Below are 60948 nucleotides of genomic sequence, written 5' to 3'. Positions count from 1 at the left end.
GGTAGGCCAAGTATAAGAGCTCGTGATCACCTGGGTTTTAGTCAGAGAGAGAGGAAGAGATAGAGAGCTAACAAAAAGAGGGAGAGCGGAATCCAGGTGAGCAGAACACCTGGTGAGACCAGAGTGTATCTTTCGGATACGAAAAAGGTGAGTGTGAGAGCGGCGGCGGCGGCGGGCAGTGGAGGGTTAAGCGGTGGCGCGGCGGGGGTTAACCGGCAGCTAGCTGACTGGCTTTCCGACTTCTCGACTTTCGAGGCTCGTCTGCGAGAAGCACGCCAATCGTCCAATCAGTACGAACTCGGTTCCCGCCAGCGCAGTAACAACTTCGCCGACGAGCGCGTGAAATACACTTCATTTTCCCCTTTGAGCCAAGCAAAAAGTTAACAAAAATCACAAACCACAAGTGCCTTAACATATAATCTATAGAATATTACTGCCCATTAAGTATCCGCTTTCGACAGGAACAAAAAAAGATACAAAATACACAGAATACAAAATAAAAACCCAAGCTCAACGAATGCGGAAGTGAGCGAAAGCCGGCGGCTTTTTTTTAATAATTATTTGCAATTAACGCAAAGGATAAAATATATGAAGTATTGTGCAAACAACAAAGGGAAACAAAGGGAAAAGAGAAACGAGTGAGAGAAAGTGATCGAGTGCCTTCATTTGCATATCCTTGCAAATTGAAATCGAGAATTAATTGAATAACAAAAAAGTAATTGAATAATAAGAAAACGTGCCGCAATGTCTGTTGTTCGCAGTGCCATGTCAAGCAGAAGTATTCAATAATCATAATCCCGAAACCCGAAATCTGAAACAGAATTCGAAAATTGATTAATCATTTTGTGCCTTGAACTGATCGTGACTCGTGAGTCAGAGCAGCGCCATTTAATTGTCCGCAAATAAAAAAAAGTACGGGTACGAGCACAGTTGCAAATTGTCGGGTTAAATATTGGTAGAATATCGGTAGAATATCGGTGGAATCGGTGGCATCGGTTGCATACCCCTCCCCCGCCAGGCATTTACCCCTGGCCACCAAAACTCGAGTTGAGCTTCATGCGAAAAACGCCGCTTAAATGCATACGGATATCATAATTGGTGATCAATTTGCCGCCAACAATAACTACTGGGTGATGCAGGTATGTATCTAAGGAAAAATTGAATAAGCTAAGATGAAATTAAAAACCAGCAAGGAAATTAAAAAATATCTTTCAATAAAATGCTTATGAATTAAAAATTTTTAAGCCCTACCCCTTCAAAAAAAATATTTGACGAACTTATTTTATGTCCACCGTTAAACCTTAAAAAATTTTAAAACGTCTGTTTTAATACAGTAACAAAAATTTGCGAGATGAAATAAATAAAAAATCAATAGTTAGATACTTAACATTATACAGAAAAAAATTGTACCCATAATGAGTTTCATTAACATTGAAGAAGCACATAATAATAATTACTTCTTAAATATTTCATTAAATTTTTAAGCCAAAACAGGTCTATCAAGTTTAAAAAACATAGGTTTAAAAAATAAACAAATAGAGTGGACCCGATTAGCTGATGCGTTTAACAATATACTTTACAATATTAATCACACAAAAGGAATAAATAAATCACTGACTTTTAAAAATCCCCAAATGATAGCCAATTAAATTGTAATCACTTGTTCCTTGTCAAACCAAATTCAAACAAAATCATCGTAAACCATTATAAGCCATAATTATAACAAAATGTGCTAATTAAACCGCTTTTATTGCAAATTAATTTTAGCCAAATTTGACAAACAATAAGCCAGCTCTTAACAAGTAACAAAAACAAAAAAAAAGGGAAACAAATGAGATGAAAAACAACTTAAGCCCAACAACTTCCGCTTATCAAAATGCAAATCTTGAACAGACCAGATTTTTGAACGAGTATAAATAAAACGCACGCGGCACTCGCAAATTACAATTTGACAATAAATGCGAAAACAAATTAGCTCGATTATCGATTGAGATGAGGAGTTGAGCTGCGGAATTCGAGTGTGTGTGCTTTCGCAGAGATTAACACCTTGGATTTCCTCAGGTGTTCCTTGGATTCCCTTTTTTGTTTGCCAAATGCGACAATCGATTTGTAAATCTTGTTATCACCTGCAGGCACCGAGAGTTCCTCTTTAAGCCGTTTTCAAACACATAAACAGTCGAGAACACGGTCGGCCAGCTCTTTTGAACTTCACACTTATCCACACTTTTCACGCGTTCCTCGGGGAAACTGTTCCAAGTCGATCCTCTCCCATCCTCCTCCTTTCAATATCCATGTTTGCAGCCTGTTTTTCTTCGGTTTGTTTGCCTCAATTGTTTGACTCGCGCTTACTTGCGAAGCTCTGCGTAAATATTTGCCCACAACACTTTGCCAATGTGCCAAGTGTCCCCTCAAACTCAAAACCAGCTGACTGATGAGTGCGTTTCATCAGGGTTCCTATACAGGAATGTACATATATATATATACAGCTATAGTCGATCATCGCCTGTGTGGCATTGATGGATATTATTGGCTACTTTGGGGGTATAAATACAAAATGACAGCCTACGTATGAGTAATATTATGTTCTAGGGAATAACATTGTTTATCCTGTTTATTAATACCCCGCTGCATGTCAACAAGTGTTTTAGTGTAGTGGAACTGATCAAAGGAAAGGGAGTGTTCTTAGATAGTTTAACCTTGAAAGAGGGAGTTCCCAGGTACTGAGAATTTGTTAATAAGAAGGGGTAATGTATTTACGCCAGAATCAGTTAGTCAAATTAAAAGAATGGTAAATATTTTATTCAAATGCTTATAATATTTTTAATGAAAAGTTGTACTAAGGCTAATTGAATAAAAATTCCGTTTTTTATGTTTTGATTGGCTAATTAAATGAAAAAAATCCTTTACTTTATGTTCATGTACTATAATATCATTTATTTATATTTATTGCTTACAAAGTGGTCCTATTACTAATTTTGTAATTATTCTAGAGTGATCTACGTAAATTTTTCGTATCATTTTGTCACCTCAGCTTAATATTTACAACCAGAAGTCTACCAGTCTTACGCCCATTGATAACTTGATAAGTTCCCCCGTGAAGTCTAGCCTTACTCAACAAAACTTCGGGCTAAGTGCCCCTAGCTGGCACTCTTCAGAACACTTCCTTTTACCGGCAGATAAGAAACGAACTCAGGAACCTCAGGGAAATACATATATACGATACATAATACATATATGTGTGGTGAAGAAATTCGAGCCGAGACATTGGCGATTCCGGGGAAAAAGAGTCGTAAAAGAGCTGGGTGTTCGGACAAGTGTTCAAGTTGTTGCTTGTTCCGCCTGTCACCATCAATGGCTGCACTAATTAGGCATGTGTTGTCAAATATTTACAGACAGTCGCAAAAGTACAAAGCGTTGTTGGCACTCTCTATAGGCACCCTTTACCCCCCGAAAATCCCCCTCAGATAGTGACGAATTTTTAGATGAGGGGGCGGGCTTCTTCCGTTTTCCCCTGATTTAGCAGATATGACGAGATATGGCAAGGTATTTCCCACGATTCACAGCGATTATGACGAAAAACTTTCGTATTTTATGGCTCAGAACGAAATTAGTTTACAATCGCGCTTATAGGGAATTAGCGAGTATACCAGGGGTCTCGGAATCGGATACATTCAGTGAATAATGGAACTAATCAAGCACGTAGCCCCGACTTTTGCAGTTCTGATTAATGGCCCTGAACCATTGTGCTTCAATCGTAAATAATTAAATATAGATAAAAATCAGATAGGGGGAATTTAAGAGGGGGGACTACTGTCAGCAAGAGGCCAAGTTTTATGTAAATTAAATTAGCCTTGCAGTCTCTAGACTCTGGTGATTTGTCAATAAAATACTAAACATTTTCTAATGTACGAAATCAACGTTTATGGGTTTATGGCCTATCTGAACCAATAGAAAATATTTGCATTTGCGAATCGGAGAGTCAGACAAAAGCGGCCGCCTTCAAAGTGAATTGGCGGAATCGGTGCTGAAAATTTAACAAGAATTACAGCCCGCTGTCTGCTCATCTGAGCCATAAAAAATCGTGGCAAATTAGATAGGAAAAGGCCAAATAATGGCGCCGATAAGATAATGGATGTCCCTATATAGTAGACTTTCCATTTCGAAATGAGTTCAAGATTGGAGCGAACCCCCGAACAAAACACCGTTTGCCAATTACACACCGCCTAAACAATGGCAGTTAGATAATAACTGGAGTAAGCCATGAAAACAGTTGGCCAAAATCTCATTAAGGCCCAGTGGGAGATCGCCCATCGGTCGATGGATCGATCAATCGATCGATTCCTATGCAAATCCCGCCAGTAATTTCGGCTTCCTCCATCACAATGCCAAGTTTTTAGTTTCTAGTCTTTGCCTTATTTCGCTTTTGCCTTTAGCCAATTCATGCAAATGAAAACGAAAACTGGCACACAAAACTTGTGCCAAAAATGGCACAGAAAAAATATCATTTATTTGCAGGCAGTTTTGATTGATTCGCCGCCTCACCAAGTTGGAGGTCAATCGGGCCACGAGAATCAATCACTCACAATCCACTGAATGCACACAGAACTTTGCGGAATTGTTGTGGTCTTAAAGATAGTCACAGATTGGTAATACAATGATATTATTACTTGTTGTCCTTAAATAAATATTGCCATCAAAAAATAAGAGTTGGATGCTGTGCAATAAGATTACAATTTTTATACAAATTTATATTTAATTAAAATTAAAATATAATATTTTTCCTTTTGGATTCATTAAAAATAATTATAGTTTTGGCCTAAACAAAATAAAAGTTAGAAGAATACAGCAGTTCTGCTTATATTTTTTTATTTTATAATATTTGTATGTCTTGATTAAAAAGCCTTTTAAAAAATCATAAACAAACCCTCATTCTCGTTGAGAATCAATACTTAAAGATGCCATGTCTGAAACAGTAAAGCCGACTATCCATCAATCTTGGTTAGATATTTTTTAAAAGCTTTTCAATAGAATCCTGGCTAATGATTTATCCCAATTTAAACCTTTCTGCCCTCTTTTTTTCAAACCAATTTTATGGCACGTGAGTGAACATTTGTTGTCGAAAGCAAACCCTTTTGGCTGACTAATTTCAACATTTCATCGAGTCAGCAAAAAGTATCACCTCAAATTTTTGATAGATTGCCGGCCTAAAGCCAAAAGAAAAAAAACATGTTTGAGTTCGCCGAATTATTGCGGAAACTAGTTTGCCCAAAAAAAAACAAAAAAAAAGGCTTTTTATGCTCACAGAGGTGCTAAAACCCCCACAACATTGAAAGCGCAATTCGTTTCGAGTTTGATGGGATCAAAAGCTCAGCGGATGACAGCGAATGGAATGAAATAAATTTTATTTAAAGCTCTGCGTTGCCGCATTAAGATCAATTATTTGATTATGAAACAAAATCTGCGTGAAATCTTCAAATAGTTGACCCAAGCCGATGTCAAATGCCGTCGCTGTAAATTTCAATTTTAAGTCTCGAAATCGTCTCAACAACAAGGTGAGAAATGACAAAAAAAAAACACATTTGATCGAGGTGCCATGATTAAGCCATCATCGGATGGTCTCGATCTCCATGGGTCGTAAAGTCGCAACAAAGGTTCAACAACAAACCACACCGACTTGAAATCGAATTGCAAATTTAAATTGAAATCGAAATCGCATTTCGTAAGGTATACTTTATCTATTATATATTGTCCGTGGACCATTGGGAGATACCCGCAGCTGAACATGCGCCAAAAATCACTTCAATACACATTATTTGCTTACTTAACTTTTATCACCCGGCCGAGATTTCTCTGACCGATCGATAGATCGCTAATTGCCAGAGTACTGAAGGTACAAAATTGGCTAACTGAAAATTTAATTGAATAGTTAGAATAAATATCTGACTATTAAATTAAAATGTTATCATTGCATGATTTTATATTAAAACAATTCATATAATGTCAAAATCATTATCTTAAAATTAGTTTCTATTTGATTTAAATGCATTTTGTTTTATTAAAATATGGTTTACAATATTTTAAATTTTCAGATATTAAAATCAATTGCTAAAACAGTCAAATACAGGGTTTTAAAAATAACTAAAATCCGCAATAGATGAATAAAAAACTTTTTTTTGAAAGTGTATAAGTCGAAAAGAAGAGGTGGCAGCCCATCATTGAGATCTACGCGTACTCTGGGCAATTGACCCACTAATTCGGCCTGTCAATAAACGCCTTTTGGCCATTGAACTCATTGAACTGCCCCCTCGAGTTTCCTGAAAAACACAAATTAATTGCCCGCAAATCCTGTGTGCTCGACCGATCAGCATATATTCAACAGTTTTCATTTCAAATTTTTATTGATTCCATACAATCCACGGCTACATGTTGCGCATGCCAGTTTTGTATGGGTTAAGTTATAGTTAGCCAAGAGCCCCTCGATATGGCTGACTAATTCTGCAGCTCTGATCGGAAATTGGTTTTGTAGGCCCTGGGTTTCAGGGCACTTCCTGTGTAGCATAGCACTCTATTCATAGCTTCACTGGTCACCCCAATATATCCGAATATTATGATTGCCTAGCGTGAAATTGTGAGAATATTTACCGAACGGCGCGTCATCTCGACATCAATTAATGTTTTATTATGCATTTATGTTTGTCCTGCGTGAAGGATAGCCAGGGATATTCAATATCCCGGTGATATGCAATAGCTGTGCGAATGGTTTTATGCAAATGAGTGTGCGGGGGTGGAAATGCCGCATTTGCCAAGGGCTAACTATGAATTATAAAGGAACACTGGGGAAGCGCTATAATGTGGTTGAAAACCGCTGCTTTTTGGTGTCTTTGAGGGTATAATATTTTTGGGAAAACACCTTTTGGGAAAAGTAAACGGAAGATAGAATTTGAAATACTGCTCCCTTCTATTGTGGAGAAAATCTATTGTCAAGAAATATTTAAAAATTATTTTATATACTAAACATTAAAATGTTTCCATCAATATATTTTATTGTATTGTAATGGAACATATTTTCAGTAGGTAGAATTTCCTAAAGTTAGTTCGTTTTTAAATAAATAAATACATTTTAAATACAGATAACCCAATAAAAATCCCTGAATCTACTCAAAACAGTATTTTCGCGTAAACAAACTCAAAACTAAGTCAATTAAATCTGCTTACAAAACGCGATCGCTAGAACCCACTAAACCGAATCGTTTTCAATAGCAAAATGGCGCGCTAGACGGGAACAGTAAATAGCGACAACAATAACCATATCAATATCAGTCAGTTTCGAGTGACTTGTCATTAGAATAAATAAACGTATATATAGGCAAAGGCAAATAAGAGCCAATAATGAAAATAGATACACACACACACACACACTACAATCGATAGATAGATTATAGTCAACAACATCAGTCAGCCAGGCAGATATAGTATGTAAAGTAAAATAAACTAAAGAAATAAAATAGTTAAGAGCCGGGGAAAAAAAACTGTCGCAAATTGCGGTCATTCGTCATGCGCACATGAGCAGAACGACGGCAGCAGCAGCAACAACACAGCAGCAACAACACAGCAGCAACAACACGGCAGCAACTATATAGCAAAACGCTTGGCAAATGGCGTCGTTGCAGAGGAGGGGTGGCCGGGTTTTGAGGGGGGGCTTTTAACCGCCCAAAGAGGGGTGGGGCTAGAGCGGGCCAAATGGCGAGTGGGAGGGAGACAGAGAACTGCGAGCGATGGACTTCAGCAGCTACGTTTTGCGGCTTTTGTTTCTATTTTTTTTCTGTCTCAGGAAAAAAAAATTAAAAACATTCAGTTGTTGTTTTTATTTTTCACTATTTAACACGCATAAGTAAGAGCATGTTTAAATTTAATGCGAGCAAGGGTGTAGCGACAAAATTTAATTAGAGGGTGAATCCATCAGTAAGCCGGCTACATACACATACACATAAAAAATGTTATTTAAAGAATATAATTGAAAGCCTTTTTTTATTTGTTCTTTTCTAAAACTCAAACTAATTTTATTATATGATAAAAACATTTTTTTTTTTAATGTTACTTGTTGTTACTTCCTACTCTCTTACGAAATGGAAAAAAATTCATCAAGTTTAATTATATAACTTAAACTACAAAGTTTACATTTTATCATATCAAATAATTATCAAAATAAATAATATTACATCACAAAATATTTTTAACCCCCCTTCTCAGCACCTCTGACCTTACTCTCCCAACTTTTGCTGCTGTTTTTCTCCCCACTGAGTTTTTTGTGTTTTGTTTCAAGCTATGAAATGTGTTTTGATTTGCTGCGCTTGCGAAGCTTTAGCTATTTCTCTGCCAACTTTTGGTTGGTGTTAAGCGTTCATGATGGGAGGGGGGTGGGTGGCACTCAGTGGTGGGGAAAGGGGCTGGGGGGCTGGCTCAACATGGCGACTCGACGTTGACTTTTGCTGCTTAATGGTGCTTAACAGCCGTCGAGCGGAGCGTACTGAAAAGCTAAACAACTGAGCGAATGCGTGACACTGCGCATGTACCGCTCAACGGGAAGTATATATAGTATATATACATTAATATATATCTGAGTGCGTTCACTGTACATAGGAAGACAATTGAGCTGGAAAACCGTTAGAACGAGAACATGTCGATTCGCCATTTTAGTTAGGCGTAAAAGTGGAAATCTAGTAAGAGTATGAAAAATAATATATATGAACTTTAAAATTTGAAGCATTTTTATTTTTTTAAACTGATGACTTAAGAAATTTTTTGAGTAAAACATATATAATTAAACCAATTGTTGATTGCGCTTAGATTTTTTTAAATTTATTGCCTGTATCCATTTCAGGAATTATTGGTGTCATTAGCTAACAATAGTATATATTTAGGTTTGTTAAAAATACCAAACTACTTGTTAAGAAATATTTGTAAGTTGTAAGTTATTTCAGTTACAAAATGCCTAATAGTTTTCAATAGTATATTAACAAACATAGATTTTTCATGCACATATTTTAGCTTACCAATTTTTTCTTAGACCTCAGCTCCATAACCATTCCCATATAAATTTCATTCATCAATTTGTCGACCATTAGTCTCTCTCCATAAAAAAAAAACTTCAATACTCAACTCCAGTGGAGTATCTTTTCCCACCTTTCCCTCCCAGACGAAAATATCGATCCATTGTTTGGTCTCCGACCGTTGTTATGATGGCTATTAACGCTATTATTATGAAAATTTTCAGCATCATTGATTTTTGTTACCGATTTTCTAATTTAACCAAATTATTGTTTATTCCCTCGTCGTCTGCCCGTCGTCGTTGATTTATTTCATTTTGCCTCTTGGACTTTTATCTATTTTGGAAGTTTTGTTTCAACTCTTTGTCCAAGTCTCACCCACCTGTTCACCACTTTTGCCCCTTTTGCCCTGGAACTTCTTCTGCCGGCCATGTCCATTTGGGATTCGAGTTTTCTGTTAACTGGTTGCGTAAATATCGCTTGGCGTCAATGAAATGCCCCATACACTCACACTCACAGCCCGATAAACAGACTCATAGATACCAAGACTTTTTCCTCAATGAAATGCCGAAAATTAGCATAATCTGCGCCTGCCTTTCTCGCTGGGCTTACACTGGGCTACAAAACCATCATTTCAGTTTTCATTTTCAAATATTTATGTAATGCTTTAAATGTTCTAAGGCGGTAAATAAAGGTATTTAAATTGTAATACACCAATTATAAGCAAATGGTTTCTAAACTTTGTAATAAAATATTGCATCTATCTTATTTATACTAATACTCGCCAAATCATTTGTATTTTTGACAATATCATTGGTAAAAAAAAAATACTAAGCCATTTTTGTATTTTAAAATGTTTAACACTTATTTTTGATAGTGCTAGAGCACACTTATTTCTGATACAGTAAAACATTAATACATTAATACAATATCTTGTTTGGATTTTTGAAAAACATTAAAATACTAAATCCATATTGGTATATAAAAATGTTTTAATAGTGCTAGAAAACACTAGTAAACGTAAAACTATCTGAACGACACTATCCCGTAGTTTAGTGTTCCCAAAAAGGCGGCACACGCAGAGGGAAAATAAAAGCGAAACCTGTTCGCGTTTTAAACGAAAATCTTGTCGAACACGATGTTCCCCGCGAGTAAAGTGAATACGAAAGATTGGATGCTGCGGTTATTTCTTTGTTGGTGTCAAAGCTGTCACATATTTTATGTCCAAGAGGTCACAGTGCCCCACACGCATCCAGGTTCCCCCTGTTTGTTTCCCCCCAAAAACTTACTACTACTACAAAATGAACAAAAAACAAAAAAAGCGACTCCACATGCATTTTAATTTCCCAGTTGTGGGTAATTGCTTGGCCCGTCCCCTTGGGCCATCATGCCGCATTTGTCTCAGGCGAGAGAGCTATGATTTCTTACCAACAACCGATTCTGCGAGTCGTGATTGCATTTGGCAGTTGCCGGGGTTTTGCGGGTATATATGGTATATGTACATATAATGTCCAGGCCTAGACATATGTTAGCCTTATAATTTATGCCCCTGTATTCTGTACAATTTTTGTTTATTAATTGTGCAAGCCGATCGTCAAAATATTTGTGCCCCCTGGCTGTCCTTACTTTAGTTTATTTGTTTTTAACAAACACCACACTCTCCTCGCGCCCGTCAATTTATTTAATTACATAGAACGCGGATTGCCCAAGGTTGCCGATAATTTATATGTCACAGTTAAATTAAATGCATTTAACACGAGAATTAAGCAAATAAGCAGCAGCGGCGCACTCGAATAATTGGGAAGCGAATTTCTTGTTTTGTTTATATTCCTCCGTTGCTTAATTAAACTCATTTGGGTGGATCGTTAAAATAAATCAAATTGAGTTGGCGGGATGCTGTAAGGGGTAATAAGTGAAATTAGCTAAATGAGCCATTAACAAAGCTCAGTGAGTACCGATTGTGAATTATAAATCTCTACCGAAAATGAAAGTAAATTCCGGGAAATGAGAAGGGGAGATTGAAGGTTAATCAACATAAAGGTTGAAATAGCTATTTAAAAAAAATAGATTTTTAATAGAATTGACATTTTAAAAATGTTTTAAAACAAGTCAAGTAACTAATTAATAGATTCTTCAAATTGATCTAAAAAATCGTAACTTTATGTATTTAACAAATTAATTTATATGGTATTTATAGTACTACATATATTGTAAAAACTCTTATTCAATTAGAATTGACATTTTAAAAATGTTTAGAACAAGTCAAGTAACTTATAAATAGATTATCTAAATTGATTATGTTAGCTTTATTTATACTACAAAGTTATTTACAGGTATTTTTAATAGTACTACAAAAATTTTAGAGATACTTAAAAAAAACATGTGGTTTTACTACTCCTCGACAACATTTTCCCACTCCTCAAAGCTTGTCATATTTCCACTCAATCGCAGTCAACCACTAAACGCTCTATCTCGCCTAATTAAATGTCGCAAAATAAATGCTTAATTGGACAGATAGACTGCTGAATGAGCAACAGATATAGCCGATTTTTTTCTGGATGGGGTAACAACCAGCCGGTCCAAACAGAAGTCGAGAAATGTTTTAGAAAAAAAACTGTGATGTCTGCTGGCATTTTAACTTGCCACACAATCTGCATATGCGACTGCCAATTCGGCACAAAATGCGGCTGATATTTGAACGGCAGTCGTACGAAATAGATATGTGCCAAAAGATTTTGACAGGCCAACTATCAATTCATATATCGTTAATGTGGCAAACTTCTCCCTGCTGCAAAAGGCTAATTGAAATGTCGATAAGGCAAATGTTTTGACAACTTGACAGCTGCCTAAAATTCAAATGCGGCAAAAAGCTATAAAAACCCAACTGGAAATGTCACTTCGAAGAAGTTACTGCCTGGCCCACATTGCGTATACGCGGCGTTGACTCATTGTCTTCTAAGCACTCGCATTTATGCCGCAATTTGACCCAGTTTCCTTAGTTTTCGGTACAATAAGAGCCCGTGACTCATGGCAAAACTCCAGTTTTGGATGTCCCAGCTGCCTTTGAGCCCAATGCTTTGAAGCATTTGCGAAATTTATGCGCACAATATGCGAAATTTATTGTAATGACAATCGCTTAGTGCATAATTCGCCGCCCGCCCCCTTTTGCCAGTACTTTTATTTCTTTTTTTTTGAGCAGGAAGCGGGCAATCATTGTGGCTTGTTTTGTTGTTTGTCGTTCGGCTTTTGGGTTTAATGATTTTTTTTTTTTGGATGCAGCTGCTCCAATTGACGCCCACCTGCAAAAATAAAAGTGGAGAGGGGCCACATCTGACGTCAAAGTGGGCTGAGATGTGCATAAATCAAAGTGAGAATTAAGTGTCCAAGGCAGTAACATTACGAATAAAAATCCTTTCTGGTTTCGCTTTAAGTTTTAAGTTTTATGTCTTTAGAGTCCATTAATCAGAAAAAAAAACTAAACGTTATTGCATAGTAGCAATACTTTTTTTCGAAGTTTTGTTAAATTAAATTGTTTTAAAATATAAATATTTAAAAAAAATGTTCAGGTTAAAAGTATACATATTTCCATAATAGCAATTCAGTTATTTTCAAATAAAATTGAGATATAGTTCATTTTTAATTATTTAAATATAATTATCATTTAAAAAGTTGGTTTTTTGGCTTTTAACATCAAAAACTCTATGTTGATCTTTTCTTCACCTTACAAAATTAGTTTTCCTGTTTTGTTATTTATTTACAAAAGCCAAAATCAACCTCCTGAGCTGAAATCCTTCATTACGCAGGTGTCAGCCTCGGTTTTTCAGTCTCAGCCTCTCATTTTCATTGAACAATGTGCATCATTAACGCAAAATGCCTGTGCTGCTGCTGCTGTGCTGCCTTTTTGAAACTGCCTTTTTGCAACTCGTTAACAAAAGCGCAAATATTTTAAGATTAAATTTTGTTTTGTTTCCTTTTTTCGGTTTTGTTATTTTTACAAATATTCCGCGCGAGTCTTAATGAAGTGCGATTCAGATTCGCTGAATCGTCGGGCGGGTGTAGGAGATCGGCAAATGTGTATTAAGTTTATTTTTGTGGTCGCGCCAAATGAGGAAGTTGAAATGTTTCGGCAAGTGAAATACCTCCAGAAAAGCCCCGCGAAATCCCCTTCGCAAATCATCTGGGACTCACGTGTGCGACTGACTTTTGTGGGCTGGTCTTTTGACCATTTTTGGGCAAACTCTTTTTTTCTTGGGTTTTGGTTTTTGGGTCTTGCATTGATTAACGCATTTCTTTGGCTGTCCGGCATTGTGTGTGTGTGTTTGTTGTGGTTTCCATTGTCGTGGCTTCTGTTTTTCTGTGTCTCAGTGTTTCTGTTTCTCTGGTGGAGCTGCCGTTTTGGCAAGTGATTTATGCCGCCGTTGGGGAACTGAACTGTGCAACTGACACATTGCGGAGACACATTTGTAGCTAATAAGTTTAGTGGCATAATGAATGGCATTTGAAAAGGTCCATTGAATGGCCAATTGAGAATATATCCCATACTATATATATGGCTGGGGGATTGCAACATGGGGCAGCATTTCAAATGAATCACGCCAATAAAATCTGGGTCAGCAGAAGCAGAGCTTGGCGTTACTTTTGAGGAAGAGTAAGAATTGGGAAAATTAAGTGGTCTACAGAAAGTGTCGATCACTAAATAAATTATTTAAAATAATTTAGATAACAAAAAAACAATGTAAAGCGTTTGATTTCGTATAACAAAAAAAAGCTTATTTGATAACAGCTGGCTATCAGAAATGCTAATTAAAAAACGTTTAATCGATGTAAAAGTCAGACTTCTTGTCTTAACTTTTGGTTTCCTTTTAAAATTGTATTTGGTTTTTCACGACACTGGAAAATTACTTAAGCAATAAAAACTTAAGCTTAAACATGATCATTTCTGCTTTTTAATAATCCGCATTATTGTTAAATTCATATCAAGGCCATAAAACGAATTAGCCAATCAAAAGTTTATTTTTTCTGTGCCTTTAATTACCAAGTGATTCCCTTTATTACTCCTAATATAAAAAGGCAATAACAGAACCAATAAGGTAAATCGCCACTTTATTGCACATTTATGTATAAAGCTTACTTATAAATGATTTTATTTTTAATGGTAATTATTTTAAGATTTTTAAACTCCTATTGATTTATTAAGAAGCTTTCTGTTGGTGCCAAAAACTGAAAAACTATTTATTAACGCAGACAACCATGGCTTAAATGGCTGGTAGGGTTTCTTAATTACTTGTAATTTTTCTCATTTTTTCACCTTCGTTTCGTACTAAGCACTTAAAAAGCGGAAAAAATACACAATGTCCGGCATTGCGAGTTAATTTTTTAAAGACGCGCACGCGTCGTCGACAACAGCACACGCCAATGCCAAAGGCAGCACCAGCACACCTTCGCAAAAGGTGTTAAAATGCCGGCTCTAAAGGGCAGAATATGCCCGCTGAAAGGACAAGGGGTTCCAGGGGTTAAGGTGGTTAATGGTTAATAACCCGATCGCTAATGAAACAGACACTGACGGTGACGGCGTATGACGTCAAAGTTGAAGAGCAGCAAAGGGCGGCAATGCGGCAAACGAACTCTCCAGAGGGTTAAGGTTTCATCAGCGTATCCTTAAAACAGAAAAAACTGGACAAAAAAAACGATATGGGGGCGAACTGAGCTAAATTTATGATGATGATCTCCCATTTTGATCCCAGCTGATGAATGAGCCGCAGTTATTTGCAGCTGCCCCTATTAAAGATGACTAGCAACATTTGATTTTTTTAATGGACTTTTGAGAAATCGAAAACGGAGTGGCCAGATAAACGCTTCATGCTTTTCTTTTAACACCTTTTCGAGAGATTTGTGCCGTACTGTGTTGTTTGCCCCGCCACTTAGCGCCTCTTTTACGATTAGAAAAAAGCCGGAGAAAATAAGGTGGAGGGACAGGGCAGACCTCATTTAATTATGTAAACGACACGAGCGCGCCTCGAGTAGAAGATACGAGACCCATTTATGTCAAATTGACACCTTGTGTGTTCCCCCACAGCAGTTTCTACAGGCCCCTTTTACACACGCAGAAAAATGTTAGGTACAAATCTGAAACATTTGTAAAATCAAAAAGCCTTTGAAGTATTTATTCTTCACATCAAATTTAAATCTGTTCCAAAACTGACAAAGTAACTACTTGACCAATATTTATATTCATATAATTTAATTAACCAATCAGAAAATAAACCAACAATCAAAAAGAGAGAATTCTATGCTTCTTATATTTTATAGCGAAAGTATATACTTACTATTATTTTAGTTACCATTTAAATAAGCTCTATATATTAATAAAACTGATAAGTTTACTCAAAATGCAAATCAATATTACTTCACCGTTTTCCCCAGTGTACAGAAACCCTCTTGAGTTTCCGAAATTCCGCTTCTTCTCCCTCTCTCCCCAGCCCTTTCGTTTTCCCCAGCCTAATACACTTTAAATATTTATGAGCCCGTCTTGCGCTCTTTTACCTAATTGATGAGTTCGCCTCAGATAAAGGTGTTAAAGCTGGCTGCTTCGGCCTTCGATGGACTGAACACTGATTTTCCCTATATGCCCGAAGATTTCTGTTTCTGTTTGCTTTCGCAGGTGCCAAAGCAAAGCTAAGCAAAGCGAAGGAGACGCGTCCAGCTGTGCCGACAAATTGTGGCTGGCGACAAGCAAATAAACAGAATCAAAACCCGCAGAGTTTCCCCCAGTTTCCCCCTGCTCGCGTGTAAATGATTCTCGCCGGGGAATGTCCATGTAAAGAGTTCCCAGTTAAGAGTTTTTAAAGAGGCGGTGTGCCACGGGTAACACATACAGTACAGCAACATATGGTAGCAGGTAGCGCTTGGCTTGTCAATACCTACACGCCTGCCTGCGGACTGAAAGGCAATGTGGCATGCCACGAGCAGGCAGCCTAGACTGCTGAAAAGACGTACACTCAACACAATTTAGAAGTCCGTACTTTTAGAATATTCTAAATTAAGAAAAAACTGATGACGTAAACTATTTCAAAAGTCGTAAATAAATGCACTTTAAAACTAAGACAATAATAATAATAAGACTGGTACAAAGAGCAAATTTATAGGACATTATCCCAAGCACTTTTGAAGATATTTTCCTGACTTATTTAACCCTTATGATTTTTCGTAGTGTAAGTCCTCCATGAAAATTAACTTAAATTTGTGGGTCCACATCCCACAGGGCAATATCCCATTGAACATTCGATGCAAATCCATCGGGCAGCCAACGAAAAAAGCCTCCTCTAAGCAAATGCAAAGTGGCTGCCTTGTAATCTCCCCGCGCGACCCACAAATGGACACAAAATTCAATTCCCAGAAATTGACTGCAAATCGCAGGCCTCAAGTCCCCTGGTGACATTTAAGTTGGCCAAAAAAAGAGGAGGAAAAATCCAGGGAGTTGGCCATTTCGCAACCAAAACGAAGCAAACGAAACGAAACGATGCAAAACGCATGTCGAGCATGGGCTGCACTTGTCGTTTGGTCTCCGAGGAAAAGATTCAAGGCGATCCAACTACTGTTCCAAATTTGATTTGCCATGCTGATTTGGCCGGCGGAAAATGCGGAAAAACATTGCTGGCATACTTTTCCCCTCTTACTCTCTTTGCTCATTTTAGTTGGCCAAGATTTATGTGCGGTTGGTCCAATAAAATAATTGCCAGCGATTTTTTATGCAAATCGCTTTTCGCTCCTCGGCAAGAGTCATGGCCAAAACAAAATCGCCTATAAATGCATATATACTATATGTGCTGAAACTAAACTATTTTTACGATCTTCTGGATTTGAATTGGGTTTTATCTTTAAGCGTTTGGTTTTTATGGCTAGGGGTTTGGGCTTTGGGCTTTGAAGAGGGTCAAACCCTGAGGACTTGACATTGGTCTCGACGCGAAACCAAAAACAAAAGACTCAGGAAACGAACTTGCTCTTGCCCCCGCTCGACAAAACGAAAGACTCAGGCTGCGAACTTGTTCTGGTGTCAAGTCTATTCGCTTCCTGCCTTAATGGAAACTTTCACTATCCCGCGATAATAAACATTAGCCGTCGTTTCATTAAACAAAATCTCAGGAAATATATTTTTTATATACATATCTCTTTTTTCCCGTTTTTTTTGCACTCAATTGAAGATTGGCCCTGGGGCGCTATTGGCAATTGGTTTGCCGAACAATACGCCATAGATTATTTAACGATTATTATGTGGTGCTATAGCATTTCTACCATTGCTTTCTTCTTGCCTTTCTTTCTGTCTATTTTGTCTTAGCCCAGCAATTACTTTTGGCTTCTGCTTATCCGCCACAAATATCTAACTTGGCTCTAAGCAGCCTTTTGTTGGCCTTATCACAAAAAAGTCAGGCATTCATTGTTTCTTTATTTTTTTGGCCATGGGTGTGTGTGGGGGGAATTACATGAGCCATTGATGAACTGATATTCGGCACGTGCCGTTAATGAAGTCGATATTGCTCGACTTTAGAAAGCACATCTCGTGTAAAGACTATCATATTTTGGATGTTTTTTTCGGGAATTACAGCACCAATTAGATTGCTATCCGTGGATAGCCTTTGTGTGGGCCTCGATTTGACTTTTTATAACCCCATTCTGGTCGAATGGCATTTAGGCATTTAATTTATCGTTTCCCGCAGTTCAAATGCCTTTGTTATTGATATGATTTGGACCCATTTCTTACGGGCTTTATGGAGCGACATTTATGAGCGACTTTATGCGCAGCTGTCGCAGCCGCCAAGATCGAACGCAAAATGGCCAATTTTATGGCTCAATATCGGGGCTGGCTAAGAAAATGCTTCGCATTAATAGAGGTAAAAACAGTCAGATAAACAGTTGGCAATTTGACATCTTTTTTATATAGTTATTTTTGGCATATTGATGGTCGTTAATAGATATAGAGGCAAATTGAAAAGAAATGTCAGCCGGATGAATGGTGAACGGGGTTTGCGGTAGACTCGGCTCTTTAAAATGCAAAACGGCCTCCGAAGTTGGTTAAAAAAGACAAGCAACAAAAAAACACAAAACAATAAAAGTAACAACGAATATAATGGAACATAAAATTTATTAATTTTTATGGGCTTTATTTTTTTTTGTTTTCTGGGGGAAGGTATGTATATTTGTTTGCTTCCCCGTTTGTTTCCATTTCTCACAACAAGTGCCAAATTTGGTCTGAGGTTCTTGACCACGAACACACGCACGTGCGATGGACTTTGTATGTAATTGTATCCGAACGAAAACGCATGTGTGCGTGCGTATCCGAGTGCCAGTGCTTTATTTTGCATATTTTGTTCGATTTTAAATGAAGTCACGTTGCACTCGTAAAGTTGATATTTATGTTTGTCATTATTTTTTATGCTTTCTGCTTGTTTTTCATATAAATATGGCCTTTTTGTGTCTTGTTTTTTGGGACCCACTACATGTGTAGATACTTGTTTTTCGTGGCGGTGGCGTTAAACAATAGTTAACAACTTTATTTGTGCACTTAACGCTCTTGGCCATTAAAAAGCCAAGCAACTCCTCACGTTTCGGCTGCCATTCACCTGAGAAATGCCAAAGCAGCAACCTCAGTTGCAGTTGCCGTTGCAGTTGCAATGTTGCAGGTTGCTGTGTTGCTGTTTTGCTGTGTTGCTGGTTGCATAGTGCATCTGCGGCAGAAGCCGCCACCAGTCAACGCCATCGCCTGTCAGTCCACATAAAAGTCAGAGATGGGGCTATGAAAAATCACCAAAACGAATCGCTAAACAGCCGCAAAATGCACTCGAAACGGGGCATGCCGAATTCGAGACGCGGAAGATGAGAAAATCCACTCAAACTGTCCAAGTATTGCCGGTGAAAACGAAGCCTTTGTTTGCCTTTTGAGATTGCCGACAGGTGGAATTGCAGGGAAAGTGGAACGCGGGGTGTTGCCTTGATAATAAATTATTGTAAATAATTTTACAGAAATATTTAATGTTATTTCTTAAGCAAATAATATATATATATTAATTTAGTTTTACTTTTATTAAAATGACAATTGGTTAAACCTTTTATTGACGTTAGAAACTATAACTGATGTTTACTTATTAAATAAACTGAAAATAATTTACAGATTCTAAAGAATATTTAAATGCTATTTCTTACAAAGAAAAATATATAAATATAGTTTTGTTTATATTTAAATGACAGTTAATAAAACGTTTTTTTACAGTAGAAACAATAATTTTTATTTAATTATTAAACAGATTATATGCATTCAAGCATTGCACTTGTAAAACTATCATAAAAACCTCAATTTAAAGTTAGCATTAAAAAATAAATTCTAAAACCTCTGTAACTCATGAGTGATAAATATTTCTACATGTGACAAAATCACACTTTGACCATTTGCAAATCATTTTGGAAGCCGCTTGAAGTTTCAGCTTACAAATCATAATTATGGCCACCGCCGAAAAACAAAAATACTTCCATAACCAAGCAATTGACACCTTTACAATTGGGATTGTTTAAACTTATGTCTCTTTTAGCTATTAAATCATAATTATGGGCACTGCCATAAACCCAAATAGTTTCCTGCTCAAGCAAATGACACCTCTCTAAAAGTAATTCCAAAAGCAATTGACCCTTTCAGTAATTATAATTTTTCATAGTGAATAAATCACGATCTGAACTGCTGCAGCTGCAGCTTAACAACACTAGGCACTCTAAAACCCAATTCACCAACACTCCAAATGGGTCAGATCAATAAACAATAACATAAAATGGCCAAAGACTTCAACGCAAAATGGGCAAATAACTCACAGACGAAAGCGGCACAAACCGGCCATTTGAACTCCCTTCTCCAGTAAAATTTATGCTAATTTTGATGTGTACATAATGCCCATTTATTGACGCTGCCGTCAGCAGCGATTATTGACAACGGCATTTTAATCCTCAAAAAAAAAAATCATAAGTAAATGAAAATACTTTGGCGTGCCTGTGACAGTGCAAAGAAATTGAAATTATAAGTACCTGAGCATAATGTCCAAAAGAACAGAAAAGTTCATAATTGAAATTCATGTTTGTGGTTCTGGTGGCTGTCACACAATTACCGTTTGGCTTGGTGCTGCCTCTCAAAGTCCAATCGCAGCCACTTAAAGATTCCGCGAGGCTTCCGCAGACGACGCTCCATGCATTCTTATGAGGTCATTTGCGTGGGGAGCCCACTAAATGCGCCCTAGCTGCCCAACTAACTAACCCACTCCACGGAAAAAAACCCCCTGAACATTTGCCAAGTTGGAAAAGTCGGTGGTTCGTGGAAAACCACAGCGGAAAATGGCAGCTCCAGACATTACTCATACCAACCGCAATGAAACACAAAAATCTATTAAAATTATCACACGCCATGTTGACCTCAGCGGCGAGCAAACATTACTCAAAAAAACCTAAAACCAAAAATAGAAATAAAAAATAAAAACAGTACCGTGTGGGTACTATGGCTGAAGTCAAAAAAAAAAAGAAAGAAAATAAAGCCAGAGCAGCCAATAAAATGAAAAATGCTGGCGCAAAAATATTGCAGCTAAAATAATTTGCCACGCTCGTAAATTTTCAGCTCATAAAACAGCAACGAGGCAACATTTGTTGTCGGAGTTTCGAAGTTTCGAAGTTTTGTTTTGGGGGAGAGTGAGTCAGTGTCGGGCATTTCTCGAATTTGAGTCAGATTTTTCTGCTATTTTTTATGGCCAGCCTTCGCCGATCGACAGTTGGATGTGATATATGGGCCCTTGGCCCATATCATTTGCATATGAAAAGCCAGGTATAAAAAATTTCACTAATTTGCCAAACGATTATTATGTTTGCCTAAACCACCTTAAGTGTTGCCATAAATTAGTTCCCTAAAAATAAAATAAAACAAAAGGCAATCAAATGGATAAACAAAGAAAATGTTTCAAGTAACAGCACAACTATTAATAAAAAAGCCTAAGAAATTCCATAAAAATTATAGTTGTTGAAAGAAGTAAACTTGATGTGTAAATCATCTACAGAATTAGCAATTTGTAGGCCTCAAGTCTGCAAACAAAAATAAAAAGGCAATCTTTGCATGACAAAGGGCACAGATTTAGCGCGTTTCTATTTGTTCTCGTTTGCTCAGCTCGCGCGAAGAGATATTCAAATTCGACAAATACCCCACTCAAAACGAATGACTTAGACAACGAACTTGCTTGCATTCCCCTAAAAGCGCATGAGCATTAAGATCCCGATCCGATCCGTGCGCTGGACAGGCAATAAAAATAAAAATCAAAATCGAAATAAAATAAAAATCAAACGACAAATCTACAAACAACAAATTTCGGTTCCAAGCAAAACGAAATTGAAGCGAAGAATGCAATAAAAATAAAGCCAGGGAAGAGAAATGAACGTAAAGATAAGACTCTCGTCGAATGATTCGGTCAGAAGGGAAGTGGACAGTAAGCACGAGATTGCTCAAGTGGCAGCTCAAAGTGTTGCAGGGCGATAAAAGTTTAATCAAAATTTATGGGAGGGAAGCGGCAGAGAAGCAGATAGAGCTGGACGCCAAAGAAGCAGCAGAAGAAGTAGAAGGCTTGGAGCTCTGATTGCCCAATGGCCCATATAACACACGAGCGAAAAAGCTTATGTCTTTTTACTTAAAATCTTATAAAAATGATTATTCACTTAGAGATCAAGGGCATATGCTGACAAACAGTTCTTCAAGAAATTTTATAAATTATATTTCGAATGTACAAATGTATAATGTATGTATAAAAAAAATCATATACTCAAAATCATACAAAATTGTTCAAATTTGTATATAGTTTTACTTTTAACTATCTAACAAATAAATATTTAAAAAATATCTACATATAATATTTAACCCTTGTTTTTTTTTGTGTGTTTTTTTTTTTTCGATTGCTCATAAGTTCTCTTTCCATTTTCTTTCTCCCGTTTTTCCTGCAGTCCCCGGAACTGGACTATCGGCACGAGCTGATGGGACGTCTGCATAAAATCGAGCCCGCCGATGTTGAGCTTGAGGTTTTGGCAGCCGCTGCAGCAGCCACTAATAACAACAACAACAACAACAGCAGCAGCAGCAACAACAATCACAGCAGCAGCAACAACAGCAGCAACAACAACAGCAGCAGCAACAGCAACGGCAGCCAAACACCCACAAACAGCAGCAACTTGGCAAGCTCTAGCCATCAGCAACATCAGTTCCACCACCACCTGCACCACCATCACTCGCATCAGCACCACCACCAGCACCACCATTTGCACCAGCAGCACCACCACACGCACAGCTTGCAAAGCGGCGAAAGTGGTGCATCGGAGGCGTGGCCCCACTACGCCGGCGATGTTGCCGTTGCACATGCACAACAGCAACATCAACAGACGCAGCAGCAACATCAGCAACTTCAGCCCGCCGGATCACCGAATTCCAACTCAAATGGAGCCTACGGCTGTGCCCCACTCTACGATGGTGCGCCCTACGATGTGGCTCTTGCCTACGGCGGTGGTGCGGTGGTGGTTGCCGCTTCGGGTGGCGCGACCTCCAGCGACAAGGAGTATCTATATGGTGGGTAAATCGAGGGATGGCGGAGGGGGGATACTGGGAACTGGCAACTTTGATGGGCACACAAAATTACACGCATGGTGAAATCTCGCAAGTCAATAGCAAAATAGAGAAAAAAACAAGCGATGTTTGCGGCTCGTTGCCGAAATGTGAAATCTGAAACCAAACGCCCAAAAAACAACGCAGACAAGCCGGAGACCCTGCTCACAAAACAGATTGAGGTCGAGACGAACAGGCAATGAGCTTTTGTTACATTTGAACAAGCTAAGAACATTTAAATATGATAATTCATTTAACAAGCTTACAAATTTTGTATTAAACAATAAAAATGATTTTCCATTTTGTAGGTTTTAAACAATCATAAAGAGAAACTCTTATATTAGCTTTCTTTATGTTTTTAACTATGGAATGATGTAATGTGAATTGATCTCTAAAACAAAACATGTTTTGTACATAGTAGGGGATATTAAAAGTTTTAGAAGCTACAAATAATTGTGTCCAAACTGAACAAAATAATTGTTATACCAAAGTGATTACCAAACACTTAAATTTTTTGTTGAACAGTAAATGGTGTACGTCATTCGGAAGTTAAAAATGTGTTTTTTAAAGACCATTATGATGGACTTATATTTTTTTTTTGATTTACTAGTCTCCCTGCCATCAATCACTGAACCCAAGCCTATCAATAAACCCCTCTGCACCCTAGACGAAAAGTTTCAATTCTGATTGTGGACCCCCCGCTCGCTAAATAGTCACTCTAAAAATAGTCAAACAAATGAGCAGCTGTTTAGAAATTTCATGCATATGCGAGATTTCATTGTTTGCATTAATAATTCCCCATGCCGGCGATTTGCATAAAGTGTTAGCAGGCGATTATAAAGAGCTTTTCTCTCCCAATTTTTTTGACTGCACATATAGAAACCAAAAACAAAGAGGCTCTCTACGCCGATCCGCTGGACGATCCCTACCAGCGACCCGTGCTCTGGGACGATATTACTACCTCAATCCAAAATATCGATCCGGAGAATGCGCTCATGCTGAGCAGTAGCAGCAGCAGCAACAACAACAACAACGGCAACAGCAGCAACACTGGCGAAGCTGCAACATCGCAATTGCCGCAGGTCAAGATGGAGGCAATCGATGAGAGTTTGCTGGAGACTTTCTCGACCCCATTGCTCAGTCCCCTGGAGATAAAAACTGAGAAGCATCAGCAGCAGCAAAAGCGACAGCAGCAACAGCAGCAGCAACACCAGCAGCAACAGCAATACCAGCAGCAACACTATCAGCAACATTATCAGCAGCAGCACTTGTACCAGCATCATCCCAGTTTGTCGCTGCCTGGCTTGCCACCCGCTGTCGAGATGGTGGAGTTGCAACTGCAACAGCAACAGCAGCAGCAGCAGCAACATCTGCAACACAACACCAGCAACAGCAGCAGCAGCAGCCCCAAGCTGGCGACCCCCGGCGACAACAGCAGCAGCAGCAACACCTCCTCCTATCAGCAACAGTACGCATCTCAATTGGTCGCCGGATCGGGCGGCGGCTATCTCAACGGTAGCACCAGCAACTCCTACGGCTACAGCTGGCACAGCAGTCAGGTGAGTGACGGACATTGGCATTGCAGTGCTTGCAGTTGCAACATCTGCGATTTGCCATAAAACAAACACTAAAAAAAAGCAACTCACATAGTAGGCAAGAAATCATAGAGCAAAAACACCGTTTTACAAAACAAATATACCAAAACAAGTACTTAGACATGTATAATTTTATTCTAACTATTGATAAATAAGTATATTGATTGTTGACCTCTAAAAGCTAAATTATAAATTTATTTTCTTCAAATTGCAATTTAATTATATCAGTTTTAAAAAGAAGATCAATTGTTGTTGTCGGTTTAAGAGCTAAATTAATTTAATATATAAAAAAATATATTTTATTTTCTTCAAATTGCAATTTATTTTTATTATCTGTATCTTATAAATTATTTGCAGATTTGAAAAGTAAAAATAAAATATATTTTAAATTTTTCCTTACTTTAACCCCATAGACGTTTCACACCAAATACCAAATACACCCGCCATCGGCGGCTGCCTCAGCCACCGCCTCCGCCACTGCCACGCCCACAGCTCAACTCGGTGCTCAACAGCAGCAACAGCAACAACAGCACCAGCAGCAGCAACTGCAGCAACTGTGTCCCCCCGCGGCGCCCAGCACCCCCTCCGCCTCCTCCTCGTCCATCTCCTCATCGTCGGGGTCCTCCGCCAGTCGCCACATGTTCGTGCCACCTTTGACCCCGCCCAGTTCGGATCCCGGCAGTCCGGGCAGCTCGATGGTGGCCGCCGCCGCCGCAGCAGCCGCCCAACGTCGCACCACCCCACCACCGCCCTACCAGCAAGGTCATGTGCTGGGTCTCATTAACCCACCACCGCCCACGCTGCAACTTTTGGGTGGCGGTGCAGTTACCAGCGCCACTACTACTTTGACCACTTTAACACCCGCCAGTGCCATTCAGCAGCAGCAGCTGCAGCAACAACCACAGCAGCAGCAGCAGCAACAGGTGCAACAGCAACAGCAGCCACCCCCACCCCCCGCTCTTCGGGGGGCGGGAGGCGTGGCCGTCATTCGCACCACCAACCGGGCACGGCGGCCCACATTGCCAGTTTAATGAGCGTGCGCACGGTGCGCTACAACCGCCGCAATAATCCCGAGTTGGAGAAGCGACGCATACACCACTGTGATTTCGTGGGTGAGTAAAATACATTTTACATTTGCACGTGATAAACAATAAAAATACTTTGTCAAAAATTAAAAACAAAATAATTACTCTTATATAATTTATAATATTTAAGCTTAATTTCGTTTTTTTTTTTTCTGTAATTTAAATATTAATGAATCTTTCCGAAACTTTTAAATTATATTTATTTATAATTTGTATTAAATAAAATGCATACTCTTATTCATATTAAACACAATTTATTGCAAGAAAATAATTGACAAAGACAATTTTTAAACTGATAACAAAAAAGAGTTAAAAACAGTCTTGATAGTAATCTTGATAAAATTTCAAACCAAATCAAAAGAAAATTTTAGAGCTCTTTACGTTTTACCTCAATCCATAAGATTATCTTTAAACAACTGGGAATGTAATGCTTTTGGAGTGAGACAACTTAAAATTTCTACAAAATACTTAGACGATTTAAAAAGTAAACAAAAAGTGTACTACATACCAATAATTGAGTTCCCATCTTGTCGAGATATCTGGAGATGCGCTTCCTCATCTTGATTTTTGATTGTTAGTCGCTGCATGCCACCATATCGTTTATCATTTGGCGCGTTTTGCGACACTTTTCGTAACAAAGTCGCCTTCCGCCCCCTTTTCCGCCCACTTTCAGCCCGCCAACTCCACTCCACGTGCGATCCTCATTGCGCATGCGTGCCGCGTTTTTCCAATCGGCATTTATTTATTCTCTATTTATCTATACATTTATTTATTATCTTTCTGTTTTCTTTTCTTCGTTTTCTTGCTGTGCGACTGACAGTTCCCGCTGCCAAGTTTCTAAAGTTTCTGGTGTCGCAGTCGCAGTCGCTGTTGTGGCGCTTTTTCAATTGCCTTCTTTGTAATTCTAATTAGCCAATTGCCATATTTATGTAAGAGCTTCGAGCCACCTTCCACCTTCCACTTCCACTGGGCTTTTGTTACAGTTGCATGTTTTTTTTTGTTATCTGGTTTTTTAGCCTGGCCAAGTGCGTTTTCAATGTCAGAGGTGGGCGACAGATCGTTGAGTCAGCGATGATCAATCAATTGTAGTGCTGAAAGGAATCAAAATACAGAATATTGGAATACAACTGTACTCATAGAAACAATCTTTTCACTAGAAAAAAAATTAAAAACAAAAATTAAAAAATTAACAAAAATATGTTATTTACACTGTGGCTTTTTAAGTTTTCTGAAATCCATGGCCTTTTTTTTGAGTCTAGGTAAACCAAAATGTAGTAAATTTAAACTTATTAATACACACATCTTGAATTAAAATATTGTATGATTTAAGCTATTAATATTTCTTAATTGGCTACTTATTTTCTTTTTTTTTTATCATAATAATTTAATTTCAATTGAACATATAAATGGAAAAAAGTCTTTAAAATACCTAATAGCACTTTTGGGATAAAAGAGTCTAAATTTAGAGTGGCTTTGAAACACTTTAAGATCTCGCAATATCGATAGCTTATTCTCGAATCGAAGATGAGATCACATTAACCGCAGTCACCACAGCGAACCGCTTGGAATACTATCCATTAGCTATCGATGGATCACTATTACGGCCCAAAAAGCACTTAAGGCGACGCTGTCTGGCATACATCTAAAAATCGAAAAATAGAAAAATCTAACAATCCAAACTCCGTCCATTCAGTCCGTGTCCCAATGTCGCTTGTTCGAGCAGACTACAGTACGTGCGTTGCCACTAATAAATAATTGACAATTGTCTGACACGTTGGCCATGGCCATTTTGAGGTAACTGCAAAGCAACGCAGCCAAAAGGCTGTCCAAATGAAGTTATTATGCCATAAGCGCACGCATCAGACAGTGAGTTATGTCTGGAGTTCCTCCGATTTTCGGTATCTCCAACTGTCTAACTGTCGCCGATCGTTGCAAGTTGCAGGTTGCTTGTTGCCAGTGGTTGCTGCTGCAAGTTGCTAGTTGCCAGTTGCAAGTTGCTGGCTGTCAGCAAAATTCTTCGCGGCATTGTGTTTCGTGGCACGTTTAAAGGCAGCTTTCAATTAGAGCCGTACGTGCGGGGATCCCCGGGAAATCCTTTTTTGGACTGCGAAAGGGGCACTAAAATGCCTCATAAATGTCACTCGCTTTGCGGCATTGCAAGTTGCTAGTTGCAAGTGAATTTCGTGCAACTTTCACCCGCTAATTAAAGGCCCACGCCCACTGACCCACTTTGTGGGAGCGGCTCTTCTATCTGGATTCGAAATTCGAGGCTCCCCTATTGTGTTATCTGATGTTGTGAAAAGTGAGCAAGTGCACTCAAAAAACGTTATAGCCTTCAGATGCCCAAAGCTTTTAACAATTATAGGCAGTAAACGATTTTTAGCTGCGGCTTTAAACAGGAAATCAACTATAATACATTAAAGTTTATATATTTAAGCTTCGAGGCGCAAAAAAAGTAAATATGGTCTTGAATCCAAATTAAAAACTTCATTGCTTTAAACGTAAGGTATTATTTATTTTTCGATTTAATAGATAAAGAGATTTTCTTGAAATTATTTTTATCAGATTTTTGAACTATTTATAATCAAACAGCTTTCAAAACTATTTACTTAGTAAAGGAAGTTAACAATTATAGGCAGTTAAAATTTTAGACTGCGGCTTGAAACAGATAATCAACTGTTATACTTAAAAGATTAATATATTTAAGCTTCAAGGCGCAAAAAATGTAATTATGGTTTTAAAAATCAATTTAACAACTTAAAATGTTTAAACATAAGCTATTATTTATTTATCGATTTAAAAGGGCTCTTAAAAAATTTCTTACAAAATATTTAGAAAAATTAGTTGAATTAGCTTCATCATAAGCTTTTAAAACTACTTTTAAAATTTCCATTTTATACCAATAAGATTAATATAGAATATGCAGCTTGGACTGAAGGGTTTTTTTTTTTTTAATGACTTAAACAATTATCTACTTAGAAAAGGCCTTTTTAGTAAAAAGATTTTACATAAAACTTTTCCAAAATTGCAAACTTTAAAACTGCAATAATTTAATAAAAAGAAACCTTGTTTTGATGTTTTTCCATTTATTTTTTTTTTTTAGGTTGCTCCAAGGTCTACACGAAGAGCTCGCATCTGAAGGCCCATCAAAGGATACACACGGGTGAGTTTTCCCTTGAGCAAAGATCCCATTTAAATCAAAAACCACCCACTTGGTGACCCCGTCTATGACCCGCTGTCTCAGTTTGGTCCACACTGCGATCCTTCAGCTCGCATGTGGGCTGAGCACCACTGAGCAAAAAAAACGGAACCAAGTGCACCACTGAACCACCGATGAGCCACCGGCGAACAGCTGCACCACTTGGTTTTTCGGGACGTTGGTTGCCCAACGTCGCCTTTTGATTAATTCGCGCGCTCATATTTGTAGTTGCCAGCACATAATTTGCCAAGGCCCAGAAAGCTTCGAGCGCTTTTTTTTTCGAGTGCCGTGCACTGAGAAAAAATAAGGAAATTATTTATCGCGATTTGGATAAATAATTAAAAGATAGGATAAGAAAGGAATATTAATGAATATTTTTATGACTCAAGTTAAATGTTGCATTTTAAAAAGCCTATAAACTTAAAAAATAACTTTCTGACAAAAGATATGATTTTCAAAATGCAATCAATTTTATAATTTAACATTACTTATTTTTTAATCTGGCTAAGATCTAATGAAAAGCCAATTTTATATTTATCCCATGATTAAAAAGAAAATATTTAGTTTAAAGGAAATTTTTATTTATTTCTAGTGATTTATGAAAGTGGTTAATTTTTTATTTTTTTCGGATTTCTGATTGGGTACTTTCAAAGCTTCAATTCATATTTAAAAGGAAATCTCATCTTATTATCTTCACATTTATTTTCCGTGTGCTGTTCATTTTCAATTTCTGCACCACGGAGGCAACCGCAGCAAAAATCGTGATTTGTACGGTTTGTTTTTGTGGCTCTGGCTTCGTTTTTTTTTCCCCTTTCCCCTCCCCCCAATTTTTTTGTGGTCAGTTGCAGTTGCAAGTTGGCAGTTGCAACATCGGCAATCGGCAATCGCCAACGCCATCAGCTGGGCGCACGTTTGGCCTGCATTTCCTCCTTGCTCGGATTACACTTGACGATCCGCTGGCCACCGATCACCACCGATCACCGCCGAGATCACCTGTCTTCGTTTTATGGGCCGCACGTTTAATGCCTTGCCTCCACAAAAAACAACAACAACAAAATAAAGGAAGAGGGAAAAATAATACTAAAAGTCGGCAGAATCCCATCTCTCCGTCGTTTTATTAATCGCACATGACCAGCTGATTTATGCGCAACTTAAAGCGCTGCCTTAAAAACATTTTATTATTATGATTATTGTGTGCGCAGCGCTGATTTTCACTCAGCTGATAAAGAGTTAACGCCCCATCAACAAGAGAGGTCGGCAGCAGTGGGTTAACGTTATATTTTCCCTTGAGATCGCCAAAGGTTCTCTTACCCGATCCGATTTAGAGCACAGTCGCAGACCAACCCGCTTCAGTCCAACACGAATTGCGGGGCCTGGGTTTATTGGATTTGATTTAAACCGAAAAACTTTCGCAATTCTTTTTGAGTGGCAGACAGATGCCGAGATGCAGAAATGCTTGGCTACCGTCTGATGGCTGTCGTTTTGTTTGGCTTTCGAGTTAGTTAGCGTTCCGGCAAAGCCCAGCCCATTCATATATTTCTTCAACAACAATAACACACACACACACACACACACACACATTTTTCATGCCATTTTCGAGGCGCCACCAGGCTGTTGTCTCTGCTGATTAGCAACGCCGGCTCGAAAATTGAAGATTTTTCCGGGGCTTGAAGCGAGGAGAAAAGTGACGAGATTGAGAGATTTCCACCGCAAATATTTGCCAGACTCATTGAGCTGTCCGCGGTAAGTTCGTTGTCTAAGTCTTTCGTTTGCGCGAAGCGAAGAGGTCCATTAGCAGGAGAAAAACTATTGACCAAATCAGTCAAGGTAAAGATCGGCATATATCTAGACATTGGATATGGAAAAATATTCTCCATAGAATAATAACACTTTTATTATTACTGAGAAATTAAAAAAATAAACTCATTCGAATTTTAAATTAACAATATTAAAAACTTAGGTGATAGTAAAAAGTGCACCCGATTCTGTTGAGAATCAGCCAAAAACTAAAATTCATAAAATATTTAAACTATTAATTTGTAAAAGCTTATTTTTCAAACAATTTGAAGTTAACCGTATTTAATTATTTTTCAACGATTTTTGATAAAAAAAAAATACATGCTCATTTCTTACCCCTATTAGATAGAAATTAAATTCATCAAATAATTCAACTTAATTGATATCAACAAATCGGCTTTTCCCTTTGTTTATTTTTAACTAGATTCTCTTTCCCTGCCTCATTGCCATCCATTCCCACTTCCTCTCATCTTCATATCATCACAGAAAACCTCGAGGCTCGTAAATTTGTCATTTTTATTTGGGCTTTTTGTTTTTATCTGGCTGCGTCGATTAGAAAATCACTTGGTAACTAATCTTTATGCAGGCGGCGAACGCATAAATTTGCCATATCTTACAGCCAGTCCAGTCTGCAGTCTCCAGTTTGCAGTCCAGTATCCCTAGGATTTGGATTTGGGCTCAGATTCGGATTCGGATTCGGGCTGGAACTGGCTTATTTTGTACTGATTTGTTTGCTAATACGTTCGCGCTGCCATAAATAAGTTTGATTTTATGCCCAGCGACTGGAGGAGGTCTTTTATAGTATGTGCTCGTGGTTGTGGTCCAGTCCCGGGGCTCTAGTCCATTGGAGCCGCAATTTATTTATATTGAGTGGAGACCTTATCGCGGCTGTAAGTAAAATTATGAAGTAATTCCGCGCTGCGCTTATCGCATTGCGTTCATCGCACATTACAAAACAACATTTACATAACTTTTGTTTGTTTGCCGTGGCAGTTTTAGTTTTGTTTGTGCCTGCCCCATTGCCAAATTAAATTCCCACGGCCGGGGAGGTCCATTTAATGTCCCATTCTGGGCCAGGTGACTCACCATTTGGCTGGCCATTTGGAATCCCAAATCCCAAAAGCCCCACGTGGCGATTATGTTCGCATCTCGAGGCACTTAAGTTCATTAAAAGAGATCTAAATAAACCAATAAGTCACGCCACGAGTCGAGGGGCATTGGGTTTCTATCCGAAAATCCCGCAGCAAAGTGTCAGCTGAGTGCCACTCGAGATCTCTTCGCTTCGAGGGCCCCCGAAATGTCCGAGAAAACCAAAACCAAACAAAATTTGTGCGTTTGTTCGCTGTATAGTACAAAATAATAAACAACACTCGCTTTGATGTTGGCTGAGATCTCGAGATTGAGATGGGAGATGGGTTCAAGAGACTAGGACAACTGCATGATTTGGGGGGGAAAGTTCGGGGATAAAGATGCAATTGTGCTTACAAAATGCTGAAATATTTTTTTCTAATAAAAACATTTCAGTATTAAGATATATACATAAAACCTTTAGTACGATTAACAAAATATATATATTAAAACAATTTTTTAAAAACACAAAATCTACAATATATTACTTTTTTAGCCAAATATAATTCGTAAAAATGTCCCAATCCCTTGGTTTTAAGACCCTTGCGAATCGCTGTCTTTCAGCACTGAAATCTCAATTCTGCACACCACAACCAATCCAATTGGATTATGTCCGTGGATAAACCATTCGATTCGCTCCATAAAACCTAGCTAGACAGCCAAAAAATGTCAAGATCACTCACAAATCTACAGCCGCAATAATTATTTCATTCAATTTCAATTTCAATTTGAACACGAATGTTTATGTTTATGTGTCGCATTCGAATTTTCGGAGGGGTTTATGGGGAGTCTGAATTAGTCATAGAGCGGTGCCAATAACAACGAATTTCGCATTCACCGGCCGGTGGAATTTTTTCGAATGTCTTTTTGGCTGGGTAACAAAAATGGTAATAGAAATCGCAAATAACAAAATACACAACATGCAAACTTGTGTAGCAAACTACTGCAGCTGCCGTTCTGTTGTTGTCATATTGTTATTGCCAAAAAAAACAATGAAGTATCAATTATATCTTAATGTTCGGCATAATATTTTCAGATCGTTTTTAGTTTTGAACTACGTACGCAGGAAAATAATGTGTCTTTCTTGATTTTTTTTTTCTAGAATTTATTAAAAATTATTTTAATTATTCTATATCTAAAGTATTTACCAAGCATATATTTCACATAATGTATATGTAAAATGCGACGTACTTATTATTTACTTATAATATTTTTGTAATATGTATAAGTAATTTATTCATAGAAACAGCATTAAATATTTTTAAAAATCCCTGAAACGTCCTTGTAATTTTTCCGTAAATGCTTTTCTACACTATACTGATCCTGAATTCTCAATTTCTGTTTTTTTCCAGGCGAAAAGCCGTACACCTGCCAGTGGCCCGAGTGCGAGTGGAGATTCGCCAGATCCGATGAGTTGACCAGACATTACCGAAAACACACGGGCGCCAAACCCTTCAAGTGCATCGTTTGCGAAAGGAGTTTTGCGCGGAGCGATCACCTGGCCCTCCACATGAAACGCCATTTGCCCAAGAACAAATGAGAAAGGTCACGCGGGGTCACGCGAGCCCAGCAAAAACAAAAAAAAAATCAACTATATCACAATCCAAAGGACTTTAGCGTAGATAAAATGAATTCGTTTAGTTGAAAGGTTAACTACTACTTGATAGGAACTGCTAACCAACTCAATTAACTCAAATGCGAAGTGTAGTAGTTTAAGTAAATGAAATTACCACCTGCTTAAAGAAAAAAAAACATCCTACAAAACCAACTAACCAACAATTCAGCACCACAATCACAAATTGAACTAGCATAATCTAGAGCTCTACTGTAAGTTAACATGTATAAACATATTCTTTAGATCTATAGTACAATAGATGTTTAATCAGAATTTTGAACATATAGTAGGTGTGTTAAGTGTAAACGTAATTCCATAAACTCTATGTGTATGTATATTGCTATCGCAGGTATTTTAGTGTCGTCGTAAACCGTTTAAAATCCACCAAAAAGTGCTGGCACAACAAGATCCAATAAAATATATTTGAAAAACCATTTGAAGAAGTCTTATGGCTTGGCATATTGATGGGTCCACTGGCGTGCAATTTCGTTGTGTTTTTCTGGGTCACGCAAATAAAGTTGGGCGATTTCCAGCTCCAGGGGATCGGCTGGATTCGGATCGGCCAGCAGGGACATGATGGAGATGAGTACCTTGGGCACGGACAGAGCCGGCGACCACTGTCCCTTGAGAATGTCCAGGCAAATGTAGCCCGATATCGTGATGTTGCAATGGAAGATCCTGGTTCGGAACTCAATGTGCGGTGGCTGGAATGGAAAGTTTTCGGGAAAGATAAGGTCCATCTTAAAGCATCCGCCTTCGTAGGGCGTGTCCGGAGGACCTGGAATGGTGGCTATCCAGTGAAAAAGGTTCTCGTCCACAAGTTCTGCTTTGCATCCGTCAACGGGTCCCTTGGCGAAAACATTAAACTCTTTTTTCAGCCTCGAAGTGGCAATTGCGTCACCTTGATTGGGCACTGTTACCAAAGAACTAGGCACTGGCATGAACAAAAGTTCTGGTTCCATGGGTTCATTAAAGGGTACGCCGCCAAGACGATGCGGAGTAGGAGCACGATTTGCGATTCTCACACGAGGAGGGGTCCTTAGAGGAGTAGACCTTGGAGGAGATGAAAAGGTGATACTAGGCCTCCTCCTCGACCTGCCCCTAGATGCTTGGGCATTTGGAGTGCGAACACGATGAAGTCTATTTTCAGAGTTTGAATTGGTTGGCAAGTTCACTGCTGCAGCAGCATTTGCTTCCTCTCGGCGCCGTATACGTTCGCTTCGTCTTGCTGGCATTTTCTTATATTATAATATAATGTAGACCTAAAAATTGGAAAATCAAACAATTACTAAAACAAAACACCTTCAAAACTTACCTCTCAAATTTATAAACGAGTAAATAAAGGCAGCTGACTGCTAAATGCATGACCTACTCTTCAACTTTTTGAGGGCCTAAAAATCCTTAATACTTTAAATTTTCTTCATGAGTTGTCACCAAATTTTATTGCATTTAGGGGATTCCATAATAGACAGATATTTATTTTAGCTGTTTTATACAAATTAAACATTCAAAACTTTAAGCTAAAAAAAAAAATAAATAAAAAACGTAAGTTTAAAACATAATCAATTTTACTTTATGTGATTCAAATTATTAAGCAAATATTTTGATTGATTAAAAGTGTTAGCAATTGCACCACCATAAAATCGTAATGAACTGAGCAAAGTATAAGCTCTAAAAACCTAGTTCAATTGGAAATTTAATATGTTTACACTTTATATTAAATAACAAGTTTTTGGCTTTAATGCTATTACTATCTAATTACCATTTAAGTATAGAGTAAAGCCAAAATTTTGTCTGACAAAAATAGTTAGAAAACGAATAATTATTATAATTTCCTTCACTTCATTTTTATTCAAGCTATTTATTTATTTTCGCTGTGTTAAGTATAGGTGCTTATTGCTGCGTGACTGTACTTTAGCTTAAAAGCTTATTCTATTAGCAATTCCCTGCTTGATTTGTTTGTCACTTATTTATTGCAATTGGCTGGACTTTAAACAATTATTAACATTTCCCCCATACGTGCCTGGCAAGGCAAACACAACTCACAAATCACAAATCACTGAAAGTTTTCCCCGTTCGAGATCTATTCGAAACTCTCCACACGTCACAAAGGCAGTCATAAGTTTTTCTATCTATTTTCGACAAAAAAAAATGACAATAATTTCATTTAGATGAGAATGTAAACCCGATCAGTGTGACTGTGACCCCATGCCGAACGAAATGTCTTGTGGAATTCAATTGGGTTTTATTGTACTGGGCTCTTGCGATCATTATCAAAGTATTTTGTACACGAAACAAACATGTCAAGCAAATGTGTTTTTGCTCCCCTCCCTAAAACCCCCCAAAAAAGAGACCCAAATAAATTGTTAAAAATAACAATAATAATTTCAATTGTCTGCCTGCATTTCGATTCGAACGCGTCATGTTGTTTTGATTGGAGCGATGATAAAAATCATTTCGCTTTTGCTCCTTAAAGAGGGTACACATTTATAGGGTAGAGTTCAGTTACTAAGCGATCCTTTCGTGGGGAACCTGTTTGACTTATCATAAATTTATGAAACATTTAAAGCAATTAATTAGGGGATTATATGATTTGTGGGCTGGCTGAGTATGAAGTTAGATATTTATTCAAGCATTTAAATTTAAAGGTTAACTAGGTACCTAAAAGAAAATTTTCAAGAGCTGTTTAAAACTATTAAAAAATTTGGAGTAAAAAGTTATAAATTAATTCCAACAAAAAGGAAAGCTTAGTAACATTGAAATTCAAAAAAACAGATATCTGACTATTAATTTACAAATTGTACAAATAAAATTAAAACTTAATACTAAAACTTAACATTAATACAATGCCTATTAAATTGCTTGATTTTGTATTGAAATAATTAAATTAATTGTTAATTTAATTAATTAATTTAATTTCAATTAATTAATATTATTATTTAATTAAAATATTATATATAAAATAGTTCCTAATTAATTAAAAATCATTTTATATAATTCCAATATTTTATTTTAGTTTGCAGATATTAAAATCAATTCCGAAATAAAAATACAAAATTTTTAAATATTTTTAATATTTTGATCTTTAAAATAACTAAAATCCACGATGGAAAAAATCAAATCAATACATTTTTAAACTGATTACCATCGAAACCTTCTGAATATAATAATATACAATAATATAACATACACAAATAATTTTTTTTAATGATAATATATTATATATTATATTATTTTTAAAACAACATCAGAGAAATGGAATGCCATCCAAACTAAAATGCAGAACGTCCCTCTCAAACCTATGATTTTTATTGGGATAGGTAATTATGATACCATAGCTTTTTTTCAAAGTGTAATACCAATGTTTATGAGTACTCGATTATGCGCTTCACGTGGGCGTTGAGACATTGGCATGCCCCCATTCATTCATCGCAGCATCTGAGCATCCACTGGCACATCCCCATCCATCTGTACCCACATCCCCAACCAGATCCACATCCATATCCATCCAGTGCCATTCCAGCACCACTCTTCAATTGTGCTGCGTTTCGGGCTGATTAATCATTTGGCGACTGACAGCTCAACTTTGCGGCCACAACGGGGCAACCCGCTTATTAAATTGGCTTAAGATCGCCGGATAAACCTAAAGTACGTGTAGGAATGGGACCCCACAACTGGATATTATGCATACGAGTATAGTATAGCACATCGCACAAAGGTTTTTTGTCTACAGCACCCACTTGGCCATATGGAATACAAAGCCTCATGAAATTGATTCAGTTTTGAGCCAGATCGCAGATGTGATAAATCTTATGATTTCAATTAATTTGTGAGCGAAAAGCGAGGGGCAGTGGAAGTGCACTCATTATGCCAACTTGGTTAATGTGTCAGTGGAGTTTATAATGATATACACAGAATATGTTTTAATTTGCAGCTAATTAAGCCCAGCTCTGAACTGTGATTGATTCCGAGCGAATCGACAGGGAATTGTGAATAGCGAATAACAAATGAATGGAAATGAATGAGATGTTCAGCGATTCGAAAGGTGATTCAATAATTAAGTACTCCACTTCCTTGTGGGTGGATTTTTATATTTTTAATACAAAAAAACGGCATTGCCTAGCCTTAAATTGTTTATTTTTATGTAACTACAATGATTGCTCTTCATGTCGTATTTATTTATATTTATTTGACTGACCTGAAAAAAAAATCAGTTCTGTTAGCTAATAGTTAAAGAAATTGTTAACTATCAATCTTGAATACTTGTCAAAAAATTTAAATTTAAGGGTTGAATTAAGCATCGACCTATCAACCTATCGTCAAAGTTTAAGTTCTATTCTGATATTCTCACAATTATATAAAAACTAAATTTTATGTTGGTTAAATGCTTTTATGTATGTAATTTTTAACTGTTTGATATCAACAATATTAACACGTGACTGCCACACACAAAATCATTAAAAATCTACAAGATGTCCCCTTATTTCATGGTTGTTAACATTTCCTACTTCCTCTACCACTAACATCAATTTGGTAACACCTTTTACTTTCGTTTGGGCCACGAGTCCAGCTGCCGCAACACCCACAGTGACTCAAAAAAAAACTCCCACATTCAGACATACTGTATATACTGCAACTCCTGAGCAGGCTCATCCATTTTAAGCCGGGCCATAACATAAAAGCGCCCATTAGCCAAATGGGGGAGGACCCCCCCCGGGGTTTTATTTTTCCAGGGGCGTAGGGGCGCAAAAGGGGGGCAGCAGACGCCATCACTCGTGCCCGTCTGGTAATCGTGACAGACATTTGGCCAGAAGGCGGAGCAGGGGGATATGGCCATCCAACATCTACCTGGGCACAGCAAAAAAATGTTACTTCTTTCAATATCAATTTTATAATTTTCCAAACAAAGTTATATGCGTAATTAAAATATGAATTAAAGTTTTTCAGATATATAGAACATTAAAAAAACTTCCGACATCGCATTCTTGATAACATATCTTTGTAACAATAATTGAAATAAATATAATATATAATATATATATATATATATATATATATATATATATATATATATATATATATATATATATATATATATATACATATAAATATAATATATATATATATATATATATATATATATATATACATATAAATATAATATATATATATATATATATATATATATATATATAATATAAATATATAATAAAGAGCACACGTTTAAATAACCCGTTTTTAAAAATTAGATAAACTCAAATATATTAAGGTGATTAAATAAAGAGTATTTTGTTAAATTGGTCCTTCAATGCCGGATCCTTGCACCACTTTTCTCAGCGTGCACCTTTTTCAACCACCGAAATCGAAAACCGAAAAACGGAAAAGCGCGAAACAGGAACCGCGGCTAACTAGTCTGCCAAGTTGGCCTGCTCTACGGCAAAATGGTAAAATGGCAAGACTTTTGGCCAGACGTGCGCCTGCTTTGCATACAACAATATGCGACAAGACACAAGACAGCCGAACACAAGACAAGCGCTGGCTAAAAACGGCGACAACTATAATTAAGCTTAATTGCTGTTTAGTGCGAGTCGGGGCAAGTTTTCGCTACAATAAATATATATACGAAAAGAGAGACAGACGCCCACGCACCACTTCACGTATAATTAAATTAAATTTATAATGCGAATCTCAACGCGATAAATAAGCCTAACTAAGTGTTTTTCGGGGCGCAAGGGGGGTGTGGCTCCAGATATCTGGGTAATTGAAAACTTAAAGCGCACTTATCGCTCACTCTTATTGTTTTTCGTGTGTCGTGGAAATTAATTAGCAATTAAAAATGCAGCACACAGCGATCGGTGGTTAAACAACAATGACCGGGTCGGGTCTCTCTCTAATCTGCTGGGAAATAATTCATATTTATAAATAGACAAACATTATTCAAAGTGTCCGAGCGGGAGCCCGTGGCCCGAGAACCGTAAATTAAATCAAAATCAAAATGAAAACGATATGGTCTTATGCCCAGAATTTATAACGAAAATAAAAGTCAGAACACAGTGAAATCGAAAACACAAAGAAGGGAAAATCAAGGTGGGGCATATCCGACAGGGCAAGCTACCTTATTACAACTGATCATTATAATAGAATAATGTTGTTTTAGTTATAGTAAGAAAAAAAAAAACTGTAATGCTAAAAAAATATAGAACACCCTCAAAAGTTAGCCAATGATTCGCCTTAGCTCTGAAATTTTCCCAAATTCTTAATTGCAGAGTTCATAAATCTCGTTCTTATAAACCCATCCCTGATATTAGTTTATATCCAATTCAAGACACCCTTAGAAAAGGGTACTCAAAGCCATTTGGCCAGTGTCCGCCCACAAAAAACCGTTGTTGCTAGCAGTTGCAAGTTGGGAACTTGGAGGTTGGGAACTTGGCCGCTGTCCGATGGTCTTTCTTGTCCATTTTCTGGGCTTTTCGACCCGGCTTGTGACTCAATGCAGCTGCAGTTGATCGACCGATCGATCCATGGCAACTGCAAACTGAAAATAGAAAAAACAGAAAAATAAGAAAACAAAATAACAGAAAACAGAAAACGGCTGCTGCATTTGGCAATGAACTTTTCGCAGCGAAAAAAAGACAAAAGTCTAGACTGGAAATGCGCTGGCAAAAGAGCCTGAGCCTGACTTTGAACTCGGTCAAGTCGAGACACATTTGCGAAACTGTTTGCATATTTAATTGAACACCTACAACAACAATAAATGAGCTGCAGCTGCGGCGAAATCGCTTTTTCGCAATAATAAGCATAAGCATAATAATAATCAGGCGCAAACAGGCTCAATGGGCCAAAAAGTGGCCAACGGGCGAATAAACTAAGTCGTGCTTGGCCAAAACTAATGACCATATTTAGCACCAAGCGCTGGCAATCCTATCCTTTGGCAGCCTTGGCAGCTTCAGTGTTGCAAAGTGAGAGGATCTGACACTTGGGCTGACAACACTAGACTTTTAAAGGATTTTTACACAATCTGACCTCTTATCTGCGTTTTTTTTTTTGGTTCAAATGGTGGTGTTGAACAAACATTTCAGATTTCAAAACAAAATAGCAAGATTATTTTTATGGACCCTTTTTATTGGTTAAATGTCAACCAAAGGATTTGCACATGTAAGAAGCCTTTTGCACTCCATTCCAGTGTTGTAAGGTGAGCTTTTGACAGTAATGACTGCACTCCATTCCTGTGTTGCAAAGTGAGCCTTTGTCAAGAGTTTTTATCTTGAGGCGTAGTGACAAGTTGACGGACGTCAGTAAAAATTCTACAAAATTACAATATAAAATCTTAACTAATTTTAAATAACATGACCGAGGGAACAAGGCGCAGTGAACGCATTCGTCGCATCCAATTGGAGAGATCCATGGCCTCCGAAGCGAACCCGAATCCTGCAGGTCAAGGGACCCGTGCCCTCTTCGTTGTGGCTAATTTTGCGCCACCTCCTCGTCAAAGGCGTTCCAGACGTTTCGTACCCCAGCTGGAAATTATCTCCGATCCTGAGCACACAAATCGCACCATCTTCATGCCGCTGCACTTGTCCAACCGCCGGAATAGGAATCAAATGATAAGATCCGTCCTGTTGCCTGTACCAGAGAATCCGCCTTCTGCGCCTCAACGCGTTCGGTACATTTCTGTAGCAAACTGGAGCTTTAACAACAACACCACGTTGGAAAACCGTGGAGTACTCTTGATGGTCATGCTCGTAGACCCTTCGCTGGATACCGAAATGCGCCGCCATCGTAGTATAGTGATTTCCACCATCCAACGCATTGCCGCCTACTTCCTGTTCTAATATCTACTTTTATGGAAGAAGAATGAAACATTGTAACATTATTTTGTTCAGAAATGTCAATATATTTAAATAACATGTTTTACAACGACGGCACGGAGTTAATGGACTAACAATTTTCATAATTTCTACCAATTTTACAAATTGTAGTTAAATTGACTAGTAAACTATGCAAATTGTATTTTCTTTTCATATTCAAATATACATATGTTACCCCAATTTATAACATTTTGATTACAGACAAATTTGACTTCGACTTTTAGGTATTCAAGCCTTTCTTTAATAAGTAGGTGTATATTTCGACAAATTTTTAAACTGAACTGTATGCAATATTTTCCAATTTCACAATTTTTCGAAAAATACCTAAACGATTTGCATCTGCGAGTGCGGTGGCACAATGAACAATCGCTTCCCGAACATCACTCTTCATATGTCACGCGGATTGTCGTTTATGAGCTGCAGATACACACAGATACAGATACTCGATACTTGCCCCCGGATGCCCAATGCCCAATGCCCGATACCCGTTGCCCGTACTCAATGATTAATTGTGGGGCACGCGACGAGGCGATGCCAATCGGTTGCCCCAAGTGACAAAAATCAATGCAACTGCAAATGTGTGAGATGAGCAAGTGCGGCAAAGGAGCGAAAGGGGAAATGGAATGACAGGAGCCATAAATCTTGGTCTCGACCCCAGATCCCAGATCCCATACCCCAGAAATCAGAAATCGGAGATGTCACGGGGCGACTGGTGCCCACACAGAGTCATCTTATCGGGGGCCAACTATCGGGTCTTCTGGGGAATGTACTCTGTACTCGTACTCGAAATGTCTGGGCATCGAAACGGAAGTTGGCCACAATCAATCTCAATTAAACTGATGGCTACTGCGCTGAGGAGTCGCCTTATTTGGCTTATTTATTCCTCGAAGGGCATGTAATGAGCGCAAGGTATTTACAAAGGTGGTTAAGATTTTATTTTATTCTGTTATACAAAGTAAGTTGGTAAGGCAATGTATAGAGCTGCAATTTTCCTTGTTATTAATCTAAATTTTTTTAATACCTAAAAATAAAAATCAATTTTATTACAAATATTTGACATTTTTAGTTTTATTTTGCGCATACATTTGTTTTTCTTTTCCTTTTTGAATTCTTAGATAACCTTAATAGATATGTTTCAATTTATAATTATTACATTTAAGCATACACTTGTTTGTCTTTCTTTTTAAAATCTTTCAGAATCTAAACAGTGATGTTTAAATTAAAAATTGTATAAGTTACGAACTTATGGCATATTTTATTATTAATTTAATTTAATCTTAATTTTATTAAATTTAATATATAGTTTTATTAAATGGATAAAAGACTTTAAGACAGACTTAAAAAAATAATTTTAAGAAATAATATTAAAATGACACTTCTTTAGGATCTCTGTTCATAGTATTGTTTAGTATTAATTTACCCAAATAATACATGCAGTAGTTCCGTTTATAATGACCTAAAAAAAACTCTTTTAATTTATACCATCTGATGCCATAACTTGGGCCCAAACAACACCTTTGCCACATTCGAGTGACAATCTAACACTCGTAACTAGCTCTTTAAATTGCGCACATCCGCTAAAAGAGCTGCAAAGGAGCCGCAATAATTTACAACAATATAGCGCGAATAAACGCGAACAGGGGCGGGGAAATAAGGGGGGATATTGGCCATAAACTGAGCCAAGAGCACGCGTAATTTGGCCAAACATTTCCATTTCCATGCAAATGGCAGCTAGCGAGCGGCAAATCAGCGCCCATGAAAGCAATCGCAATTGCGTGTTGCACAATCGTTGTGAGTTGCAAACAAAAAGAAGAAAAAAAAAGAGTAAACTAAAACAGACGACAGACAACCTGCAGCCTACACAACCCCGAAGAATCGAGAACCCAAAGCCCAGAGAACATGACATCAAATGGCAAACAAAGACCAATTACATGGAAGAAACAAACTTAAAGACAACAAGAGAAGGTTGCCGGACGAAAGTGGAATTTGCAAGTACTCTCCATAAAGTTAAAAAAAGGGCTTCTAAGGTTTATAAGTATATAATTATAAGTAAATAATATATTGGTACTAGAACTTTGATTTAATTTAAAGATTATTGGTGCTTTTTCAGAAATTAAAATGACTACAATTATTTCGGTTTGTAATCAAAAATATTCTTTACAATTTAATGTTTTAATTTTTTAAAATAAAAAAAGAAGAAAATGGCATATTTTTTTTTATTGTTATATTTTGGTTAAATTTATATGATAACAATAAATTGTTGGTAAAATTTAAATTATTTCCTGCAATGAAATTTTGTATATATTCAAAGACAGGAAAAGAATGAAAATAAACTACAAAATTATTTTACACGATTAAATCATGTAAATTAAAGATCAAGATCAACCAAAATATGTGACATATTTTCTTTTATGTTAAGTCTTGGTTAAATTTATATGACTATAATAAAATGTCGTTAAAACTCAAATTATTTCTTACAAATAAATTTTTTAAATATTTAACAAAATAAAAAAAAAAGAAATAGATAAATAACAAAATTGCAACTATGATAATTTCTAGATGGTAATTCAAAATCCCCAGCAAAATAGCTTAACCCCGGACAACAAAGTGTCGTAAAGAACTCCAAACACATGGCACATGGGCGGCCAGGCGAAAAACATTAGCCGAGAAAAAGAAAAATACAAAACCGGGGCCACATTAAAGCCCACGAACTGACTCACCGTGGAAGATGCGTTGGTCGTTGGATTTGCAGGCGCAGTTTTAGTTCAAAAACCCGACTTTTGAGTCGGCATCGACTGTTGCATGCTAAACGTTGCTAAATTCAAGAGCGACCAACATTTATCACACTACGCCTATCGCGTTTTCTGGTTTTCTAGCCCCTTTCCGTCGCTAATTAATGATAATGTCAGGAACTAATATGCAAAGGGACTACAACTGTTTGCCAGTTTATCATCAGTTAACGTTTTCATTAACCATATGTCACACGCACGTCCCTCGCATTTTCTCCCATTTTCTCGCATTTTCCAACCCCCATTCCATCCCGCGGATCCTTGAAATTAAATTATGCGCTCGGGGTCGCGTGTCCTGCCACGATTTCTGACCAACTTCGGATGACTCAAAATACATAAAAATGCATGCACACACTGGGGGAAAAATGCATCGGAAAAGTTTAGAATGTTTGTAGTTCAGTAAGTCAGTAATATCAGTTTTGAAAAAATATATTAGATATTAGATAATAAAGAAATTGGTAATTAACATCTAACACGTCAGAAAAGTAAATTCATTTTTTAAATTATTTTATTTTATAAATAATTTAGTAATTTAGTTTAATAGGATACAATTAACATTATGTCTGCATTGTATACTTTTATCAAAGTCATTAGCTTATCCTTTGATTTTACAAATTCTTCTTTATTCCACCGTTGTTTTTTAAACCATTTCTTTCAGTGTTCAGCCTGCCTTCCTTTCAGATGGCATTCCCATTTCACATAAATATTTCGAGGATCCTTCGCTACAGTTTCGGACAGTTGGCTCGTGTCCCGGTCTAAAAAAGGTGTTAAAATTGTGCCACAAAATTGTTTGACCTTTGGGGTTGTTTTTATGACCGTCTGACTTTCCGATGATGGCACATGGATATGGACATGTACCCATGGAACTTTGCAACTTGGGAACTTGGGAACCCCCATCCAACTCCGATTTCACTGCCAAATGATTACGCCGCATTTTGTCGACACAGAAGTTTATGTTATTTTATGAGGCGCGTGCCGGTCGACTTGAAAGGTGGGCAACTTTTTTACTTCAACGAGGCACGCAATATTCAAACTCAGGGATACTAAATACACATATTCCTTCTGGTTAAAAAAACTGTGAAGAGCTGAATAATTAAATGGGAAATAAGTGGTGAAGAAAATCATGTTGATTTGAAGAGGTTTCAGTAGCTTTTATATGCTAAAATATAAGACTTTATTTTTATAGCAACGATGAATTTAAAAAATAACTATGATTAAATTATTACTTTAACTGTGAATAAATATTTGGAATATGTGATTGTTATACAAGGTCTTTATTCTTTATCGTTGGTTAAAATAATGCTTGGGTTAGGTGTTAAGCAATTAAAATATTATATATATATACATAATTAAACCCTTAACTAACGATAAAAAAATTCAACTTTCTGAAAGCTTTGGCTATTATAGAGGCTTTTTTTATTATCGGCATTTTGTAAAATAAATAAGAAACTAAGATAATTAAAAAGTTTGCTAAGTAATAAGGTAAATTTATATAAGGATTTGAATTTGATTTGGTTGTAATTTGATGGCAAACAATGGGATTGGCGCAATCTTTTTAGGGGCCTCCCCCGTTGGACCTCTTAACCCTTGCGGCACATTTAACCCACTAAGCCGGTAACCCAGTTTCCACACAAAACAACCGACCGACCGAAATCCCAATTTTGCACATCACGCCGCCGCGTACTTCGCCTTCAATTAGCCCAAGAAACTCACGCGCCAAAATTGGCAGTCTTTATGGTAATGTTGCGTAATCGCTGGATTACCTTATACCTGATTGATGGATTGATCCGAGATCAGAGAGCCATTTGGATACTCGCAGATACTCGTAGGCTAATTCAATTGCTTTATAATTGAACTAAGGAGGCGCGACGACGGCCCACTACGACTCCAATTCAGTTTGGAGCGCTTTAATGAGCTGAAACTCCAGGTCCGAATAGCCAAACACACACATGCCGCACTCAGCAGGTTTCTCAGCTTTTCAGTTTTCGAGCCAAGTTAATAATCTAATGGACACGTTGTAATTTTTTCCATATTCGAAATTGCCCAATAATCGATTCATCTGATTCGATTTGGACTTGGCGGCCACAATTGAAAATGAAATTTAATGCCGAATTAATGTGGGGAGTTTGTTGTGAAGTCTGTTTTTTGTTTTTTGTTGAGGGGAAGTGATGATGCGGTGTTTTGCCGTGATGATGGATTGCCCCCCACGCTAATTAGCCATGGCCCAATCAGACCCCGACAACAACTCCAAATCCAATCAGACAAACTCCAATTTATCTTGGGTCCGCGCATAAAAAACACATTCATTTTGAGAGCTTAAAATGTGTGTCCTTTGTTTAATTAGTGCACTGAAAAATTAGTCGAAAATAAAAACCCAGGCGAAATACTTAAGCGGATTAAGCGGCGATTTATCAAAAGCAATTAAAGATCCCTGAAAATGCCCCGTTCTCGGATTTTGATTCGCGGAATGTGTTAGCGATGACAAATAGTAGCAAAAATGTTGGGCAACAAAATGTTTATAATGCTGCTAAAAGCATGTTTGTATCTCGCAGATACAAATCGCAGATCGCAAATCGCAGAAAGCCAAATGCCGCAGTTCGCTAAGTGGGCCAAACGGGCAGAAAAGTGCAGTAAAATATCGATTTATTGAACCAGTAACTCAATTTAATTACTCGTTTAAGAGATCACATTATCAAAATTGTTTTCATATTAAGTCACTAGTCGAAAAACCAATGCTGATTAACTTAATTTAAAGACGTTTATATATATATTGAAAATTTGTATTTAAGAAAATTGTGTTGCTATTCACATGTCACATTTAAAACAGACAAATTAACTATCAATTTTATATAAAAACTATAAAACCTTTTGTATAAGGTAGATTCTTACTCCTATTCATTTTTTCTCGAAAGTTTTATTTTTTATTGGTGCTTTCCACTGTAATGCTTAAATCAAAGTTTTTCCTTTGAGGTGAGTGTTTGGTTGCTTAAAATCGCAGACCATTTGCATTGCCTAATAAAACACACTTGGCCTTTCCCCCAATAAATACACTTTTAGCAGACCAACTTGTCGGCTATCCAGCGGAGATCAAAGAAGTACACTGATAAAACAATGTAATAGTAAATTAGTACTGATAAATAATTGTAATAAATATCTTGATATATAATTCAAAATTTAAAATTTGATATTTAAACAATGTCTAACATCAATATTAAGTCCAGTGTATGATTTAATATTTAAACACAAATAATTATGCGCTAAATAGATTTCAAAAGGATCCTGTTTCTTTTGAATGCATTGTTCAGTAAAAGTTTAAAATAAATATACATTTTGCATACAAAAAAAATGAAAAATTTGTTTTAAATATTTAAATGGTTTAAATAAATAAAAACCGTAATGAATGAAAATCAAAGCGAATAATATATAAAATGAGTATGAAATACTTTGATTTACTAAGTTATTTTTCCAACAGTGTACCGGTGGCAAGTACCAGTGGCAAGTGGGTCCAGAGTCGTCCACTTGGGGCTACTAATTACCCTGTGGGGAACCTCCATCTCCATCGTCATTCGCAACCACCTTAAAAGTGGAGCACCGAGTCGTGAGGTTCGCCTTGCGCGAAGCGTCGTCAATATTTGTCAAACTGTCAGTTGAACTGACATTTGCGTTTGATCAACGGGGACACACTGTACTGTACAGTGGCCACTACTGGCAGTCGCCAGGAGTCGGCGTTTTGTGTTGTCGCTGCTGACACACAGGGAGATAAAAATAAACCGAGGCGAAAACTAGTGCACGTCCGATTTTCCACCGCGGAGACACAATTCAAAGGTGACACATTAACGAGGCAAAAATACTGGAGACAGGCCAAGGTGGACTTGGATTTTACACTTCGCCTTCGACTTCGTCTTTAAAAGGGGCAAAAAGTGCGCTTTTATTGGCCAACTGCTGGGGGAAAGGCGATTATTATCTTCGGAATAAGTGGCAAAAGAGATGTTAGTTGGAGAGTTTTCGCATGTAAGCTTTCTGAATTTTATCTACTTTAATCTACTAAATGCAATAATTTATAGTTTAAAATGATCAAAAAGGGTTTTGAATCCAACGATTTCTTAATAATTTTGGGTTAATGTAATTATAAAGTTTGTTGGCTTTCACTGTAGCAATTGTTTTGAATAAAAGTCAGGAAAATTATACATAACTTATTTTTCACTACTTTTTAGTTACTTTACCCCTAATTAGCTTAAAGTTGGTCCCCCAAAGTTGTGCGTTTCACTGGTCCAAAAACTAGCAATTGCAACTCACCCAATTGGCTACCAGTTTTCTGCGACGGATGATTTATGGCAGGGGATCGGCAGAGATCAGAGAACATAAATCATGAGAATATTTCAATATAATTATTAGACAGGCACTGACTAACTGCAACTGATAGAAACCGAGAGCGTTTGTTGGGGTTCTCCGCCGATTCTTTCAATGCTCCCTGGCTCTAACCTTTAGCACCTGAATTGGGAAACACTTCCCCCATCCATCAGATCCCCAGAAACAACTCTCTTCATTACCAACTGATTGATTGAGCTGGCCAAGAGTGCAAAAACTTGGCCTTCGCCGACCGACAAAAATGCGGGCAAGTAAACTTCCGTTGCCGACTGACTTGCTGACTTGCTGACCACTTGGCACACTTTTGCTTTTGCCTTTCAGCAGCCTGTTCCATCTGGATAGGTAAAGTCAGACAATCAGACTTAAGGCTGGAGACCTAAGGCCTGTGGGTCCGCGATGAGTCACTCTGCTAAGTTGGCCAAGTTCAATAACAGCTGGAGTTCGAACCCAAAAGATCCAAAAGCCAAACGAAGCGACCCAGCACGTTTAAAATGTGTTTTATCTGCTGCGTAAGAATTTGTTAACGGTCGTGTTTAGAAGCTGACATCACAAATAGACACCAATTATAATGGAACACTTTAAGAAAATGTCTTGTAATTGTATTTAAATTTAATTTTATTGAAAAGATACAACACAGATAAATAAATGGAGCAGAACACAAAATATCTGACTTTTGAATTCTAAATGTTATATTTAATATATTAATTGAATACAAAGTATTGCACTTGCTTTTTAATAAATTTTAAATACAAATATTGAAATTTATAAATATGATTTACATTTCATGATGAAACAAATTTTGTTTTAATAACATTTAATAACATTTAATAATAATTTCATTATTTGTGGACGAAAACGGCTTTTGCTAATAACAACATAGAAATGAATAAATATGTTTTGGAAATTGATAATGTTTAAGTTAGACCTTTCCTATTCAACTCTAAGATATAAAGACTATAATTAATTGGCGTAATTTTTGTAATATCGACAAAAGTAAGCCTCTTTTTCTGCCTGTGCTTTCATTCTCGTATATTTTTGTGAATGAACTTAAAGCGAAACTCGAGTTTTACTGAGACCATGGCATGGCGTGTGGATTTTTATGTTCCCTCAATGAAATGGCATTTAATTAGCATAATTTTTATTGATTGAATCCCCCGAAGAGAACAAAAAAAAGACAGGCAGAGGTCGCCGTGTTGGTTAGTTCCTTCAACCTCGGCTTTCAACCCGGCGATTTGCATAATGCTGGCACATCGGAGTCCAAATCGGAATCCGAACGAACAAAAGGTCTGCGTGGGCCCTAATCGCCCCTTGGGTGAAATAGAAATAGAAACAGAAATAGTCACTAGTCAATAGTCAAGTGTTGTCAGCGAAATTATGATCGAAATTAAGATAGTGATGTGCGCTTGGGTTAATGCCTCGCATATCTGGCACGATCTGCCCGGATAGATCGCTGCATTATTCATGCCATCGAGACATCGGAAATTTGTTGTCGACTTGTCGGCGCATGCTAATCGAAGATCGATATGCCAAAGATGATCGTTGGGATGCCATATACTATGGAGAGAGTGTCGGTTTATGTTTGGCCCAGAGTGAGAACTTATGGGGATCGATGAACCTGATCGCCGGTTAATCAATTAATACTTTTGGCCATGAGATCACTGGGGAAATTTTAGTTTAAACGGTGGAGATATGTATGTGTCTGTGGTGAAAGACCTAGTGTTTTCTTTACGTTTATGACATAAATCAATACGATTAGCCAAGACTTAAGTTTATTATAGTTGTCTAAGCTTTGAGATTTATGGCCGTTGATGAATAATATTTACTATCTGTAATAGATGTAGTTGTAAATACAATTTTATATAGATTTTTATAAAAATGTCAAATGTAAGGATTTTTAAATCTGTATTCCATAGCAATTAATTAAATGTTTTCACCTATAAAAGGTAATACAAAAATCAAAGCTTAACGGATTTATTTTTTTTAAATAAATAGATAAATTTAATAAATCTTTGAAATTATTCATAAAGCTAATAACATGTTATTTTAGCAAATTGGAATGTACAGCTTTCTATCAGCACATGATCTTAGCACACTTATTGTGTTTATTAAGTATTTAAACTTTATGAAAAAAAAAGCACTTCAATTTAAAATAATTTTATTGATGAATTTTAAAATGTTTCATACAACTAATAATATGTAATTAAATCAAAACGGAATGTACAATTTTCTACCAGTACTTTATCTTTCCATTAAGTGAGCTTAAACATTATGCATGACTATTTTTTCTCACAGCTTCCCATTATCTACTATATATCTCATCGAAGTGGTTCTCGATTTGTTTGCAATATACAGAACAACAAACACCAATCGTCTCCCCCCTGAATGCAACACCCCCCATTGCCAGTACCCCTTGTTGCCCCACTTTGCCCCACTTGAAATATTTCTATTTCATTTTTGCAGTTGCATTTTCGTTTAATATTTTAATTAAAAGGCAAACGTGAGTCGCGACTGGGAGCCACCGAGTGCTCCACATGCCGCCGAGCTTTTGGCGGCTGCAGGTGTCGAAGGTTGTCGCTGCACCACTGGCACTAAAGCTCCCCCACTTTGAGCCACCCCACCACCCCCCAAAAAAAAAAAACACCTGTAGCCTTTGTACATGCCGTGTTAATCACCAATAATAATTGTTAAACGAGTTGGAAGCGAGTGGAGCACAAGGCTTTTGGCGTTTGCATGAGTTATGGGGCTACAACGAGGCAAGGAACCTGGCATCAGGATATATTTCTATGATCCCATGGAGTCTCCCCCTCTCCCTCCACCCCCATCAAACTCCTGAATCCATGCCATGCCTTCTGGCCATTTTGGTTATGCGATGAAATAATTTAAATATTTGCGGGCAGCAGCGGGAGGTTGGAGATACAGTGAGCACCCCCAAGAGTGGCTTATGCAATGGGTCTCTATGGACACACAAAAAAAAAACATATATAAAATCAACATAGAAGACAAGCTTCATTGATTTTTAATTTTTGAGCCATGAAATAATAGTCAAACAAATAAAATAGTATAAAACCCATTTTTTTAAATTTATTTTGTTTTTTTTTTAATTTTAGACATTTGAATAGTGACGCGATTTAAAGATCAGTTTTTTTGGACCTTACTTAAATATTTTATAAGTAAACTATTATTTTCATGACAGTTACAAATCTTTTATAGGTTTCGGACTATTGAATGGTTGATTTTACAAATGCTCTTTTTTCTCTGTGTAGATGCGGTTTGAGGGATGTCCAGAAGGGGGTTAAGGGGGTCTAGCTCTGACAGCCCACGCGTGGCTCTCTCTCGTGTGGATCTGGCTTATCCCATTTACCATTTTTGGCTATCGACATCGCCTCCAGCTTCGATTTTTACTCTCGGCTTGCAACTTTTAACCACTCCTGCCTGTATTTTCTTCTTCTTTCCCAGCTGCTGATGAGGCAGCCAAGTTTATATCTGTTTCTTTTTTTTAAGTTTTTTAACCAGCGGAGACAAAGTTGCGCAACTTGCGCCTCGCCTCGTCTCTTATGGCAGATTCTCAGATATATTTCATTTTTATGATTGTGTCTGTTACCAACAACCACGCGCATTTTGCCGTATTTCGAATTAACTACAATGACACGGGGCATGGATGTTTCTTAAACAAGTTTGATCGGTTGCAGTTTGCGTTTATATAGGGTTGGATGAGGAAATATCCTTTCATAAGGAACTGATTTATAAGGGTATTTACGGTTCACTCTGCTAGTTTAGGGCTTGCCTGATTTCTACACAAAGAATTATAATTTGAAGAACTTATTTTGAAGTTTTTAAAGCAAACTAATTAGTTTATTATGTTTTAATTATAATCTTTTAATTTAAAAATTATATTAGATTATCATTTAAAATATTAGGAAGTAAAAAACAACTACAATCTAACTACAAGCTTTAAATTGTTTGAATTAAGATAGATAGATAGAAATAGGTTACTATGTATTATTATTTTAACCCCTTGTCTAGTATTATTTATTATTATTTGTACATCCTTTTCTCTCTGTGCAGCTTTGCTCTGGTGTTGTCGTCGTTGTTAATGTTGCTGCTGTGTCTGAACTGGCAGCAAAAGCAATATCAACAGCAACCAGCTACAATGGCAACAACTTTTTGAGGTGTTGGTAATTGATTTTTGTAATATCTTGGCTGGCACTCATTTTTGTTTGGCTCTTTACTCTGCAACAACCAAAAACTTCCGAGATGCATCTGCGACATCCGTTGCAGCAGCAAAAAAGCTGAGCAAAAAAACTTCATAAACTTGGCTTAAAAAAAAGGCGCGCAAGCGTGCGAATTCAATTGCTCAATTGTGGAGCTAGTCACACTCTTCGGCCCCTTTAACCCCCCGATGGCCCCCTTTACCCCAGAATGGCTACGCCTGCGCAATGTTCGTTGCTGTTGCTCCCTTTTAGCCGCTTCTTTTATTGATTTCTGTGGTTTAGTTTCGGTCGCTCGAATGTTTACAAAACAAAAACCTCTTGCGTTTAGATTTTTGGCAGAGTTTTTTCGGTTGGACTTACAAGTTATTGTTTTGAAAAATGACTCATTTTTCGTTCGGAGGAGCATTCGCAAATCGTGGGAAATCATCCACAAATCATTCGGCTGGCAATCTCTGACACACACCCGCACATCGGCAAAGAAATACGCCAACACCGAAGATGGAAATGGAAACTCTGGCGATTTTAATCGGTTGTCTGGGCCAACCTTTTGCCAATGCCATAATTGCCCATGCCAGAGCGTTAGGTTCCTATTAGCCAGCGTTTAATATGCATTGCAATATGACATTTCCAATTGTCAGTCTGACTCGCAGTTTCTGTCCGACTTTTCTCGTTGTGTGACATGTCAAAGTGACACTCAGAAAAAAATAATATCAAAAGCTATTAATAAGAACATATGTATAAATATTTAAAAATTTAAAAATATTGGGTACTTTAACTCAAAAATAACGTAAATAAAAACAATTTAAATTCAATTGTCTTGTTCTCATGGTTTACATTTTTTTTCCACCTACTATTTATTTGTTTATTATCAATCTTTAAAATTATATATGGCTATACATATATCAATATATATTTTTATGGATACTTATAAATTTTAAATTAGTGGTATTTAATAGTTAATAGTTCAACTAACTATTTATTAATGGACAAAAAATGTTTACAAAATGTATCATATTTTATATATATATATACAAATATACAAAAATTATCCTTTTACATTATTTAAGTTCTCTAAAAATGTCAGTCATTAAAAATTTGTTTAAATATTTTCTAGTGATACATTTTTGATTTACTTTCTTACATACAGTTTAATTTTAATTTAAGGGTATTTTGTAACTTTGTTTATTTTGTTTTGAGAAAAATGTCTTAAGAATCTTAAGACAAAGATGAAAATTTTTGCAATGTCTTAAAAATGAAATAATATTTAATAACAATTACGTTTTTAGATCCATATCACTTTCCACTGATACTTTCCTGATTGCTTTGAGAAATATACAAAAATTTTATGAGTGTTGGAGTAGAATTGATTTTGTCGCAGTATTCAATGGCACTCACTGTCACAATCGCAGTCACATTCACAGCGGTGGCTGTTGTCGCCGGCGTGACACTTTACACACACAATAAATCACCGCAAGCACAGCACAGCACAATATGGGCATTTAACACTCGAGTTTGAGCTGAAGAGTCCAGATGGATGTGAGTATTGGATGTCATGGGCTAATAGTGAGCGTAATCCCAGACCCTATTGGCCAACCAGGGGTTAATGGGCCACCAGCTGCGTGTGCATCCATTCCGGCTAATTGGAAACGCGAATTGGCTAAGTGGCCAGAGCGATTACAATTGAACAATTAAACGCGAATTTAACATCGACAGCAGCGGCAGTTCAATTAAGTATATACCATAAAAGAACTGCACTGTTGGGATACACCACTGGGAAATGGATCAGACATTAGAGAACTGCGATGTGAGATCTGAGAGGAGATGGAGATGGAGATGCCAATCCACTAAACACGGACAATCGACAATGCAAATTGTGTGGCCACGTAAAAGCAAATAAAATTAGAGAGTGCCCGGCCAGATTCGAGCATAAAAAGCCAATAAATTCCAAACGTCGACATTTAAAACGCACACTTTAATTAAAGCTACTTTAAGACGGGCAGCAGCAACTACAAGCAATTTGTGCAGCACTCAAGTTGCTGCACCGCAGCAACATCAAAATCACGGCAGCAACATGGCAACATGGCAACAAGGCAACATGACGTGGCTGAGATCGCTGATCGTGAACGGGTAAAAGATATATAAACACGGGCATATAATATATAACTCACTCGACAAAGCAAATTTATGTATGCCAAATTGATCGATTGTGACGGCCAGTTATATCATTCAGCAATTATAAAGAGACAAATTAATGGGCACAATGGATAAATGAATGGATGGATGGATGGTTGGATGGATTTCACCCGTTGCCGTTGCCGAAAAACGATGTCAAGCACTTCGAACGGTAGCCCCAGTACCAAATATAGGGTTACCGCGATAAAGATTTCGTCAACGAGATTCATTTTAATATTTCTCTGAGCCGCGCACAATGAAAAATCAACTGAAAGTCGATTTCCAGAGAAAACGAGCAATAAGAAAGAGTGTATAAAAAAATAAAATCCATATAAAAAGTGTCGCGGGGAACCGTGAATAATCTGTATAGAAATCGGGCAACGTCATAAAGCGTGCTGGAATTTTGGTTATGAATATCACTCACTGCACAGCTATTTTCTTGTTTCTTGTTTATTTTTTTGAGCTAATAAAAAATAATAAAAAAACCCTTCATAAAGAAATAAAAATCAGTAGAAAATCATAGTCAAGAATTATTTACAAACAAGCATTTTTTTGTTTGTTTTTTCCACGGTCGGAAAATTTACCTATTAAAATTTAAGGAACTATAAAGAAAATAAAAGAAAAAAAAACACTAAAGTTGTATTTCTCCTTTTATTAAAAATATTTTGAAAAACTGAGTTTTATTTGATTTAAAAAACAAACTGAAGTTTACAGTATTTTTCATACTTATTAAGTTATGTATCTTAAAACATACGCTCAATAAAAATCAATGGAAAATCAAATTCAAGAAACATCTCAAAAACAAGCCCCTTTGTTTAACTTTTCCACGGTGGCATATTGATATTTCATCTCAGTAAAAGGGAAAAGGGTTTCGATCAAGACTTCGTTAGCAACTTGGTCAGCGGTTAAACGAAAACAAATGTCACAGCAGCAACGTCCACACAGCAGCAACATCTACTGCAGAAGCAAAACGGTAAGTGACTGGACAACTAAAGTGTGTAAATATTTGTTTAATTATGCTCATGTTAGTGCAAGGCATTCAGAGTGTTTGAGAGATGTTGGTTGAAGGAATGTGGAATGTGCAGTGAGCATTCAACCGAATTGGAGACACTTTAAGCGCAGTTCAACTCGATGGGAAAACTCAGTGCTTTCACTCAGCAATCAAAGTTTGCTTTACAAAATGTATTGATTTTTCAAAATTAAAAAAAAAAAACTACCAACGACTTGTTAAATTTAAATTAAGTTCAATAATATTTACTCAACACATGTTTTATGCTTGTCAATGGTAAATCTACTTATAAAAGTTAAAGGGCTATACATTTATTAAAGTTAATTGTTTACGTAATTTCTTTATTTCCATAAGTTTGTGGTTATTTAAAAAACAAAATAAATCAATATTTAATGCATCTCTGTTTAACATGCAAAATCCTTTGTAAATCTTAACTTTTGTAATGTTTTTGTTTAAGAAATCTATTTGATTGCCAACAAACTAACGTAAGAAGAAGGATTACGTTGTTTATTGATAAATGTGCTGAATTCCTGGATCATAATTTGTAAAAACCCTCTTTCCCCAAGAAAATACCAAAAATCTTCAGCAACTTTTACATTTTTAATGATCTTCCACACTCCCTTAAGTCAATTTGATTAACAACAACCGCAGTTGTAATCCAGAAATGGCAATCATTTGGCTTACACATTTCTCGGGAAAAATATCTCCATTACAGCGGCGATACCCAACTATCAATTACCACAGAGATTCAAGCTGGAGAACAGATGAGTTATGGCCCGGTTATTTGGCTAAAATGCACACAGTTCACCGAGTAAATCCCCGACTTCAAGCTAACAAATGCGGCGACCATTAGAAATCGCTTTGCGCTAATGTGTTACAAATATTTCATTCGGCTAGGTTTTTTTGGTTTTGGCAGCAGCAGCACATGGCTTCTCAGGCGGCTTTTTCATGTGGCCTTACACGTATGGAAAGCACCGTTAATGCCGCACAACATTGTTGTGATAATGTGTTTGGTAAATTACCGGGACATATTTCTGCTACCAGTTTGCTACTTTACTTCTTGGCGAGGAGACAACTCCATCGTTGGGGCCATAAATATGTGCCATTATCTGGCAATACTCGCCCGTAATTATTCATTTTTGTGGTCGCCTTTGTTGAACGAATGCGTTTTGACCCACTAAGTTGGGTTCCTGGCTAGATCTTTCAGTAGAGATGCTCTTAATATCAAAGTAAGCAATCGTTTGGGAAAAAAACATCGATTAGAAACCAAGTTGCTTAAAGCTAACTTAATAAACAAGTAAAGAGAAAAACATTATTAAGTTATATGTGGCATTATATGATACGTTTTTTCAAAAAATGAAATTAGTGTTAAATATTTTTTTTAGTACAAAAAATTAAATTTTGTACATATTATTGTGTTGAATATGAAAACCAATATCATGTGAATAAATATTTACTGAGCCTAAAAAATTAAACTTTTCAGAAATTAGATTATGTTTGTCATGCCTTTTACAACATGTTTGATAACATTAAATTTAATTATATTTGCTTTAAATAATATATTTAATATATTCAATTTTGATCTTGAATCTAACTTAATGTCTTTATAAAGCATAAAAATTACAAGTTTTTCAATTTATGACAACTAAATTAACTGTCAATTACTGTCTAGATTTTATAATTTTCGATTATGCCCTTAGCGAAACAAAGTCGATATAATCGAAAACAATATTTACCTTTTGCCAGCTCTATCTACCAATAAACTGCGGTGGCTCTTTGCACATCACATTGTCAAACAATGGGAACAACAATATATCTTGCAACACGAGTCAACTGTCGCTTTTTATTGTCGTCCGTTTTGGCAGACCGAAAAACATTTCTTTGTTTTCGGCAGTTTTGCATTGCAAATTGCACAGAAATCGCGGCAGTTGGAAATGTTGCGGAAAAACTCATAAAAAAACAGATACTGAAAAACTGCCGCAGGCTGCGCGCATTCGGTTCATTTGAAAGTCAAATAACTTTGGTTGCTGAGCAGAAGAAAAAAACGAGGGAAAATCGAAACTATTGACAAAATCAAGTCTCCAAGCTAGAGATACTCTATCTCGGGGATTCCTGAGCCAGGAACTTCTTTGTGCCTCGAAATCTTTCAGTTACTTGATTAGCTTTTTGGTTAGGGTACTGCAAAATCCTCCCAACAATATTATAGAAAAATTGCCTGTTTTGCATTTGAGTTGCGGCCTTTTGCCAGTTGATTTTGCTTGAGGAAAATTACTCGACCAAAATTGTTTGGCTAAAGTGTTGCGCCAAGAGGCCTAAACGCCTGAAATGACTCAAAAAACGGGGGGAGAAACTTGTACTTAAATCAAAAATGTTTTAATTAGCTTAGGTAACGTGGTTGCAGAGAAAACAACTAAATAATTCACAAACTGCATTTTTTCCGAAGCATTTGTGACTTGATTTTTATCATTTGGATAAAAATGTTTACGTAAAATTATATACAAATTAATAAGACACTTTTAGGAATCCTAATAATAATAATTTATACAATTTTAATAATAATTTAATTTTATTCTTAGTTTTACATTAAGAAAGTAAAACAACATTATTCAGCATAAAATGGTGTTAAAAAATATCGCAAAATAAATAAGACATTTTTAGGAATCATAAAAAAACAAAATTATGGTATATAAATTTTAAAACTAAAATTTTTGTCTCCATGGGCTTAGTTTTAAAAGCTCGAGAATAAATAAACTTAATAATTTATAAAAACGTATTTATATTAGATGTTCATATAAAATTAGCGCCAAATAATAAATAATAATGATATATTTTAAAATTGTTTTGTTAAATTGTTAGTCTCATTCACCTAAAATGATCGAAAATAAAACCACTTAATAATTTATAAAACAAAATTTTTTCACCACTTTGGCTTTGCTTTTATGTTTCTGGCAAAAATTGTCACGTAAAATAAGGAGACTAATGATTTCTGGGATTTCAAAAGTGAGATCTCAAGGCGGGTGATAAAATAAGAAATACAATCGCGCCATATGGAGCCGTCTACAATGTTGTACGCATTTTTGGTCATTCGGTTAATTGGCAGCCGACAACATCCCAAAGATATTTACTGTCACATGTGTGTGTACCCTTGTATTTGGATTCTCGGGCCTCGAAAATGAAATAAAAACGAGTTCCTAATGAATGGCTGGCCCAGCAAGCTCACGTTTTGAGGTTCCCCGAGTGGAAAACAGAAATAAAAAAGCCAAACAACGAATGTATTTTGATTGTTGTTTGACGCATGTCAGCTGGATCTTGGCCGTTGTTCAGCTGGCGCCACAGAAATGTCAAAAATAGTGCTCTACAAGCTCCATTCAGAAAGGTATGGCTTTGGTTTTCCTCGGCAGCTCCACAAATGATCAGAAAATGAAGTTGTTTCGCTTGTGCGGCACGTGCGTTTGCTTTTCGGATTTGAGCCCGTATTGCTTATAGCTTGACTTGACTTGAATTCGTTTTTCATGTCTCGAGGCACGACAAACGAACCCATTGACATGGGCCAACGCAGTTGGGTGCCTCGAAAGAAAACGCCCCCCCCCCTCCGGAAAACCCCTTTCTCATACAGCCCCTCATGTGGAAAGGTTCGATGTTGAGTTAACTAAGGCATGACGTTGAAGTTAAGCTTGCAATTAGTTTGATTTCGATGCTGGGCCATTTCAAATATGCTGATAGATGAAGGCAGGCACTGACGGCGATATGCAGAGCCATGATGGATCGCCAAGGAATGACCTACTATATATATCTCTCTTATTCTATGCCAAATGCAGAAAATACAAGAAAATATATATATTCTTCAAATAACACAAAAATAAGTAGGTGCTTAAATATGAACTTTATAAGGTTTTAATCATTTAGAGTATCTTATCAGTTTTGTAAGAAAAAAATCTATATTAAAAAAAATATATGCTGAAATATGAATATTGTTATAGTTAAGTCAAAAATTTAAAATAATAATACCTTAACACATGCATAAATTAATCCACTACCATTTGATTCATTTTATGACCTTAGCTATTTGATAAGCCCCTTAAACGTTAAATATATGAATCCCTTTTTCAGACATAATTTATATTTTAAATCTGTCTTGACTAATAATTTTACTATCTCCTTTTTCTAAATCGGACTTAAATTATCAAGTTATTTGCTCATTTGAACCTCTTAACTCCCCCTAAACTGAGCAGATAAAACAGTCATTCTGCCTTTCAATTGGCCAGACTGTCGTTTATCTCTGTATTTCAAGGCATCTCGACAGTTTTGTGGCCATATCAGATATCGGAGATCTCATTGTGCGATCGCTGCTCAAATGCTGTGCTTCATTAGTCGGGCAATTAATTTTTCCGTGTGCCATAAAAGGGAACTATGGTACTCTGTGGCGGTAAACGATCTCCAATCTCCCCCGATTGTCCCTCCCCAAAAAGAAGTCCATGGAACCAAGACACAACCACAGAAAGATTGAGTAATAACCCAACTAACCGGCAAACCGCAATTCACAATTGATTTATTTTCTCTACGCTTCTATCGGGTGAACTAGACAAATACGCGACGCTTGGAAAGTGAGCCACACTTCGTCATCGCTGGCAGTTGGATTAATTTTGAAATATTGCCGGGCAGTCAAACGTCGTTTATGCGCATGTAAAGTAAAGTTAACGAAACGAAAGGCGAGGGGTATAAAGGTATCTCTAGGGGACACAAATAGCAGTACTGGCCAGTTCGAGTAAGACTACACTGGAAAAACAGGAGTAAATCCAAGTACTTCACACCCAAATTAAATATTTGTTGCTTTGTTTTGCAGCCATTCCGATTTTAAATTCAATTTTTTTTTTAATATTTCATTTGACTATTTATATTTTCGTATTTAAAATAATTAAAAATCGCAGTGAATGAAAAGTGAAAAATATTTAAATTGAGTTTAAAGTAATTGGATTTATTACGTTGTTTTTCCCATTGTGGTTCTTAGTATTGTGATTTGAAAATTCATTTAAATTTAACACTTAATTTCTTAATACATCATTTTTTTGTTTTAGTGTATGAGTTCGAGTACCAGGGCCACATGTGAGCCAAAGTCGTCGTCGCTCTCAAGCTGGCGCTTTGATTTATTACCAAAACGCTAATAAAGACAACAAGCTGCAAGCCGACGGCCGTTCGACTTCGTGTCTGTGGTCTGGGATCTCGGATCTTGGATCTCTGGGATCTGGCACATGGAATCGCGGATCTGGACAGGATGTGCCGCCGGCCAATTGACAATCATGCTCGCGGACCGCCATAAAACATGGCTAACCACAGGGTGGGAAACCAGTGAGTACCCTCACTTTGTGCCTAAAAATCAATAGCAACTATTTCTAGAATTGCCCATG

The 60948-nt window shown here is 37.0% G+C and overlaps 3 protein-coding genes across 3 annotated transcripts; 2 read left to right on the top strand and 1 right to left on the bottom strand.

Annotated features, from left to right (window-relative positions):
- The first annotated feature begins 280 nt into the window (after positions 1–280).
- On the top strand, positions 281–33560 carry LOC108146143 (dendritic arbor reduction protein 1). The gene is given in 7 exon segments (XM_017271998.2): positions 281–1139; positions 22056–22671; positions 23587–24266; positions 24716–25246; positions 25249–25414; positions 28491–28550; positions 32864–33560. Coding segments are annotated over 7 exon segments (2304 nt in total). The 5' UTR covers positions 281–1076; the 3' UTR covers positions 33052–33560.
- On the bottom strand, positions 33552–34526 carry LOC108146144 (ubiquitin-conjugating enzyme E2 D2B). Its single transcript, XM_017271999.2, has 2 exons — positions 34442–34526; positions 33552–34388 (listed from the first exon to the last, which is right to left on the bottom strand). Exon 2 carries the CDS (start codon positions 34359–34361, stop codon positions 33573–33575), a length of 789 nt encoding a protein of 262 aa, XP_017127488.1. The 5' UTR covers positions 34362–34388; positions 34442–34526; the 3' UTR covers positions 33552–33572.
- Positions 34527–40472: 5946 nt separating this feature from the next.
- Positions 40473–40958, top strand: LOC108145599. The gene has a single exon (XM_017271134.1). The coding sequence runs from the start codon at positions 40473–40475 to the stop codon at positions 40956–40958; it is 486 nt and encodes a 161-aa protein (XP_017126623.1).
- The last annotated feature ends 19990 nt before the right edge of the window (positions 40959–60948 follow it).

Source organism: Drosophila elegans, unplaced genomic scaffold (genome assembly GCF_018152505.1).
Source record: "Drosophila elegans isolate 14027-0461.03 unplaced genomic scaffold, ASM1815250v1 contig_208, whole genome shotgun sequence".
Lineage (NCBI taxonomy): Eukaryota > Metazoa > Arthropoda > Insecta > Diptera > Drosophilidae > Drosophila > Drosophila elegans.
This window is presented reverse-complemented; position numbering and strand designations above follow the sequence as displayed.

Coding starts and splice junctions, on each gene's coding strand:
- LOC108145599 (XM_017271134.1), top strand. CDS start 40,473: ATGACCGAGGGAACAAGGCGCAGTGAACGCATTCGTCGCATCCAATTG.
- LOC108146144 (XM_017271999.2), bottom strand. CDS start 34,361: ATGCCAGCAAGACGAAGCGAACGTATACGGCGCCGAGAGGAAGCAAAT.